The sequence below is a fragment of the Vicia villosa genome, linkage group LG6 (assembly GCF_029867415.1).
Source record: "Vicia villosa cultivar HV-30 ecotype Madison, WI linkage group LG6, Vvil1.0, whole genome shotgun sequence".
NCBI classification, from domain to species: domain Eukaryota; kingdom Viridiplantae; phylum Streptophyta; class Magnoliopsida; order Fabales; family Fabaceae; genus Vicia; species Vicia villosa.
Window position 1 is genome coordinate 149,016,608 of NC_081185.1, and position 72,089 is coordinate 149,088,696.

Sequence of the window (72,089 nt, forward strand, 5' to 3'; positions counted from 1 at the left end):
TCAGAACAGATTGAAATTCAATCTTCAAAATGCTTCCAATTATAAAATGCAGAAAACATGGGAAGATGCTTTCAAGGTAAGGAACTAACCCAGGTAACAAGGTTCTCTTGTCCGGATGGCTGTGACATATCCACGGGTTTCCTTCCGGTGAGCAGTTCTAGCAAGACAACTCCATAGCTATACACATCACTTTTAACAAGTAGGTGTCCGGTCATGGCATACTCAGGAGCTACGTACCTACATAAAAGTTTCACTTCACCTTTAATAATTCATTGGAAATAAAAACTATGAGAAGGAATATACCAAGACTAACCCAAATGTGCCCATGACACGAGTAGACAAATAATTAGCTCCGCCTTCAGGCGCCTGCTTAGCAAGACCAAAATCTGCAACCTTAGCGTGAAAATTATTTTCGAGCAATATGTTGGATGCTTTGAAATCTCTGTGTATTACACATGGCTGTGAGTCTTCATGTAGGTACGAAAGTCCTCTTGCAGCATCGAGTGCAATCTTCATTCTGGTGTCCCAATCTAAAGGACAATTTATTCCCATGGGACCTGGAATAAAGCAATGTGAAATCTAATTAAGGTGTCACATTTTGAAAGTAATAAAAAAATAACAGAAGTAAAAGTTCAAATTTAAAAGAAGAGCCCCCTATTTCAGAAAATTACATTACCATGAAGCCAAGCCTCCAAACTTCCATTAGGGACAAGCTCATAGCAAAGTAGATTTTGTGACGACTCACGATTACTATAGTATCCCACTAATTTTACAAGGTTACGATGATGCAACCGACTAAGCATTTCAACCTCAGCCAAAAACTCTTTGTCACCCTGTTGCCCTCCATTTGTAAGCCTCTTAATTGCAACAGAAGTACCATCACTTAAGGTACCTTTGAAAACCTTACCAAACCCTCCTTCTCCAAGTACACTTGCAGGTTCAAAATTGTTTGTGGCTTCTTTAAGTTCTTCAAAAGCAATAAATCGTGTACTGGTTGGGTGGGGAATAGAGCCCCCAGCTGAAACAGCATTCTCTGTCCTTGGCTTTTCTGCAGGAAAGAGAGAAACATGAGCAATATATACTAAAATACAGTATAAGAGTTGTTTCCATGTGACTAAGAGGCCATGGGTTCAAGTTGTGGAATTGGCCTCTTGCAAATACAAGGCAAGGCAGCCCGGAAAGGCTTCCCAAAATAGATCAGCAACAAGCCAGACTAAATAAATTCAAGTTTATATTCCAGATTCAGCAGTATAAAATTGTATGAACATTTTAGGGTGAAATGAAGAGGTGCCTTGGCATAACAGTTGAAGTTGGTGTCAGGTCGCGGTTCAACTTGCGGAACCAGCCTCTTGCGTTAAATAAAAAACTTGACTATTTTGCTCTAGATGTGAATTCAATAAACCAAGAAAGTTTTTGACATTTGACAACTTTCGATAGGTCAGGTACACAATATTTAGTGAGCAACTTCAATTTCGCATAGCAGTATAAAATTATTTAAATAACAATTAAGTTTCTCAGCAAAAGCTAAAGAAAATTCTTCCTCAGATCCAGATTTGTGTCCTGTACTCTTTAAGAGTTATGACAGCCGACAACCTCCAGTGAGGTCAGGTGCAGACAATAACATTAAACAAGTCAACAATTTTAACTTTGTATTATTGATTCAATAGTATAAAATTGCATGCTAAATAAGTTTCATGATCCCAATTTACAATTAGTGATATTTACCAGTTTCAGTGGGGGGTGTTTTTTCCTTTGACAGCAACGTGCACAAACAGAATATTAATATAGATACAATTGCAATGAAGAGCATGCCAATAGCAATTCCAAGAATAAGAAATAGATTTGAATGCCCTCCCTTATTTGAAGAACTCAATGATGTAGTCGTAGGTGAATGATACAAAGGTGCTTTCTCTGGCGAAGCAGTTAAAGTAGGTGCTGCATTAACACAAAAATATATGTTGATTAATTATAAAAACATAAAGAACATTTGAGTTCAATAACAGTAGGACAGTTAATGACTAATTAAACAAACACCAGGGCCTCAAAGTGTGTAAGAGTAAAAAATTAAAGAATATGTGTAAACCCACAAACTCATACAGAAACAAGGATAAACAACATTATGACAAATATTATATCTTCACTGTCACAATTCAAATTTACACTTCACATTACAGAAACCTCCATAAGCATCAGCATTGTCTGCTGTGTGCTGGTTTGAAAACAAAATTATGAAGAAAAAAATGTTTTTTAAAAACAGTCATTAGATGCCATGAGTACAATATAAACATAACTCTCTCTTCTCAACCGCAGGAATTGTTATATATTAAAAGGAGGGACAAATAAAGGCAAAGTCGTAATAATGTAATTTATACATACAAAAAGTTTAAAAACTAGTTGCAAATAAATAAACACTTCTCTGTAACATGTAAAATAGTCATCTTTATGTTACTTATGCAATTCAAGTACACCAAAGCACCGTGATTAGCAGTAACATATTTTAGATTAAAAAACACCTGACCTACCTTGAGCCGGAGGTGGAGGTTCAAACCAGATTATGTTGAGAAGTTTGTACCCACCTACTAATCCAGGGTCTAGGCGCACCTTATGCATTGACAGTGAAGAGTTTATTTTAGAAGCTTCATTGGCAGAGAAACTGATACCTTTATGTGGAGTAATATCCATTGAGATATTTAATGTTGAAAAGTTGATCACATAAAAGTTTATCAGGTCAATCTGGGTATTATTTTGTAACCCTAGCTGGGTAGCTAATTCTTCAAGAAATTTATCCCAATCAGGATTCTGAGAGACATTCAAAAGAAGAATGTCTAGCTTTATGGGATATACACAGTGGCAACCCTTACCGCCTCGTTTCAACACCATGTCTTGTTTACAACAATCTGAAAGAATGAAAATAAGCAACTATGTCATTACAAGCTTCAGGTTCCAAAGCTCACAAAAACAACAAAAGACAATGTAATGTTTATTTTCAACCTTAAGCGGTTACTGAGAATAGGATTTGCCAGTTTTCTAGGCTGGGCTTTAAAAAAAGTGACAACTACGAAATTAATTTTTTTAAAAAGAAAGAGATGACTTACTGGAAACATGAGGGGTCAACGGTGGCTGAGCCAAAACAGAAGGCACTGCAGCTTCTGTAGAATGAATAGGAGCAATATCTTTAAATCCAGAAATTGGAGGTTTCCATTCACTCCTCTTCTTAAATTGGATGGAAAAATGTGAACTTTTAGGGGCGTGACTAGGGTTTATGAAAGGGCCATAAGAAGGAGGGTTGGCCGGGGACAGTGCTCCAGTTGTTGCTGCACCATGAGAAAGCACATACTTAGACCCGTGGGAGTTCCAGTGTTTCAAAGATGACCTGGCTGCGGATAGCAATGGAGGTTCCAGTGTTTCGCCACATGCACCAAACTTGATCATAAATACCATGTAAGATAATATATGCATCCATAACAGCAATGAGCCCTGGACCTTTTTTAATATATCTGTATTGTTGGGGGGAAACCAAAAGCATGCTATTAAGGATACTATACAAAACTCTGAATAGACAAAAAACTGAAAAAGTATTGCGTTTGTATAACATAAGCCTAAGCAGATCTATAAGAAGTATGATTGCTTCTGAAGTTAAATCAGTGCCAATGCGCAAGGCTGTACAAATTACAATAAGAATTTCTAAGATCAAAGTTAATCTTGTCGATTGTGCTGAGAAGGAAGAAAAAAAACTAGTAAGATATTGATTCCTATAAATAGTATACTTAAGATGGATCATATCTATTAGGTTAAATGAATCCTCTTTCCATCTTCTAAGTTTCATTAATTGATTTACTTACTATTATTCAAACATTGGCCTTTGCCATATTTGGCAACCGGCAAGGTTAATTATAGTACTTCAACATATCAAATATTCCTCCGTCATTTTCTTTCACTACAATTTTGGAAAACAGATCTAACATTTTCAGAAATTTCAAAAATCTCAAAACACATTTCCCTTGTTTCTAGAAATACATGCATCCTACTTGTCTTCCATCTTTTATCCATCACAAATTGTCTACCACACGCCTCTCATCTCATTCATTGTTAATAGTTTCGAATGAGCACAAATTTTTAAAATATGAAAACTACCAATGTTTTTAGAAAGTAAAAACCCTAATATACTTTTCCTTCTCATTTCCAGCACTATTTTCCTCCATTAACCCTAAATTCAAAATAGAAACTCCGTATAATACACACAGTGTCTCTATGTAGTTGAGCAGCATTTCCAAAGAACACACAGAATCTCCAAATCAAACTCACAACTCAAAACTAAGCTTCAATAACCAATTTCATATTATACATCTCACACAGTAAGCATAAACTAAGCAAAAGAAGAAGTATCCGAAAACCTAGAATTACCGATTAACATGACTGACGCCGTTGATTGCTCCGAACGGTTCAGATCTACACAGAATCCAGAACAAATCAACGGCACTATGAACAAAAATCAGCAGAAGCTGAAAACGAACAACGATCCAAACACGGAACTATCATTGACGAAAGAATTTCAAACTGAGTCAACAACAATAAGCTCCGAGTCAAACTTTCCATAACCGAGTCAAATCGGAGAATCGCGATTGTGATTGTGAATATCTCGCTGTAGAAAAAGTGTTGGCAGTTAGTTGCGTTCTTCCAACTGCCATGGAAATGGAATAGAACTAGAAGCGGAATTTGGTTTACTGTGAAATGAGGGTAGTGGTGGGAATGAGGGTATTTTAGTAATTTCAGTTGCGTGGGAAGGAAGGGTTTTAAATGCGGAGTTAACGGAAAAGAACAAACAAACGGTAACAGTGTGGGGTTTTTATGAAGCGTGTTGAATTGGATTTGCAGGTGGTTGATAGATTGAATTGAAGGGGTCAAGGGGGTGAGAGTATAGTGTCGGTAATGGTTTTATCCTTTTTTAGTCATGAATCGACAAGATTTGAAAGAGGATGTAATATCCTTTACTCTAAAAAGCAATTTATTGGCATTCATTATGGTCTATGAGGAAGATGCTAAAGGCCAAATTCACAATCGTTGTTGATTAAGGCAAAAGGTGCAAAGTGTCAAACGACTACTATTATTCATCATTTAATAATGAAAGTGTGGATCAGGATCATGAAAAGGAGTAGTTAATTGGAACCACTTGATATCAGAACTGATCTCGAACTGGACTAAACCGGTGGTGATAAAAAAATAAAAACTATATGAATATGTGTTGTTACCATTTCTCTTTATATTCTTAGTTATAAATTTATAATAGATATTAAAGATTTTCTTTACAGCGTTAATTTTTGATAGGGTGGAGTGTAGATTAGTATTCTAATATTCAAGTCAAATAGAGATGTGTGACTTTATAAGTGTAAAGAAAATTGCATATGTTATGGTGCAAAATTGGATTTATATATGATCACTAGTTAAAATTGTCTCACATCGACGCGGCGTGAATTGCATGAGATTGTTGGATTTGATCCAAAAGTTTAAAATAAGTTGTCTCCCAAGTCCTTTTTGTAAGAGTCTACATGTTCATCAGTTTGATACTGGAGAATTTTGGATTAGGTCTTCTTGTATTGGGTCAGTTTTATTGGGCCTTTTGGTCGGGTCAGAACGGTCTCCCAAGTCCTTACTGCCGAGTATTGAGCCAAAATTGTGACAGAAGCATTAATATCGACATCAATATTGTTCTACTTTGTTGCCACGAAGTATTCGAGCAGCAAGCAAAAGTAAGTATTTTTGTTTTATCGTCTCCACAGGAATTAGTGTGAGGGATCAAATGTTGTTCAATAGTCTTTATGTTTCTTAGCTTGGTTTGAATGGTTTAAAAGCATAAAGTGTGGAAAGTAAAACATATGAACAAGAGAATAAGGCATTCTTTAAATAGGAAATAACTCGTCTGGATTGGATTTCATCTACCCATCAAATACTTAAACCTAGTGATCAATTGTACGCAACCTAAGACTAGTCAATATCATCAAGTATCACCCACAACAGTTGTTATGTTTAACGCAAAGTTGAAAGAACAACCGTATTGTCTCATCGATGATGTCTCACTCAACTAAACAACACATAAGCATTAATAATTGATACACATTGTGAATATTAACTCTAAAACTATTTCTAGGGTTTAGAACTTAATAGATGTTCATCTTAGATCTAGATTTGAAGAGTATATGTCTATAGCAACTAAAATCCAAACATAGAGCAAGAAAACAAGGATGACGTCGATATAGATTTGTCAAATAGATACTCCCTCCGTCCCAAATTATAAGAGAAATTCACTTTTTAGATTCATTGAATAATTAATGTATCTGGACTGCATATAGACCAGATACATTAATTATTCAATGAATCAAAAAAGAGAATTTCTCTTATAATTTGGGACAGAGGGAGTATTATACAGCGTCATGATCAACAAATATACATAAAATCAAAGTAAACTTGCAAAAAAACTCTGACAATAAAGAATACAAAGAGAAGAAGGAAGATGAACCATCCACTCTCACGGTATCAAGATGATTGATGCAAATTCAACTTCGAATCATCAAGATGCAACCTCTAATGTTGTTTTCGAAACCTCTCTACTTCAAAGAATGGTGATCAGAACTCTAAAAAACGGTGGATACATAAAAGAATTTATGTGAATTCTATTTATACACAATTTGTACAGACAAATTCGCCAGGCGCCCAAAAGCTTCACCTAACAAATTGTCACTTTAAGCCCATAACAGTCTGCACAAAACACACATGCTAGCACAAAATATAAAAATTCACCCAACGAATAGAAGTTTCGCCTGACGAATTACATGATACCAACTCGCCCAGTAAAATTCCCTGAATCATAAAACATAAGCTCTTGGAATTTCACTAGGGTTGGCTTGCTTCTAGCTCGCCCAGTGACCTCAGAGCGAAAATTTCGCTTTTTGCTCGCCCCATCTTTGCCTGACGAATTTTCCAGGAGAAAAGCTCTTTTGTTCTTTGCTTCTTTGTTCCAAAACTTACACAATTGAAGCCATGTTTTTGCCTTTGATTCCAATGCTTCAACCATGTATGGATACCTACAAAAATGAGATAAAAGCAATCAATTGATACAGTATTTACACGAAAATACGACTATACACAATATGTACATATTTACATACAAGTTGAGGTTTATTTATGATATTCCAATTAAATAAGTCAATAAGTGCCACAAAATATATACACAAATTTAACTACAATTTGGCAAGTATTAGAGACATGTCGAGTGAGGCAAGTGGCCTCAAGGACACGCACATTAAATATTTGTTTTGTAGCTAAAATCATTTGTTGTGTGATTTCTCCATGTGGCCATATGCTATTAGGATAAGGGAATGATGTTGATGTTATAAAACTCAAGTGCATTCAAGTATGTTAGATAATCGAGCTTAATCTTGATTTGTTGATCACGCCTTCTGGTATTCAACTACATTCTTGACTTAGACCTGCACCCTCTGGCTTCTATGTGAACTTGTTGGACCGACTAGTCATTTGAGAGAAATGGGTGTCAATGTGCAAGCATTTAGGTACCATTCTTTGTTATGTGAGAAGGTAAAGGTGTCCAATCTGGGGATAAATGAGAGATATAAATCAGTAACATCAATATGGAAGGGATTGTTTGACACACATATTGTTTTAACCAGTGTAAACAGGGGTTTAAATTCCTATCATAATTTGGTAGGGAATTAGAGAAAGCTCTGTGTGAAAGCTTACGTTGTTCTGTTATCAGTCAAGTTTTTTGTCTCTCCAACTAGAGTACATAGGATAAATGTTCTTGACATTCTTCGTTATCATTGGGGAACCCAAATTCAAAGCATTTTATTTCCCCATTGTCATTATTGGAGTTACATGTTTATTCTAGCGTTTATTGGGTTGGTGACTTCATTATACGTAAAGTCTACCACAAGTTTTTGTATCTTTAACAAAGACTATTTTTATGATAAAAGTACGATACACTATTGTATCATGTTCTTCTATCATGCCACGACATCCACCATTATCGAACCACATCCACTACTACCGAACTATTTTAGTTGTGTTTGTTACTTTCAGTTGTGTGTGTCGTTAATTCTAGGCAAAATATCCTTTTTGGTCCCTTACGTTAACCTCGGGGTTCATTTTGGCCCCTTAACTTAAAAAAGTGTCATATTGGTCTCTTAACTCTTTAAAAGGTGTCATTTTAGTCCTTTTTGTCACATTAGCGACGGAAAAACTAAAAAATCGATCGCTAAATCAGTCGCTAATATGACAAAAAGGACTAAAATGACACATTTTGAAGAGTTAAGGGATCAATATGACACTTTTTGAAGTTACGGGACCAAAATGAACCCCGAGGTTAACATAAGGGACCAAAAAGGGTATTTTGCCTTAATTCTATGATTTTGTGATTGACATTAATTTTTATAAAACATGGTTCTTAACTAATCTTGACCAGGATGTTGAAACATTTGGACCAACTTTTATAACAGGATCAAATGTTATGTATTTTGACAGATGTTTTGCCAGATGTTGTGACATCCTACACCAGAATATCCTGTCAGTTCAGACTGATTTTTACTCTTGAAAGATTTGATTGAAAATATGAGAATCAGGTATATTCAAATAATTATTACATGCGTAGGCAATAAAGGAAATGTATAGGACAAATGCATATTTGTTTTGGTTTTTAGAAAAAGAATTTTTGAGATTTCTTTTAAAAAACTAAGATTGATTTGATTTGTTTCTATTTTATGTGAAGATCTTGCAGCTATTTCAGAAAGGAGAAGATTGAAATTATTTTAAAGTCCAAGCCCATACTACAAGAGTTTATAAATAAGAACTTGGGAAACCTTGTTTTGCAAGCATTCACAAATAGAAATTATGCGTGCAAAATAAGGATTGTTATTTTGGGAGTCTTTCGAGTTCTTCGTGTGTTATTTCTTTTGTATCACTCATGTATCTTCTGATACATTTAGGTGGACGTGTGTTCCCACTCTTGAAGCTTTTAAGAAAAAAAGTTAAGTATTGTTCTTGATCAAAACTTTTAAGCAAGATCAAGTATTGTTCATAGTTAAGGTTCTTAACTAAATATTTTTTTGGAAAGTGTAATCTTTCTATTGGGTTCCCTTGGTCACGGGGTGTGTGATTGTTTTATCACTGCGGTGATTGAAGGTGTCGATTTCTCAAATCTAGATCTTGATTTCTAGGTAGAAATTGCATTAGATAAGATTTATGATAGAAGTTGTAATTTGGGACTATTTAGACTTCAAACTAGTGTTGCTAGTAGTAAATTTTCTTCATGACTTAGTAGCCCCCATATTAGGTGTTGTTGCACTAAACTGGGTTAATAATTATCTGTATTATTTATCATTCTGTATTTAGTTTTCAGTTTTGATAAGTGTGCTGGTCAATAGATGTCATAACATCTGTCTTGACATTGTGTGTTGTTAGGACACTTGTCTTGACATCTGTTGTGTAAGTGCTAGAATTTCACGTGTCCTTATTTTTAGACCAACTCCCATGTATTATGATAACATGAGTGTCGTTCAAATTGCTCATAATTAAGTATTTTGTGAACGTGCAAATAATATATAGAGATTGATGATCACTTCACTCATTGCCCTCTTCAGCACAGGACAATAATTTAACTGTGCATCTCCTTCTCCTCCTCGCAAATAACTTATTAATTTATGAATATATATTCCATTAAACATTATTGTTTTTTATTAACAAATTTTTAATACTTCTTGTCAATTCGTCATGAATTTGAAAAAAATATTTATTATTAATATAATTATTATAATATTTTTATATGTGTAATTTGATTTTTTTTTTTAGTATCTACTATTTACACTCAATAACAATCTTTACTCTTATATTTTCATTATTCTAAATTCTAATATAGACCCTACTCTTTTCTCATTTATGTATTCTTTCTTTTCTTCTATCTACAAAAAGTCAAAAATCCTCTCAGATCTTCAAAATAAATAAATGATTCTATTAATAAGTAAATAAAAAATAAACAATGGACCAAATAATAAAATTCATTCCACCATTAAACTTTTAAATGATATTTGTATTCTCTAAATCATAATTAAAGTACAAACCATATAATCTTATATTTGTTTAATCATTTAAAAAAGTGGACATTTTTCTCGGGGTTACCTTATCCGTCATGTGTGATGCTAGTTCACCACCGTGAAAAATTAAAAATTCCTCTTAATTTCAAAAATGCATATTTGACACTTTACAAGTGAGTCGCTCTCATTTTCCTAAAAATAACTCTAAAATATATCTCTAGAATATTATGGGGATGCATGAAGATAGTGATAAGTGACACAGGTGTTTTTATGAAAGTGCATCTCCGAAATAATCTGGACATGGAGTTTTAATTTTTTTTTTAAATTGATGGCGTCTCATTTGTAACGTCTTTTTCTAGTGGTTCTGAAAATACATTTCCAGAATAAAGGAAGAGTAAAATCGAGTTTTTTAGTGTGTTCATCCTCATCCCATAAGGTGGATAAAGTAACACCCTTTTCATCTTACATTCTTCAAAATTATATTAATATTAAGGCATAATTAGTCACTAAGACTTTTAACTTAATTATTGTTCACTCTAGTCTTTTATCTAAAAAAACATTAAATGTTAGTCCCTTAAAAACATTTTTGTTAGTCAAAATGATCATTTTTGTTAAATTTTGTGAAAAACATTAACTTCAACATATGTGACATGCTAGCAAGGTAATTGGTTAAAATTCAAGTCAACATATGTATTAAAAAACTGATATCTTGTTTAAATTGTTGAAGTTTTATTTTTGAAGGCTAAAAACTTTTGAAAATCGTTAATAATGTGTAAAAAAACAACGATTATTCCGCTTTTAGTGGAGTTGATATTGAAGTTAGTCTAGACAAGAATATTATAAGTCATTAAAGACATCACTTTAACATCTTCATCTTGTTTTGTAAAATATAGCACTCTACAAATCTAAAGTTTCGTTAAAGCTGAAACAAATATCATGCACATTGTGTAGTCCTAAATCATAGCAGAGTCATTAGAATTTAGGACCGCGTGCATCGCTATCTAGTATTGAGACGCATAAGTTATTAGACTGAAAATTAATCTAGTTGAAATCATCACTGAAGGAAAAAATAAATCTAAAAATAAATCTAATGTTCTGATTGAGAATGTTGAACCGAAATGAATATAAACAAAGAAAGAAGAAGATAATTTGAAGAAAAAAAACTAATCAAAACTTTAATAGCAACTAGTCAGAGACCCGTGTTGTCGCCCGGGTGCATTATTTATGGTGTAGTCTTTTATGAACGATACGAAAAATGTGAAGTAAAGAAGTTTGACCAAAATGCACATCTAAAATGAAAATTAACCATTAAAAATAAATTTATTAATAAGATATTAATAATATGAAAATTAGGTTCTTAGTTAAACTAATAATCCATTAAAAAAAATTTAAAATAGGTCAATCCATTATATAATACAACATTATAGCAATAGATGACCCACAATCATTTTATTCAATGATAATATTCATGTAAACATTCCACGTTTAAAATGGCAATGTCCAACAACAAAATTGGTTACACATTAACATGAGTTTGGAGATAAGATTTCTATATTGACCAATGAAGGTATATAAATTTAACTATATTAGAATATTCATACAAAAAGAAATTTAATTGTACATTAAATATGATGCTAAATAATCACACATTAAATGTACTTAAAATTTGCTGAAAATGATAATAGCATAAATCCAAGATTTATGCCCCTTTTAATAATGAGTTGACAAAGACCCGTTTATTTTATCTTTAAAATGATTTTTTTTTATAAATTTTCAAAACTAATTATATAAAAAAAATTAAAATCCTCGTTAATATTTTTTAATACTAATAATATTTCATAAAAGAAACATTCAAACCGAACTTCACAAATATTGGTTTCTAAATATCTATAGCAGCAGCTACCAATCTCAAACTTGTTGGGTTGATGCACCCATAAGGTTTAAAACCAAAACACATATCGCCATTTAAAATACTTCAGAATAGAATCAACCTATAGTGTAACAATCAAAAACTAAAAAACCCAAATCTCTTTAGCACTTGGAAGCACTGTTTGTTGACTACAAACTCAATAAAATTGAAGTTATAATTATATTTATTTAAAATGTTTGTTATCTTACACAGTAAAAAATAATATCTCCAACATGAATATCTAAATATATTGAATGAAATTAAATACACTACATTTGAAGGCAACATCAAATTACTCAGTGTAATTCTAGAAACACTTGATAGACAGTGAGCAAGTTACAATATGTTTCCGAAATGATTATCTTGAAGAGATAGATATTTGGCCAAACGAATTTTAACTTCTCTAAAGAGTCTGAGACCTCATACAAATGTTTGAAGTCGCTGATATTTGAGAATGTGACACAATCACCAAAAACAGATAGATGACCTTAAATAAGCCTTAGTTCATACTTTCCTGTCATTTGAACAAAAAGAAGATATCAGTAAACAGAGGCATTTTCTTTCAACACACCTTCAGTCTTTATCAATATATTACTCCATCTGAAAGCATATGATTTTCCAGAACTTGCAGCTGGGGGATATAACTTTGTTTAGTAAAGGATATGGTTACATTGGAATGAATCACATTGGCTAGTGTAATTGATTTTAATTATTTGTTTTGACATATCAGTGTATTGGTATAATTAATCCTAATTATGCTTCAAATTTGATCCCATACCAGATTGGTTCAATTTCTATCATAATGACAGAAAGATTCAAAAGATAAGAATTATACCTAATTTATGGGTGATCGAAGTTTCCGTTATGCTTGGTGCCTGAAATTATGATAGAAACATGCATGAGTACATGAAGGATCCAAATCCATATTGTATCCAATAACCTGTACTTGTTATTATGGTAGAAACATAATAAATATTGATAGAAACATGCATGATAACATCTACAAAGATCAATTCAAAATAAATAATATATGCAATAATAGTAGAGTAGCTCAAAATCCATGAAGGATCCAAATTTCATTAGACATATGTGAATCCTTAAGATAAGAAGTTGGACTTAAAAGCAACTGAAAAGACAAACCCATAGCTATGTATATATTTCAAACTATTCTGCAAGGAACATGTACCCGTTATTTTATTCATTTGATGATGAGCTAGTTGGGTCGATTCCAAATGAGCCAGCAATTAAGTGAACATCTACACATCCAATAACATTCCATCCTGAAACCAAGTCATGAGCCAGCATATATAAAATGAATTTGAGTCTCAATATCAATTCTAGAATCAAAATGTCAAAAGTTCAACTTCTAGTAAGAATCAATCCTGGAAGCGAAATCAATTTTATTTAAGAGAAACCATACATGGAAAAATCAATTGTGCATCATCCAAAAATGATAATAACCAAATATACACTAAAGACTTTGAAAGAAATATCAACTTACCCAACAATGCTATCCTCATAAAGATCAGCAGCTTCCAAATTGTAATTAGTCATTTTTCTGGTAAGAACCCAATTGACAAGTGCCTTTTGTCTGCTTTCGGTGTTTAATTCAGCCATGTAGAGGAAAAACTGAGCTACGCAAATAGTACCTGTTAATATCCAAAACACCACAAATTACGATTACGCAAATATCATAAAAAAAAATTTAGGACGGCTGTAATCATGAAAAGCCATAAAGCAATATCATAAAAAACCATAAAGAAAACAATAGAACCATATACAAAATCATAAAGCATCGGACAGTTTTTCATAGGACAAGATAAAAATCAAAACTTTAAGCTCCAAAATCATAAACAATGGGTGGAACGAACAATAGAAAGTCAAGAAATCAAAGGAGATACCTTTTATTTTGCAAATATGTTCATTTATATTTGAATGGTCGGGGATGGAGACGAGAAAGGGATTTTCGATAAAGTTTCTTCGATCTAAATGAGATTTGGTGTTCTAAAGAGAGCGTGAGGAGATTTGGTGTTCGATAAAGTTTCTTCTGGCCAGTGTGGATGCTCAATCATGTACCTCCAGTGCCTGAAGATGGGAAATCTTGTCATTATTTCATGTGAATTTCAAATAAATATGAAGTTATAGAAAACAATGAACTATACATAAATTTGGATTCAGTTATTAGTGTATCAAATAAAATAGTAATGCTAGAGCTTTGTTATCAAATCAAATACTTCAAAGACTGAACTTTTAAATAAGATAATACTAAATCAGAACCAATCAAAGTTTTACCTTTTTTAAATTATCAACAAAACCTAGGGCCTCAGCAGTAGGTGAGGTAGAACAAATTGAAAGAATTTCTGAATCAGAATAACGCTGAAGTGACAAAGCGATATGATATCCACAATCACAAGGATGCAGTGAAACACAATCACAAACTTAAACAAACCTGCAAAACAAAACAAAAAATACCAACAACAAATATGCAGTGAAATAACACAAGTTTGACAAAATCACTATTTATAAAACCAGATGTTCTATGTTATATTGGAAGATATTGAGAAATTTCAACAGTGAGATTTGAGCAATTTTTCAACAAATATTGAGTATCTGTTTTTCTCTGCCCACTCAAAATCATTTTCCAACTCCTCGAATCCGAATCCATTCTTCTTTATGCGAGATTCACAATTCTGCACAGATTTATAACCCACATATAATTGTGAAACGATAACAAAAACGAAAACAAAAAGCAATATGTGAGGAAGAAATATGTCTATGACGAACAAAACCAAATTTACAAATCCATTTGCAAAAAACCGAAAATGAAAATGAGAGGAAGAAATAATCTTACTTCGGCGCTTCCAAAAATGATCATAGCCAAGGTTGTTAAACTCGCGAGTCTACTCAGACTCGTAAAGGGTCCATAGACTCGACTCGCAAACTCGTACGAGTCTATGGAAAAATTAAAAATAACTTTCAAAAACCTGTAAGTGACACATATATGGCACATACATATATTTTTAAACCTGTAAATGCCTCATATATGACACAAATATATATAATTGAACACCAATACATCAAAATTTAAATCTCATACTCCATAACAAATTTCTTAACCAAAAAAATTGATAATGAAACAAATAAAATAACAAAGTATATAGTTAAAGGCTTAAAATACTAACTTCTTCTTAATTGGATGGTGGCTACTACATAAAGCAAAAAAATCATAAAACAAATATGTTAATGGCTTCAAACATCCAAAACTCCAATTAAATCATCACCACCAATATCATCATCATCATCATCATCATCATCATCATCATCATCTTCATCGGTATCTTGAGATGCCTTAAAGCTTCAAAGCAATTGCAATATCTACAACCGCACCCACCCTCACGGCCGCAATTTAAAACAATGCCTCAACTCAAACTATTCTAGCCTTATGTCAAAACAAATTATGAATTAAGGTGTTTTATGTCTGTATCATCAAGGTCGTTCACTCACCCGAGCTTTTCTTACAACACTTGTACGTACGTTCCTTATAATTATCATTAAAATTAATTAATTAGTAAAACTTGTAGAAAGTTTTCATGTGAGTAGAGCATTATTTCAAAACAGACTAAAATATTTTCTACAATAAATCATAAATCTTCTAAATCATTTTGTCATGTGGAAATTGATACATGGGGATCGAGATTAGTGGACCTGATTGAAAATTTGCGCATCACTTTTACACAAAAGAACATACAAGGAAGCATCCAAGTGAAACATACAAGAAAATACTTACACAACGAAGGATTGCATTACAAAAATGAACGAGAACAAATCAAAAGACAGAACAAACGCAGCCACACCGTCAATGAAGGGAGGAAGAAACTGTGCTAAAACAAGTGACTAGGAGAGAGACTTTCTAATTCTCATTCAAGCAAAAAAATTTTTTTTTTAAAAAATAAAATAAATTATTTTGCAGAATTAGGCCTTTTTTTAGGATTAAAAAAACAAATTTTTTAAAAACTTATAGACTCGTAAACTCACCATCGACTCACGAGTCTATACGAGTTTGAGCGAGTCTACCCGAGTTTACTCGAGTCTATAAAAAAAGATTCTATGTGCGAGTTTACTCGTTTTTCCTCCCTGGACTCGTAAACTCGTATGATTTTAAGAGTCTACCCGCGAGTTTGACAACCTTGATCATAGCACCATAGATCTAAGAATACAAAGGAGTGAGAAAATGAAGGAGTACAAAACGAAGAAGAAAAATGGGAAACGATGCCCGTTCTTACCGAATCGGCCGGAGATGGAGAAACGGTGGTCGCCGCCAAATTGATCAACCAAATGACATAGACCGTGAGATTGGAGTGGTCGGCGACGTTGCTAGGGTTTATGGCTGCGGCTAGGGTTTGTAGAAAAAGATAAGAGAGAAGACCATAGAAAGAGAGAAGGTTGAGAGATGAATAGATCGAATATGTGATTGGTTTTTCATTCGGAATTGGTTCTGATCCGGAGAATGGGCGGCGGCTAGGGTTGGGAGAGGGAAAGGAGACGAGAAGGGCTGTAAGAGAGAAATAAATTTGAACTGTGAAATTGAAATGAGAGAGAAAAAAAAAAGAAAGTAGTACAACACTTGGTGCAACAATTCAGAAAAGTAAAATGTAAATGGTAATGACCAATGTGAAGAGAACAATTGGCATGGATGAATTTCTATTTTGTTAATTACCTGAATAACCTTTTGGCTTTGGAATTGTTTTATTGTGGAAGGGTAGAAAGGTCAGTTTGGGCAATTCTTTAGTAATGGGTAAATAGTTGATAGTTGATAGTTGATTGATACCTATAGTAAATATCTTCTTTGTTAAGTGCTTTTTAATATTTAAACTTGATTTTAATGACTCTGCTTATGTATACTTTTTTGTTGTTGTTGACAAATCCTTTAAAAAAAGGTATCGGGTTTTTTACCTAGCTAAACGGGCTTTTATATCTTGGTTCGGGTACCCGCTTACCCAACTAAAAATACCCGTCGTCACCACCTTAGTTTCAATCATTAACCCGAAATCCACCATACGAGACGGTGGTCGCAACACTCCTCGCAAACGTTCCATACGAAAAACACAACCACCGAATTCCACTACCCATACCTCAAGCATTCAAAAACCCCATCTTTTTCAGAATCAACACTAACCCTAATTTCAATCACCTCCTCAGTTAGGGTTTTCTCCCTCACTCAAATTCTGTCACAAATGTCGAAGAGGAAGTTCGGATTCGAAGGTTTCGGCATAAACCGCCAATCCACCTACAGTTTCGAACGATCCCAACCTCCTCAACGACTCTACGTCCCTCCTTCATCTCGTAAAACCCACGACAACTACGAGGATAACGACCTCGACAACATCGACTACGACGACGATGCCACAGAAGAACCCAGCAACAATAATGGCGGCGGTGGTGGCGGTGAGGAGGAGGAGGAAGTTGATCCGTTGGACGCTTTTATGGAAGGGATACATGAAGAGATGAAGGCGGCGCCGGCACCGAAGCCGAAGGAGAAGGTGGAAGATAGATTTAAAGACGATGAGGAGGATCCTATGGAGAGTTTCTTGAGGGCGAAGAAGGATTTAGGGTTGACGTTGGCGTCTGATGCGCTGCATGCTGGGTATGATTCTGATGAGGAGGTTTATGCGGCTGCTAAGGCTGTGGATGCTGGTTTGATTGATTATGATTCGGATGATAATCCTGTTGTTGTTGATAAGAAGAAAATTGAACCTATAGCTCCTCTGGATCATACGGAGATTGATTATGAGCCGTTTACTAAGGATTTTTATGAGGAGACCCCTTCAATATCAGGTAATGTATAACATAACCATGGAATTCTGTTGTTATGTTTTACTTGCTGATTCAGAGTTGTGAATACTTAGCTGCTTTTTGTGTGCGTGTGTGATGATATTTCGTAAGCAAGATGGTTCTTTAAGGCCCTGTTTGGATAAACAACATAATTGATTAAGGGCTTGTAGCATAAAACTTATCATATAAGTGTTCATGTATAAGCTGTTAGTATAACAAAGTTTAAGATAAATCAAACTATTTTCACGAGATATCCGTTAGAGCTTATGGACCTGTCACAAGCTGTTTATATAAACTCTCCCAAACACTTTCAAAAGTACTTTTGCTACTAGTACTAGTAGATAAGTTTAAATAAGTCTATCTAAACATAACCCTAGTTTATGAGTTAATTGAGATTGAACATTTGACACTCTTGTGTTTTTTCGGCTTGATACAGGTATGAGTGAGCAAGATGTAAGTGAATACAGGAAAAGTTTGGCTATTCGGGTATCGGGTTTTGATGTTCCTAAGCCGGTTAAAACATTTGAGGACTGTGGGTTTGCTTCACAAATTATGTCTGCTATAAAGAAACAAGGTTATGAGAAGCCCACGTCTATACAATGCCAGGCATTACCAGTTGTGCTTTCTGGTAGAGATATTATTGGCATAGCGAAAACTGGTTCTGGTAAAACTGCTGCTTTTGTGCTTCCTATGATTGTGCATATCATGGATCAGCCTGAACTTCAGAAGGAGGAAGGTCCTATAGGGGTGATATGTGCACCTACTAGAGAATTAGCACATCAGATATATCTAGAGGCCAAGAAATTTGCCAAAGCATATGGTATACGCGTTTCTGCTGTCTATGGTGGAATGTCAAAACTTGAACAATTCAAAGAACTCAAGGCAGGCTGTGAGATTGTTGTTGCTACTCCTGGGAGATTGATAGACATGTTAAAAATGAAGGCATTGACAATGCTGAGAGCGACTTACCTGGTTCTTGATGAGGCTGATCGAATGTTTGATTTGGGATTTGAGCCACAAGTAAGGTCCATTGTTGGTCAGATTAGGCCCGACCGCCAAACTTTGCTCTTTTCTGCAACAATGCCTTTCAAAGTTGAAAAGTTAGCCAGGGAAATCCTTTCCGACCCTACCAGAGTGACAGTGGGGGAGGTGGGGATGGCAAATGAAGATATTACTCAAGTTGTTCAAGTAATTCCTTCCGATTCTGAAAAATTACCGTGGCTTTTGGAGAAGCTGCCTGAAATGATCGATCAAGGTGATACATTAGTTTTTGCTTCCAAGAAGGCCACTGTGGATGAAATTGAAGCACAGTTGGGTCAGAGAGGCTTTAAAGTTGCTGCCCTGCATGGTGATAAGGATCAAGCTTCTCGGATGGATATTTTACAAAAGTTTAAATCTGGCACTTACCACGTGCTTATTGCAACTGATGTTGCTGCTCGTGGTCTCGATATCAAGTCAATTAAAACAGTGGTCAACTTTGATATTGCTAAAGATATGGACATGCATGTCCATCGCATTGGAAGAACGGGCCGTGCTGGTGACAAGGACGGAGTTGCATACACTCTTATAACTCAAAAAGAAGCACGGTTTGCTGGTGAATTGGTTAATAGTTTAGTTGCTGCTGGTCAAAATGTATCCACAGAGCTGACAGAACTTGCCATGAAGGTAATGATGCCCTATACTGTATTCTAGTTTCATCACGGTTATTGATGTTTATGCAATTGATTTCATGCTTGCAGACCCTCACGTCGTATCCATGTAGTCATTGTTGGTTCATACAGTTGTAGATTTTGTACAATCCATTATGCTATTTACAGGCCAAAAATGATGCTAATTAGTACATGTTCTTGAAATGTTATATATTAATGCATTTGATGGCATGGTTGAGGTAGGTTTCTAAGAAGCTGGACGTCATAAACAAATTTGATGGAAATTTGTATATCTAAAGGTTTCTTAGGTTTGACTGTTAGAAATTATCTGATCTGATCATTATAAAGATATTAAAGTGATTGAATTGCTCTTTGTGAAAGATGAAATGGTTCTGAACAAAATAAAGCGTTTGTGAGTAGTTGAATATAAGCAAAGACCAGACAAGCATTAGGATAGTAAAATCTATTTGGTTGAACACTTCGGTAAAATTATGTTAAGAAAGACTTACTTTTTAGGCTCTAAAATGTTCTTGACTGCTTGGCTTTATGCATCAAGGAAGTTGTTTGGATGAGAATAAATTTGGCATTTTGTGAGTTGTGTCAAATTGTCCTCTCTCCCCTCTAATTTTGATTGAGTCGCTGACCTCATCATCTCGGCTTCTCTGTAGTGCTGCTACCTGGATTGTCTTCATGAAACCGCAGAAACCTTTCCCTATTAATTTTTACTTCTCTAATATGCTCCGAAGATCATATTAGCTCTCGTGAGCATAAGACTTATTATTTATGACTATAGGGATTGTGCACTAACAATAAAGAAGAGTTTATTGTGTTGGCGGTTTTCTCTTTTAATAATACATTTTATTTTCTTCACAAAGCATATGTCTTTTGTTGCTAAAACTATTCTTATGATGATGCTATAACTTTCAGATCTCTAGTTGATGTCTTGAAATTACTAATCGACTTTTGTTTTGTATTTCCATAGGATGGGAGATTCAGGTCAAAACGTGATGCGAGGAAAGGAGGTATGATATTTGACTTGCACACAACTTAAGCACTAATAAGCTGTATCACTCTACAGAAAAATCATGACATTGGCATGCTTGATTGGTGAATCTCTTTATTTACATTTCTTGTGTTGTGCAGGTGGGAGAAAAGGCAAAGGCAGGGGTGGCGGTGCAGGTGGCAAAGGCGTGCGTGGGGTGGACTTTGGGCTGGGCATTGGATATAGTTCAGAGTCAAACAATGCACCATCTAACTCAGTTCCAAATCGGTCCGCCGCTGTAAATTCTCTGCGAACAGGAATGATGTCCCAATTTAAGAGTAGCTTCGTTGCTGCATCATCAAACTCCCAAAATCAAGGACTCGGTAATAATCCAAACATGGCTGTTAATAAGAGACCAGCACTCGCCGGCTTTGTATCTGGTGGATCAATTGGGGGCGATATAAATACCCATCAGCAAACTTCTTCATACAATCCTGCTACATCCGCCGTAAATTCAACCAGTCAAAGTCCTGCAGTAAATCCTGGTCAGAACAGCACAAACAGGTTACTTTTCTAAGCCGAACTTGTTTCTTACATATCTGTATGGTTTAGCTACTTCGGTTGCTGATAAAGGTCTTGTTTGTTTTTCCGTCTTTTGCAGTAGCTCCAAACCTAGAGAAAGGCGGAGGCCATCTGGGTGGGATAGATAGTTTGTCGGCATCACTGTCACATGTATGAATGCTATTTATAGGTGAAGTGTTGATTTGATTTGTCCTGTATTATCAAATGATAGAGCAGAGTATTAAGAAATGAAAAACTGTGTGGGAATTGTATTGAATATTGAAAAAGGAGGGCGAACTCTTCCAAATATTCCTAAGCCAAGGCTCCTCAGAGTTGAGGTAAGAGAGCAGTCTTTCTTTTCTCTGCCTACCTCTAAGTGTTGTACCAGAATAATGATGACATGATTGAGCCAAACCACTACTACATCCACTGCTCCTTTTTGGAAAAATCCTAACAAAGTGGTCTTTATTGTAAGGGAGCAAGCTGTTAGAAGATCTTTGTATATTTGAATCTGCGATACGTTTTTGTATTGCTACTTAGTTGCTTTAAATACTCACTTTCTTAAACTTAACCACTAGCTATGTCAATTGCAATTTGTTTACTTCAAACTTTTGCTGCCTCAATTTGAAGAACATCTCATATTCGATCCTAGTTAGTTCTCTTCAAAAAAGATAAACTACAAGGTTTAGTTGTGTTAAATTGCTTCTCAATTCGCGGAAAAATAACGGAGGTACTTTGAGTAAATAAATTTCAAGAACGTAAAGAGACGAGAGTTTGAATGTACAGAACAAAGGGGACGTAAAACAAAAGATACAACATGAAATGGGATGTAAAACAAAAGATGAAGAGAATTTCTTCATACACCTTTATAGGGATGGAATAATGAACATCTAAAAACAAAAAAGAGTCTATTAGAGATGCATCATTTAAAATTAACTTTAATATGTTTTGGAAATTTATTTCCGAAACCACTCTGTTTATACGTTATTATCATTTGAATGCTTGATTCAAACATCCAATGGTATTTTTGGATATGCATATTGAATAAAATTGATGATGTGACGCTGTTGTGTTGGTTTTTTCTATTTTTTTCATTTATTTAAGGATTACATAGAAATGTCATGTGGACTTTTTTTATTTATTTACGTGGCTGGAAATTTTATTTACGAGGTTTTTATTTTTATTTTTTAAGTTTGGAAATTGTGAAATTTTAAAATTTTAAAATCAATAATGGTGTTGAATCCATGACCATTTTCATGGTAGTAGAAGTCCTTATCACTAGGAGGCTATTTGTTTTTCTTGTTTAATAGCTTGCATCAAAATTTGTATATTAGATAACTACTATCTATTTCCCAAATTAATTTTACATGACAATTATTCAACCATATTTCATATACTCATTTTAATTTTTAAAATTAATTTATTATTTAAACTGAAATATATTACTAAAAATATATTAAATAATATAATATTTTAATATATTGTTAATTCATGTTAATATATATTTTAAAACATAAAATATTATATTTTAATAATGAACGTAAATATAACATTTTAATATAGAACATAAATATAATATTTTAATATATTAAATTAATTAATTAAATAATATAATATTTTAATATACTATTATTAAATAAAATATTGAACGTAAATATATTATTTTAATGTATTATTTCAGTTTATTAAATAACATAACATTGTAAAATATTTAATATATATAATATTTGAATATAATGTTTTAATATTATATTATATAAATATTAAAATATAATAAACTAAAATTAAATAAAATATATTTAATAAACTGAAAGTAAATATTTAAATATTTAAATAAATTTATTATATACTGAAATTAAATAGAGTAAATATTAAAATATATTTCATAAAATATAATTTAATAAACTGAAACTAAATAAAATATATAAATATTAAAATAATGAATGTTTAATACTTTCATTTTTATTTATATTTTCAGTTTATTACTATTAACAATATTATAATTCTTTAAAACTTTTAATATAAGATAATTTAATTATTAATATAATATTTAATAAATAAATAGATATGTTAATTATTTATTTGTTAGTTAATTTGTGTACACATCATAGGTGTGATATAGTTTTTTAGAAGCAAGTGTAAACACATTGTATTAGTGTTATTGTGTCAAATTTCTTTGAGAAATTAAGTTGTGGTATGATCTCAAGAAGACTTAAACAATTGTCTTTGTGTTTGTAATCAGATTTGATTAATGGATTAAGATCTCGATTGAGAGAGGCGAAATCACCTTGACGGGTGGACTGAAGTAGCTTTAATTTCAAGTGAACCAGGATAACCACCATGTTTAAAGCATTATTTCTTAAAAACCACAATTTAAATCTCTCATTTCTTGTATTTTTCTCTCCTTCATAGATTCAGTGTTGAGGGCGTCTAAGGAGAGGTTGCAATGACCTTAGGGACATGGAAGACAAATTTTGAGTGACGATGCTAATATGCTTGAAGTGGTCAAAAAGTGGAGGGAGGGGTCAGGATCCATAGGTTGATGGGGAACAATGGTAGATGGGATATAAATAACTACCGAAAGATGTGTGGGAGTACTTTCTCGAAGGGGTTCCAGAGTTACATGGTTGAACTCGAAATATAGAACAAAATCGAAGAAGCTAACATCGGTTGAAATAAGGTATCATTGTAGAGCATATGAATAGCAACGATATCCTTTTTAGGATTGATGATAACCAAAACAGACACATTTTAGTGATCGAGCTGATAATTTATCAAGACTATGAGAGATATTGTGTACAAAACATGTAGACCCAAAAATTCGGGGAGGAGTTGGGTGAAGGGGAAACAGGAGAAATGGATCGAATGAGGTATTTTATTGTTAAAGACATATAAGGGCATGCGATTTATAAGGTAACATGTCGTTAAAATTAAAGTGGAACATTACCATGGATATGTAGGGTCCGAGTGGTTTCTACGAGATGCGGATTTTTGCGTTCGGCTGCCCCGTCTTGTTGAGGTGTATTAGGGCAGGATGTTTGGAGGAGAATACCATTGTTGTACATAAAAGTTTGAAATTGTTGGGATAAGTATTCACGAGCATTATCACTCCTTGAGGTACGAATAGAAACACCAAACTAAAATCTTATTTCTTTATAAAATTGTTCAAAAATAGAAAAAAAAATCCAGATAAATTTTTTCATTAAAAATAACCACGTGCAACGTGAAAAATCATCAATAAAGGTGGTAAAATACATAGACTCAAGAGTAGAGACAATACACAAGGGACCCCAAACATCAAAGTGAACTAAAGCAAAAGGGAACTAAGCTCGCTCAATGACTCAACTGGGAAATTGACTATGAGTGTGTTTTCCTAACTGACATGACTCACAATGTAAATTAGGTACTGATAAGTGCCTAATTGTAGTCATTTCTGTATATAATTTTGTGACACTTCTCGACATTTGTTTGTTAAAATCCTTGAATAAACCTCAACTTTTATGTGAATGTGTATATATTGTGTATATTTGTAATTTGTGTATTTATGTAAATATTATTTCGTTTGATAGTTTTTCACCTATTTTGTAGGTATTCATTCATGATTTGAGCATTGAGTAATAAAGGCCAAAGACTAAGCTTAAAGATTGCAATGTTTAACAATTTATCAAATAATAAGGATCAAAATAAGGATGATAAAAATCATCAATTTGGTTTCCATTTAGTCATTGTTAGTTAGAGCATTGAATACGTTTTCCAACGCTTCGAACCGAGCGCAAATCGGAGTTACGGTTCTCAAGTTATGGTGAAAATAAAATCTGATTTTTTTCAAGTTGCAGCAGAGTGCGCTTAGCGAGCTCTCTCTGCCACTAAGTGAGTTGCGATTTTCAAACTCATTAAAAAGGGTAAAAATTACCTTTTTAGGTCATGGGTTAAGTATTTTTGAGTCCCAACATCATCACCTTCATTATTTGATGAGAGAAGCTCAAAAACAACAATGGCTCATGCATCTTGATGATTATGAGGTGGAATTGCTTCAATCGGTGTTAACAACTCGAGAGATTTGGGTTTATCTTTTTTCTTTTCTATGTATTTTTCATTTGTTGGATTTGTTTGTATATTTACTCTGAACATGTGTATATTTATTGCTCAAAGCGCTGTATAAAACTTGTTTTACAAATCAAAGTTGTTGTCTTCCTTGATCTTTTTGCATTTATGTTTGGATTTGTGTTGCTATAAAGATATACCTCACGAATCTTGATTGAGGATGGATATATGTTAGCTTCTAAACTCTAGAGATGGATTTAGAATTAATAATCACTGTGGGTATCGAAGCTTAATGCTTCAGTGTTTGAGTTTCGCGCAGGAGATCGCCGACGTGAGAATACTGATGATCTCGCAACTTTGCGTTAGAGATAACCTGAGTTGTGATATGTCTCGTTGGTTCTTCAAAGATGACCACTGATGTGAGAGATATGTGATGAGTTTGACGAGTATTGTAGGTTGAGTGCAACTGATCGATATGTTTACGTTTGTGACAAGTGGTGTATATTCATGACTGATAAGTTTCTTCTCTTCAAAGAATGCATTTATTTTCTTTTCATATTTACTTTTTTACTTTTACTTTAACCCATTCAAACCAAACCTCATAAACGCGAGAAATTGTTGAACGATAATTCAATAGCACTAATCCATGTGGATACGATAAATCCCAAAGTAATACTTCCAAATCTTTTGTTGCTTGCCACTTCAAAAAAATGGCGTCGTTGCCGGGGATTGGTGTCTCTATTGGATCATATTGCGATAGTTTCTTCGTTTTTGAGTTTTGTAAATATTGTATATATTGACACTTGTATACTTGTGTATAGTTATACATAATTCAATTTTGTTGGGTGAACTGACTAAACAAGTTGAACTCGGATGAGCTCTTTAATCACAAATCTTCACTTTTCAACTTGTTTATTCATTTTCACCATTCTATTTTGTAAAAATCGTGTTTTTCTTATTTTTCAAGTATGTGCACATATGTATCGTTTATGTATTGTTGTAAATTATATTGTTTCATAACGTTTGTTCAAGTGTATGGTTATAACATTTTCTTTAGGTTGTGTGAGGCGAAAACATTGGCGTGTCGTGGACGATGTTACTACCCGAGCACAATAAAGGCGTCGAGCTAACGACATAAAACAAGCGCTTGTTGGGAGGCACCCCAACTTTTGTAAATTTTGTTTAGTTATGTAAATGAGATGTGTAGGTGTTAAGTGGAGTTGCATCAGAACTGCTGTCTGCTGGACTGGTTTTTCAGGTTCTGGTGTAGCGCGCCTTGTTGTGCAGAGGCAATGAATTCTTTTTATTTTTTCACTTGGATCTCCTTTTTCCCACTTCCACCAAGACTTTATAGTATAGTAATTAAAAGTAATATTTTTAATTCTCTTTGTTGTTGTTTGGACTAAAATTTTGGCTTGATCACTTGAAGTCGAATTTAGTGATTCTCCGAGTTTGATAGTAAATATGAGACTATTCTATATACAAATATTTTTAACACTATATATATATATATATATATATATATATATATATGTGTGTGTGTGTGTGTGTGTGTGTGTGTGTGTGTGTGTGTGTGTGTGTGTGTGTGTGTATATACACACACACATATATGGATAAAGAACTAAAACCACGAATAAATGCAAAAACTCGTTAAATAAAAGCATAAATACTATTGTGAGACTTAAAAATTTGTTTCATAATTATTTATTGCATATATTTAAACGTTGTAGGCATACACTACTAGGTCATGTTCTAGCCTCGTCTGTGACAAAATATCATATCACACTCACACACTAATTGAATTCATTAAATATATAATTGTCCAACATGTTTCTAAACTATGTTAAACACCCTTACTTCTTAGTTTCTATTTATTGTTCTAACAAAATGACAACAACCAATAATTGTTATTCTTTGCTCATGTTTTATTCATAATTTATTTATTTATAAATATACTTAAGTTAATACATCTCAATGTGATCGATATTTTTACTTTTAACACTTGATACCACTTTTACTATGTATACTTGCACATACAAAGCAATTGACAAACTTCTGGCATTGTTTTCGGGAATTGTGTCACTAGCAATTTGATTTTCATTAAAAATTATAAAAAGTAAATTTGAGATTTTGACGTTTTCTCTCTTCCAGTGTCATGGTAGTTATGTAGCTTCTACTCATGCACGCTGTTAACTCTAATTTATATAGAAGACCTTGAGGCAAAAAAAATCCAGAACCTTGAGGAGATATCAAGTTACAAATCAACTCCTACGAATCCACATTCCTTCTCTTTTGTTTGGAGACCTTGAATGAAACAAGGAAAATAAGAAGCAATTGTTGAAATTGATATCATTAGCATTGCTAATGTCATGGCAAGAAACATTAGATATTATGTTATATTTGACCCTAATGCCATAAACACTAGAATAATAAGTCCAAAGATCATTGTGACCCAATTTGAATTTAAACCAATGATGTTTCAAATGCTTTAAGCCATAAGTCAATACTCATGTCCTACCACTGGTGACCCATATACTTACATTTTAGGCAATTTATGGAGGTTGCTAGCAATTTCAAGATCTCTTGAGTCACCGATGATGCTTTTAGGTTGAAATTGTTTCTGTGAGAATTGGATCGAACTCTAGTGGGCCGAATAGTAGCTTCCCGTTTCTACAGAGAATGTGTTGAAGACCTACATACTGTAGTCGAAGTGTGTTCTAGTATATGGGTGTCGAAATGCCAGGGTTGTTAGTCTTTTGAATTGGGCCTGTTTGTTATGTCCAATTGTTTAAGTTAGCTTGTACTCTAAGTTGGCTTGTAATGGGTAATTATGAAAAAACCCATTAATTTAATATGTTAGGTTTATTATAAATAGCATACTAGTCTCTCATCATTGGATACAACAAATCCTAATTTAGGGTGTGGGAGTTATTTGTTATTCTTGTAACACTTCTAATCTTGATTTAAAAAGAAAGTAATGAATAACAATTATAACTAATTCCTTGTTGGTCTTCTTGCCTTCCCATTGTGTTCCCTATTATAATTTGTTATTGACATCGTTTTCACAACAGTTTCCTTACCCCCTAAGGGATAGAGCTAAAAGTTGGCTCAATTCTTTGAATCTAAATTCCATAGCCACATTGAATGAGTTGACTGAAAAAGTTTTTAGCCAAATATTTTTCTCCTGTCAAGAATGATAAATTAAGAAATAAGATTGCTTCATTTAGACAATGGGAAAATGAACATTAGCTTGATGATTGATAGAGGGTTAAAGAGTCGTTGATACAATGTCCACACCGTGAAATTCCAACAAGTATTCAGTTGGAAACATTTTATAATGACATAGTTCCATTATCAAGAAACATGCTATATGCATCATTTGGTGGTGCATTATTGTCCAAATCCTTCAAAGAAGGTTACAAATTAATTGAAAGTATTACTACCAACTCCTACCAATGACCACCCACAAGAGTTGCAACTACCATAGTTCAAAATAAGCCAACTAGTGCCCATGAAATCATTGAGACCATAACTCTTGCTGCTCAGGTAGCCCAAATTTCCAACATGATAAAGACTATGCTAACACGTTTGAACGCGATAGTTGTCGAGTCTCTCAGTGTTGTAACAAATGTTGCTGAAGTGGCTTGTGCTATTACGAAGTTGCACAATTATTTAAATAGTGTTTTGTCAAGCATGTCTCCTGGTTATAAGTATATTTTCCATTCGGTTCCTCTTAGAGTTAGTTGTGAAAAAAAGTATCAGGTTGTGAATAACAATAGGTAAAAAGGTACTCGATGTATAAAACTCAAGTGAACATGAAAAGGTCTCACCATTGTGTATACACACTTGCTTTAAAGGCAAAGTTTATTGCATGAATTGGTCACTCTGCTTCCAAATTACTGAGTTGTTAAACCTTATCGTGATCAAAGTTACACACTGTCAATAAGTTGTTGAGACAATTGGTACATGATGAAAAATATCCCCATGTCTATCTATTGTATGATGAAAGACATAATCATTATCATTGGTTCCTCATAAACAACATCCATCTTAGCTCCAAAAATAATAGGAAAAAACAAATCTTTAGTATGCCCATTGACTGTGTAGGTTTACTCGGTTATTATTGGTTTGACCTCCTTATAGATGATGGTGATGAGGGATTTATATGAATAAGGATTTTTCCAAATTAAATGTTCATACACCAAGCGTAGTCATGACCCGGTGATTGGAATTTTCAGTCGACATTGGTATTGGCCACAAAGTCCCACCAAATGTGTCAAATATATTGAGAAGTTTAACTATTAAGTTAAGAAATGCATAAAAATAGAAGTAAAGATAAAAGTGATAAAACACGTAAGTAACTTGAATGATAGGATGAATGTTGAAATTTACCGAGCACGATATTTACAGAGGAACTTATCCTCTTGGTCATAATAACATGACATATATAAAACATTGTCTCGTTAAGCTATTTACACATATAGTGCCTGATTCTTCCTTATGTGAAAGACGCGATACCCCACGTTTGACTAGTACTTTATGTTCCTCGACATGTTTTGTTTCTTTTGTCTACAACTGCATAATTCCCATAACTTATGGTTCTACCATCCCACTTTCTCCCTAAATGTCCTACAAATAAGAAATATGATCATAAAGTCTTATTATCCACTTCTATCGTGCTTTTGACTAAGTCTAGAGTTTGAACAAAAAATATAGATTCAAGTAGACTTAAAAACGATTAAACAAATTCTTATTCAATTGTGTTTATGTTCGTCTAACTCTACCTCAATTAAAGACTAAGGACTAACTCAAAATTGTGTCTATCGATATTTTATTTGTTTTTAGGTGTAAATAAATTCACATATTTCATAAATGTAGTGAATTAATAAAATGAAATAAAAATAAATGCAGCAATGTTTATACAAAAATACAACAAATGTTAAAAGAGATTAGGCTTTGAAATCCATCCATGATCCATCCATCCATCCGGCCCTCACTTCACACCCGTATCATTCTGTTAACCACGCAAATAGTTGTTACTGCGGGTAGTTGCAGTCGTTTTAGTTAATGCTGTAAACTTATTCTAATACTAATTACAAACTCATAAACCCTGCCCTTCTCAACTCAACCACTGAGACTGAGTCACTGAAGCGACTCAACTAAATCAAAAAAGAAATTAATATTGTATGACCTCCAAGATCTATTCATCCACTCTGGGCTGATCGTAATCACCGCCCAACCTCAGATCCGAAATGTCGATCGGCGACGCTTTTCTACTCTTACTATTCGTCGCTACTTATTCCATTTCACTTGCTTCCGCCGATTCCATCTATGGCTGCGGCGGATTCGTCCAGGTAAATTCATTAACGCCGAATTCAGCTTTCCGACCAGTGTTACTTTTTCGCGACTGCGAGATTGAGTTTTAGGGATTCGGATTGAAAAATTTATATGAACGGATCTGTGTTTTGGAGTTATCTATTTTTTTTTTTGAACTCACGTCTATTTCAGCTTAATTCGGTTGTTTAATTTATTGTTACCGATTCGTTACTACAGGCGAGCTCATCATTGGTGAAATCTAGGAAACAAACCGATGCAAAATTGGATTATTCACATGTCACGGTAAGAGAGTGTTCTGTATTTGATTTTGAATTTCAACTCTTTAATTTTGCGTAGTAACTATAATAATGTTAAATTGATCTGATATGAAGTCTTAAGGTCTGTTTGGAGCGCCTTATTTGAGTTTATGTTTGACATGTTCATAAACTATTTAAAGCTTATTTCTATAAGCTCTTATGAACAAACGGAGTCTTAAGCTTATTTCTATAAGCTCATGAAAATGTTTGAAATGTTCATAACCTATTTTAAGTTTATTTCTATAAGCTCCTTTGAATTTGAACTCTATTTATTGTGACGCAGTAACTATAATGATGTTAAATTAATCTAATACAGAGTCTTAGGGTCAGTTTGGAGCGACTTATTTGAGCTTATATGCTGGTTTAAGCAGTTGTGGTACTGTTTGGGAGAGCTCATGAAAATGTTTGACATGTTTATAGACTATTTTATTTTTAAGCTTATTTCTATAAGCTCTTCTGAACAAACGGAGTCTTAAATCTTAAGCTTATTTCTACAAGCTTATGGAAATGTTTGACATGTTCACAACTATTTTAAACTTATTTCTATAAGCTCTTTTGAATTTGAACTTATTTTATTTTGAAGCAGTAACTATAATGATGTTAAATTAATCTGATATGGAGTCTTAAGGTCTGTTTGGAGTGACTTATTTGAACTTATCTAGTGGCATAAGCAGTCGTGATACTGTTTAGGAGAGCTCATGAAAATGTTTGACATGTTCATAAACTGTTTTTAAGCTTATCTCTATAAGCTCTTCTGAACAGCTTCAAAAATAGATTATATAAAATAGTTTGGCTATATCTTTGTTATTGAAATAACTTAAGCTGCAAATTAGCAGTTTATTCAAACATGGCCTTATTTAATATTTTTTTGTATCTTCTTGTTCTTACTGGATGGAGGATGCAGTGCAAGTGTATTCCTGTTGTTTATCGATACAGTCTTCATTCTCAGCTTGTGCTGAATAACATTTAATTGACTTTTCTATTGTAGGTTGAGCTTCAAACAGTGGATGGACTGGTAAAGGATAGAACACAATGTGCTCCAAATGGATACTATTTTATTCCAGTATATGACAAGGTAAAACTTGCATAGATGAGTGTACATAGAAGCTTATTCCAGTCAACTTTTACGCATTGAAAAACAGTGATTCTTAATGCAATTATTTTCATTGCAGGGTTCCTTTGTTATTAAAGTCAATGGACCTGATGGGTGGTCATGGGATCCTGAAAAGGTTTGTTATTCTCTCATTGATGAAATTTTATTGCGGGGATTCATGTTTCTCCTTTTATGTCACATCTCTATGCAATTATTTATAATCTTATGCATCGTTTTTTTTTTTGAATCTGGACATAGTCGGGAAATTATTTAGAGTATTGTTACGAGTTTGATATTTTCATTGTCCCCCCATATCCCTATAGGTTCCCGTGGCAGTTGACAATCAAGGTTGCAATGGGAATGAAGATATAAATTTTCGTTTCACAGGGTTGGTCATTAATTTGCTATATTATATTTTCTACTTTATGTCCTACTGCATGTCATGCTTTCACTTAGTCTGGATTTATAAAACTAATTACATAAGTTTATATTTTGCAGGTTCTCTATATCTGGTAGAGTCGTGGGAGCTGCAGGTGGAGAAAGCTGTTCGGTTAAAAATGGAGGTCCTTCAAATGTAAAAGTTGAACTATTGTCTCCTTCTGGAGATCTTGTTTCATCAGTCTTGACTTCACCATCAGGGAGCTACTTGTTTACGAACGTAATTCCAGGTAAGGAAGTTTATGTTTATTTTTGGAAACTCTTTTTACTTTGTGTAAGGAAACTCTTTTACTTGCACCATTCTGGAAATTATTACCAAATATAACATAAGTAGTTGTCCAAGATTCATGCATTTAATATAAAATATCATTGACAAAATATACGATGAAACTGTTCAAGTAATACAAAGATTTACAGATTGAGAAAACAAAACTGATTCCACGTTTCAACATTTCAAATTATGACGTCACTGGAGGTGAAAATATTAATTGGCTGAGAGGTAATTGTCTATAAAAGATTAAGAGACAAGTTATGATGTCACTGGAGGTGAAAATATTAATCGGCTGAGAACTAGCCGTGTATAAAAGATTAATGGACATAAATGCAAGATTTGTCTTATTAATTATTATTATTATTATAACATGTAGTTTAGGATTTTTTTTTAGATCCAATAAATTGGTATGAAAATTTAGTTAGATAAAGGGCGACTGAAGAAAAATTTTCTTTGTTAATAAATGATATCTATTTTTTGATTACTATAGTTGTGTGCCTCAAGTCAAGGGTCAATTTCGAGCATATATTATTTTATAATCTTGGCCCTACACATGCTCACCAAACATATCCAAGAAATGGTATCAGAATGCATATTTTCTTGCAAATAATATATTTTAACTAGAAGTCGAGAGAAGAGGTAAATGACAAGTTAGAGATAAGGTGACAAGCCTTGAAAATACACAGTTCCTCCTAAAATGTAAGAAAATACACAGTTCCTCCTCCTAAGATGTAAAACAAGGTATATAAAACACAAGTTTAGCAAAGGACAAGCAAGTTATTATGTAGAGGTGAAAATTGGAGAGCATACTATACTACAATGTCATGTTTTTAGCATCTCGGGTCTATCATACATGACATAGAGACAGAGGAAGATGTTCACCATAGAATTCATATAGGAAGGATGAAATGGAGGAATGCTTTGGGTGCAATATGCAATAGGAGAATACCTCTCAAGCTTGAAGGAAAGTTTCTTACTCTCGTGTAAGACCCACAATTTTGTATGGTAGTGAATGTTGAGTTGGAAAAAGCCAATAAGTAAATTTAGTGTCGTAGAGATGAAAATGTTACAATGGATGAGTGGTTACACAAAACAGTAATACTTAAAGGTGTAATCATTAGGGAGTAGGGAGAAAATTGGGGTAGCCCCAGCCCCGATGCTAGAGAAGAATAGACTGTTTGAAGCACTATAAATGAAGAGTAGATTTAGGTAATTTGGGCATATGCGTGGGGAGGACCTATGGAAGCACTAGAAATGGGAGTAGACTAGATGAAGGATGGTCCAGTAGTTAGAGGTGGAGGGAGATCAAGAGAAACTATCATTCAAATTACTAAAAGAGGTTTAGATGTAATAGGTCTATTATCATTGGATACATGATAGGATTTTAAGATTTCGACTAATCCATGTAACCGATGCCACCTAATGGGAAAAGGCTTGTTGTTGTCACCGACTTTGTTGCAATGAGTGATAGCCAATTGAGTTACATTGTTCATTACTTGGTAAATTCTTGTCTAGAGTTATGGCTTCTGTTGTGTAGTCAATATAATTTAGTTTTAAAATTCTTTCACTGATGCCATTATTTTACTATTTGTGCTATTCTTCTTTCAAACTACTGAACAATACTGCCAATGTGCAGGAAAATATGAGCTACGAGCTTCAAATCCTGATATCAAAGTCGAAGTTAAAGGTTCCGTGCAGGTTTGAACTATTTTGTTTACCTCTTCTTCCTGTGTTTTGCCGTGTGTTGATACCCTTGTCTTTCCTACATCACTATTTAGTCCCAAATTCATTTAATGAGCTTGCATTTTGCGCTTCCATTTTGTTGACATGTTCTTTTTGCAGGTGGAATTGGGCTTTGGAAATGGGGTGATTGATGATATTTTCTTTGTCCCTGGCTATAGTATCAGCGGGTCTGTTGTTGCACAGGTAATCTTTGTTGAAGGACTATAATATCAGATTATTTGTTGAATATTTCGTTATAATTAAATGAAGAGACCCACTTGTATCTTTGACATGTAGAACAAAAAGCAGATTATTGTTTGCTTTGATTGCTTCATGGTTTATGTTTAACTTGATAGACAATTTAACTGAATCATTTCTCTTGTAGTTATGCCTTTCATTTTTGTTTTTTTTTCCCTTTTATAGGGAAACCCAATATTAGGAGTCCATATCTTCTTATATTCAAAGGATGTATCTGAGATAAAATGTTTGCAAGGTTCTGCTCATGGTCCACGACAAGAAGCAGCTCTATGTCATGCTGTAACAGATGCAGACGGAAAGTTCTCATTCAATTCAATACCTTGTGGTAATTTCATTTTTAGAAGATTATTCTCTCTTCCCCCCTTCTTAAAGCATAAAATGTGCCGTATCAGATGTTGAATTTCTGGAGCTTATGCATTGAAAAACAGAGAATAATCTCTCCTATAGTTTTTTTGTCATCTAGCTTGTAGTTGGCAACATTGGATAAGCAGCAATATGTATTTTTACACGTAAACTTAGTCTTCCAGATTCTAGGAACTTTATTTTTCACATGCATACTGCAATTATGCTCTATTTATACAAGAGGAGTTGGACATTCAAGAGTTGAATCATTCAAGCTCTACAATTAAGGAAGACTTTTCTTATTCTATTAAATTAAGGCTGGCCTTAATTATTCTATAGTGCTGATTTTTCATATCCTATGATATAACTCTAATATGATCATACTTCACTTTAGTTGTTTGTGTGTACGCTGACTTTACAATTGGTATTCATTTTCCCTTATTTCTCTTTTCTGTGAATTGTGAACTATCTTTCTGGTGTGCATGAAAATTGCTTATTTTAATTGCATGCCACTGGAACCAATATGTTTAAATTTTGAGCTCATCCTTTTTGTAAATTTACAGGAAGTTATGAACTAGTTCCCTACTACAAGGGTGAAAATACAGTATTTGATGTTTCACCATCTAGTGTCCCAGTTAATGTTAAGCATCAGCACGTAACAGTGCCTCAAAAATTTCAGGTACAATTTATGCATAAACATGTGGTAGATACTAATAATCTTAATTGTTTTATTTTCCTTGGAATTCAATAAAAATGGGTTGATTCTATCAATGTGGTGTAAATCAAAATTCCTCGTTATACTATCACTATTGAAAGCAGTCCATGAGAGTTTTCATTAATGAAATGTAAATGTTTAGTTGTATTGTCGCATATTTTAATAGTCCGTTTTGGATAAATTGATAAAATAAAATTCTTTGCATTACTTTTCTCATAACTACTTATTAGTGAACATATTTCACTTCCTGCACTGGCTGTTTGGTGCAGTACAATTATGCTTTATCTTAATCACATTAAATTGCTTTTGCAAAAAAGAAACCACATTAATTTGCTCAATGATAACTTCATTCTCCAATATAATTAGCAATTTGTTGGGTTATTGCTATAATTAGTAACTGTAAGGGTTTGTTAAATGAGTGTTAATGCACAACAAAAGCAGAACATCATTGAACAAGTATTTGAGTTATAAGTTACAACACAGTTCTTTGTTCTGTATATTGTTTGCCAGTCAATACAATGACAGTATAGAGAGTTTGGGGGAGGAGAGAGATATGAAAGAGAGGGAAAGAGAATCATACTTCTTGAGTAGGAAATGAAAATGAGTATTGCTGTCTGTCGTTTGTAACACTGTTGTGCTTGGGGTGTGTTGTCCCATGGTCTTATTATAAGTAACAACATTTTTTTTAGTTTAGTCCTGTACTCTACTAGATTTTTCCTGTGACATGTCCAATTTAATATTGCTGTCATTTTAGTAGTGTTGTCCTTGGGACAAGTTATCCTGTGGTCTTATAACTAACAGCATTTTAGAGTTTAGTCCTGCACTTCATTTCTAGAATTGTTCTGTGAAATGACCAATTTAATATAAAATTTGGAACGATTTTTTGGCCTTGTCAGTTTCTGATTTAAGAAAAGTTGTTCAATTTCAGTTGTGTATTATGGTCACCATTTATTGAAAATTAGAAGTGCAGCTTTCCTCTAACTGAAAAGTGTATTCTTAAAAATGGTTTATCGTTGGACTTGATTTATAATTTATGACAAGACCTGGGTGTTGTTCAAAGCTTGCAGTTGACCCCACTTAATGAGAGAAGTCTTTAGCTGTTGCTTTTCCTCTGAAAAACATATGAAAAAGAAAAGAGAAAAACCAAAGTATTTAAGAATTGCAAATTAAGATTGGAATTCTAATTCATCTAGGTATCAATTAAGATTTAATTGTTGAAACATGTTCGATGTATTAATAGTTATTGTATTTTTACTGTAATCTGTCTATTAATGTTGAAACACACATGCTGTTTAACAGTTATCATATTAATAGAGCTATCAATTCTAACTGTTACAGGTCACTGGATTTTCTGTTGGAGGCCGTGTAGTTGATGGAAATGACATGGGAGTGGAGGGTGTTAAGGTCATAGTTGATGGTCATGAAAGGTCTATTACTGACAATCAAGGATATTACAAGCTTGATCAGGTACTGATGAGGAAATATGCTTCATTTAGCACATTTATAGACAATGCATTCTTTTTGGAAATTAGTCCCAGAATCCTCAGTTAACTTTCAGTGTAGGGGTTTCATTTATTTTTGTCTCCCCACTTTCCTCGTTTCAGTAAATTAGTTACTTCTGTCGTTTGTGTTATAAAACTCTGACCGGATTGGTCAATTTGATTGATGAACCAGCCGGTTAATTAATTGGTCTGTGCATTTTACTAAATCAGACTTGCATCCTAACTAATATGAACCTGTCTAACTCGTCTGGTTACTGCGGTTTTGTAGTGAACCTGCCACTTGATTGTGAATGTTAACTTTGATCCTCAAGACATTAGATTCTAACTTAAGTTTGAATTTACTGTGAACACAAGCTGTTTGAAACTATTGAATATAATTCACGCCCAAAAACTGTCTTATAACACTCAATGTTAAATTTGGGTCACATGCTGTGTTGTGGGGCAATATGACTCAAGATTTATTTTGCTATAAATTTATATTAGTTAAATATTTTAATTTCAATAGAAATGGCAAAAAAATGTTGAATTCCTGTGTAGTGTTTTCATTTTCAGTTTAAACTTCGAAGGTTTAGACACTATTGTTATAAATTCATTTTTTTCTGCAGTTCCTTACCTTGTTGAGTAAGTTTCTAATATTATTTTATTTTATGCATTTAGAATTAGTGTTTGAATATATTAAAACATCTTAGTTTATCTTTGATATTATATTAAGGTATAATAGTTTATCTACGAGGATCAATTATCATGGATTATTTCATAGATTATTTCATAGGATTAGTTTCAGTATTACTTAGCAATTATCATGATTTATTATTTATCATTTTCTTATTTATTTAGGATCAAGGAGTCTTGTATCCCTATAAATGGGATTTAACGTTAATCTTTTTGTATCAAGTCAATATCAAGTTATTATCGATAATATTCAAAGTTCTCATTGTTTTTTTTTTATAAGCAGAAAGTTCTCATTGTTAATCTGCTGCTTATATATAAAATTCATGACTTCAACAAGTAACAGTGTATACTTTATAAAGACTTCAATCCTTTTTAAAGTACTAAATTAATTTAATCATATCATATACTAACAAAATGACCACCAGTTGTGTATATAACAGTTCAAAAGTGAATCACTCAATTTGTGGCCCAACAACCCAATACCTGACTTGGTTATTGTTTGGACCAAATTTTGTAATATTACTATCTATTTAAGCATGTAAGATTATTTCTATGATGTTCCTGGATACAATTTATGGCCTAGGCCTGTGTGAAAAATGTTTCACTCGATTGTGTTGAATTTATTAGGTTACATCAACACACTATACCATAGAAGCCCGAAAGGAGCATTACAAATTCAAGAAGTTGGAGAACTATATGGTAAAATATATCATATTATTATGTGTTAACTTTTGCTTTTTGTAAAAAAACTTTTGCTTTGTTTCTTATGTTGATAAAAACATTTAGATGGTTATGAAGAGCTTTTTTTAGAGTTTATACTCTTATAATTTAATTTCAAGCTTTGCTCCTTGCTTAGGTATTGCCAAATATGGCTTCAATAGAAGATATTGTTGCTGTTTCATATGATATTTGTGGTTTGGTTAGGATGGTTAGTAGCAGTCAGAAAGCAACGGTATGCCTGTTTCCTTGTTGTATTTATCTTAGTAATAGTTGCTTATCAAAATAAAAGTTGACCATTTGTTAACTGGATTAGGTGGCTTTGACTCACGGACCTGATAATGTGAAACCACAAAAGAAACAAACGGATGGAAATGGAAATTTCTGCTTTGAGGTACTTAGCACAGGGCAGTAAATCCATGATTTTTTTTTTTTTGTTTCGTAGTGATTATTGGAGGATAGTCAGCTCGGGCTTAAAGAGAAGAGGTGATGGATTAGGATGTTAAATAACATATTCTAATAAACTGGCTGGGAATTTTGCTTTAATTGTAGTTGGCACGTTTAGGGAATAGCAGAACTTTACTTACTATAATGTATTTTTCTATCATATGCTTTAACAGTAAGGTTATTAACATTAGAACGATACAATATATGATAATATTTTTATGCCTATTGAAAATATATTTCTTTACGGATTCAAATTGGAAACCAAGAAAGCTGTAACCGTACAAGCAAAAACTCAATATTTATGGTTGTAGCTGATCTTAATAAATTTTGAAATCTTATAATATAGAAGTTTATTTGTACAATTTGAGGTTAAAAAGCAATCTGTTGCGAATTGATTCAGGTTAGGTAGTGCTGATTTTATATCAAATATTTTGGTTGAAATGCAAGAAAATTTATTTTTCTTTCAACCTCTGCAATTGAAATAAAAATAACTTAATGTCTACTTTCTTCAGTGATGTTTCTAAATCATCTTCTAAGTTTGATTGTTCCTTATTAATATTGTATAACTTATTGGTTTACTGTCTAGGTTATTCCTGGTGAATATCGCTTGTCAGCTATTGCTGCTACTCCGGATAATGCTGCCGGACTCATGTTTGTTCCATCTTATATCGATGTTGCGATCAAAAGTCCATTATTGAATGTTGAATTTTCACAGGTAAATTTTACATCCATGGTAAATTTTACATCCATTGTAACTATAAATGGTTATTTTGTCTCTGTCCCTTTAGTCTGCTGGGCTACATGCATGCCAAACTCTGATGATAACTTATTTATGGTTGCTTGACTTGTTGACCACTTGACTAATACTATTTGGTGACCTTATATAACTTGATCTGTGTTTCGATAAAAAGAATTTCCGGATGGAATGTAGTTAAGAGCATTGATAATACTTTGTACTGAACACGATTTTCAAAAACTTAGTCATTTCCATTGATAATAACTTGGTTATGAACATCGGGTAAGTTTCTTTAACAACGAAGAATTAGTAATGACATCTCATAGAGTTGAAAATTGCAAATTTCCAACGTATTCTTTGGGGATTTAATTTGATTTATCAAAGCATCTCTATCATTATCAAAGTAGGAAATAATGAGACATGTAAAGTGCTCTTGAAATGATTGTAGAAGTTGCTGGCATTGTGGGTGGCGGTAGATCCATAATTAACTAAAGAAAGACCAAGTTGATCTCTTGACTCCAATATTATTGATTGGAAAAGTGTAATTAACTTTCAAATGTCCTGCCCTTTTTATGTGTTTGTGCTCATCAAAGATGGATTGAACAAGACAGCAGTAAAATGATTCAACAAAATTTGGCGCTTCTGTTTCGATGATATGAACTTCAAATGATTAAAAAATAATGCTCTCTGCAGCTAGATCTTCTATGGTGTCAGTCAGGCCAGCTGTGGTGGTTGAATGTGAAGTTATTGGTGGTTGCAGATTTGTTAACAATAAGATAGTCGATTGATTTCCAAATTGGATTCCACCAATAATTATCTGAGCAGAGTTTAAAAAATGGGCATTGAACTGCTACAATATAATGCTGTGTTTCAATTTCTTTAAACATAAAAAGTTTCTACCTGAATACAACCTGTTTCAATTTCTTTAAACATAAAAAGTTTTTTTGAAAAATTTCTTTACTGCTTGATTATAGGCTCTGGTCAATGTCCGTGGTGCCGTAGTCTGCAAGGAAGAATGCGATCCATCTGTATCTGTGACTCTTGTGAGGCAGGGTGCTAAACATAATGAAGCGAGAAAGACAATTAGCTTGACCTCCGAGAGTAGTGAATTTCTGTTTTCTGATGTTATTCCTGGAAAATACAGGCTTGAGGTTTGCCTTCTTTTGCATATTCCCATTTTGTTTGTGGTTTAGCTGAGTGGAATTTCTTTAGTTTTATGTTTTAATGCTTGAATACTTTCCTCTCAAATATTTACTGCTTTTTGTTCAGTATTAGTCGTTTGCTCGGATGTTCTAATTCATTTTAATTTTTAACTGTTCTATAATATTTCTTTTAGGTGAAACATAGTTCCCCTGAATCAGTGGCCAAGGAAGATAATTGGTGCTGGGAGAAGAGCTTCATAGATGTAAATATTGGAGCTGAGGACTTGGAAGGAATTGTTTTTGTTCAAAAAGGTTACTGGGTCAATGTGATCTCCACTCATGAAGTTAATGGTTACATAACTCAACCTGATGGGTCAACTGTGAATTTAAAGATTCAGGTATTTGTTATTAGTCTGTTTAACTATGTTAGGAAATTGCAACTTCGTAACAATTATTTTTTGTTTGTGTTTCCTGCAGAAAGGTTCCCAGCATATATGTGTTGAATTTCCCGGAATACATGAATTTAGTTTTATTGACTCATGCATCTTCTTTGGGAGCTCACCTGTGAAAATTGACACATCGAGTCTATTGGTATTAAGGATTAAAGATACTGTGATTATATTTTCAGTTAGTTCATTTATATTTGCTTCTTTCTAGGATTTTCTTCATTTTTTATTTTCGATATATTTTTGTAGCCCATTCATCTAAAAGGAGAAAAACATCTTATTAAAGGACAAATAAATGTGCATTCCGGCTTACATGATGCACTGCCTGAGAAAATAGTGGTTGATATTTCTCGCGATGGAGCCGACGTTGCTGATAATGCCATGGCCATACTCAAGTCCCACGGGAAAGATCAAATATCTATCTTTGAGTATTCTCTTTGGGCCAATCCAGGAGAAAAGCTTACCTTTGTTCCTCGGGACTCAAGGTACTAATTTCTATATCAAATAATTGCAGTTGAATTTGTGTTTTGATTGTCATTACATGATTGTCAATTTGATTAGTCGGTCGCAAGACTGAATACCAAGATTTTAAAAAAAAAAACACGATGGCCAATTTATCCCAGGAAGTTGACTCTGTACAGCCTGTAATAATTAAGTACAGTATGTATATTGCATTTAAGTGATCTTATGCTAACTGTCTTAACTCTTATACTTGTACCATTTTGAATTTATATTTACAAGGCTTTTGTGGAGAGAGCTAGGATCAAGAAAGGAAAAATCACTTATTAGTAGTCACTACCTGTTTACATGATTGTCAATTTATCCCACAAGGATAGACTGTGCACAGCCTGTAATAATTAACTACAGTATGTATAGGGCATTTATACCATCTCACTCTAATTGTTCTAATTCCATGCCAACTCTTTTAAGTGCCTCATTTGTACCATTTCGAATTTTGAATTTCTGTTCAATCCAGTCACCGAACTCAATAATGTATTTATGTTTGCAATTTTCCTTCAAGGCTGAATGTTTAAATAACATTTTTTTGTCCCTATGTTGCCTATAGTAATGAAATATAAGTGTATTGTTCATATACTGCACAGAGTTTGTGATTCTGGGACTGGGAGGTTTCTGTAAGGAACTATCTTATAGTAATTAAGCACTGCACTCTACCCAGTTTTATACCGTTTATTTTTTTATATTACAGGAATGATGGAGATAAAAAGCTTTTATTTTATCCTATAGAACAGCATGTAAGTATCAAAGGACTAGTTTGTTTAGTAATGTTTTTCATGGACAAACACTGAAGATTCATTTGCTAAAACCATTTCCTTAGGTATCAGTGACAGATGATAATTGTCAAGCATATATTCCTACATTTTCTTGCCGACTGGGTGTATATATTGAAGGAACAGTCTCGCCTCCTCTTTCTGGTGTTCATATCAGGATTTTCGCTGCCGGAGACAGCAATGTCACTGGACTTAAAAGTGGGGAACTAATACTTGAAACAACTACTGGTACTGATGGCTCCTATGTGGCAGGTCCGCTGTATGATGATGTTGGTTATACTGTTCAGGCTTCAAAGGTAGTCAGGAAAAACTATTTGCAATTTCTCAACTTTATTTATGCTTTATATACCTCTAATTCTCATCAAAATTTATGGTCAATAGTTTTCAGTTGCACTGTCTAAAGCTGTTTAGCATGACTGTGTTATACTTCTTCTAGTGACAGTTATGGGAAGTTATTATGGCACTTGTATTGGTTAATTTTAGGAATAGATAAAGTATAAGAGAGGCTGAATATGGGATGGTTATTGAGTGGTTTTGGGTGGGAGAGACCAAACTCTCCGAATTCTTGGAGGGATACACCAAGACTCTCGAATTTCTTTTATTAGAATTGCTTTATATCTATTCTTTGTCTCTCAAAACTTTCTCAGATGTACTAGTGTGTTAATTCCATATTAATAATATAAACTGCTGTTGTAGACAAATAGGTAAACTTTCTCAGATGTACTAGTGTGTTAATTCTACATAGGATTGTTCTATTATTTCTGTTTTATTTTCTTTTACTCATTCACCATAGGTAACAGTTTCTATCAGAGTGCTGCGTGCACATGTGCTGAAGACCAAAGCATGAAAGTTTTTTCATTATATATGTTGAAAGTATCACATCAACCAGAAATATGGACTAGGTAGCGTGTATAAGACTTGGGTAGTTCTCACCTTACGAGTCAATTTTTTAGGGTTGAGTTAGACCCTATACCTAATTTTAAGATTGTATAATTGCCTTTCTTAGATATGTTATTGGGTCAAGATCACTGTTATTACACCCGCATTTGTCCATTCTCTATATGTCAAATTCCAGGCGTGGCGGTGTGCGTTGATTGTTGAGAATTTCACATTGACTAAAAATATGACCTAGGTAGTGTGTATAAGGCTTGAGCATTCATCCCATTTCAAGGCAATTTTGTGGACTTGGCCTGTAAATCTAAATTCTATGTTGCTCAATTTTCTTTTGTTAATACTCTCCCGAACTTCACAGTGTTTTGAGCCTCCTACACTGTGTTGTCTTCTTTTACTATAACTAATGTTCTCTATCTCTCATTTTGTGAATGGTAAACTTAAGTGTTGAATGCGAAATGCCTTCTTTTTATTTAAGTTTTTTAATTTTTTACTTTTTTATAACTCATTTTTATTCACATTTGCAGTCTGGCTATCATTTAAAACAAGTTGGGCCTCATTCCTTTAGTTGTCAGAAGCTTGGTCAGATTTCAGTACATATACATCATAAAGACAATGATAAAGAGCTCATTCCTTCAGTTCTGTTATCTTTGAGTGGTGATAATGGTTATAGAAACAACTCCGTATCTGGGGCTGGAGGGGCATTCCTGTTTGATAGTTTGTTTCCTGGAATGTTCTATTTGCGTCCTGTTTTAAAGGTAAGATACTGGACATAAACTGTGGTGATGTTGCATTTTACTGCTTGTGTTTTCCTTGATATGTATGAGTTGTCTATCAATCAGCTCTGGTTATTTTGCTTCTGTACTTGCACTCCACAATATACTTGAAACATTTTATGCTTTACAAATTCATCTCTACCCCCAACAAAGGGAGTAAGAGGTTACTTGCTTAAGGAAACAAAATGTGATGAAGAAAAGGACACCTTTTAGCCTTTTGCTATCACGTGTAATTGTTTTGCCTGCTTAACCAGAATCATATTTCTTTTCAGCTGAGGTAGGCTATCTTGTTATGCGTCTAATTATAAAATATTTTTCTGCTTGTATGACATACAACATTGAAGCATAAGAGACTGCAAAGTTTGTAAAGGTGGTTAAAGTGTGTTGGTTATTGTTGGCTGACTTGTTTATCATATATGGTCTTCTTTCCTAGGAATATGCTTTCTCACCTCCAGCACAGGCAATAGAACTTGAATCAGGGGAGTTTAGAGAAGTTGTTTTCCAGGCCACACGAGTAGCTTACAGGTATCACTTTCTTATTCACCCAAATTGTCCTTCCTATCATTTAAATTTAAACTATCTTTGTCTTTGATAGGTTCCAGCATACTGTATTTCATGTATTTTTAGCTTTGTAGCAATTTTTTTCAAGTATATTATGGTATATTATCTTGGCCGATTTAGAATCATTGAAACCAACTATATAACATTATCTGAAAGTGTGTTATGGTATATTATCTTGGCCGAATTTAGAATCATTGAAACCAACTATATAACATTATCTGAAGTTGCCGAATTTGTTTTTCCTTGTATCAAAAAAGATATCTATGAACGTAAGTTCAAACGCTTTCATGATTATATCGTTTCTTGCTCTGCGTGTCTGGTTTCATTTGCTCTTCCTATGAGTTTTGCATAATTACTAGTCCTACTGATTTTAACCAAGACTAATTGAGACCTTGCGGTGACTAATTTTGGGACATAAACGTAGACATCTTGTTTGAAAACAATGTCTTAACATTTCAAACATGTACGTATTAAATATAGTTTTCAATAAAAAACACACCCTAGAAATAGATTGTTGTCCTATATATAAGAATCACACATACTTTGATTAATTATCATTTTCATTTTTATCTCTCTCTCCGACAATTATTTTATTAGAGCTACCCAGAATTTCATCCAACACCTAAATTACAACTTCAAGAATATACTAACGTTACAAAAGGATATGAGGTGTGAACCAATCCCATAGAACAAAGAAATAATTAATAAAACTGATAGGATGAGCATTTGGGTGTTCAATCTTACTCATCTGTAGATGGAGAGAGAACCCTAATTATTAATCCTAATTAATGAGACAGGGGCTATGGGAAGTGGGTCTTCCGAACAATAAGGCAGGCATTCAAGCCGTAATGATGAAACTCAACTCCACTGTATCCCTGCATATTTGAATTTGTAGTTGACCTAATGGTTAACTGAATTACTTATATTGAAGAATGCAATATGCATGGATACAGTGGAGTGCAATCTTTACTATTTTGCGTAGTGTTTCCTCTGACATGAAGATGCATCCTATAACTATTGCTAGGCTATGTAAATAAGACTGCAAATTTTCCTTATTTAAGAGTCTAAGAAACAATGCTGATGAAACAATGGCGGAGGATATAAAACTCATACCTGGTGGAATCACTTACAATCTTTACCTAATCACCTAGCAACTGACATGTTTGCATTCTATTTTTTACCAAGAAATTATGTTGTACTTCTGTACAACCTATGGCCTTTCCCTTGCCCGTACTTTCTAACTTCATTCTTGAAAATGCTGAAGTAAATTTACTCTTGCAGTGCTATTGGTGTAGTCTCTTTGTTATCTGGCCAACCCAAAGGAGGAGTTTCAGTTGAAGCCCGGTCAGTGTCAAAAGGCTATTTTGAGGAAACTGTAACTGATTCCTCTGGGAATTATCGTCTTAGAGGACTGCTGCCTGATACTGTCTATGAAGTCAAAGTAGCTAAAAGGGATGTTACAGGAAGTTCTAATATAGAGCGTGCATCTCCAGATTCGATTTCTGTCAAGGTTAGTACTAAATTCCCATTTACTATCCCATTCAGCATTCCTGTCAGTATGCTGATTCTGGTATTAACTTATTGGTTGGCATTCGCAGGTTGGAACTGAGGATATCAATGGTTTGGATTTTATAGTTTTTGAGGAGCCAGAAATGACAATTGTAAGTTGTCATGTTGAAGGAAATGGTACGGATGAACTTCGTAAACATCTGATGGTAGAAATCAGGTCTGCTAGTGAGATAAGCAAGATAGAGTCAGTCTTCCCCCTGCCAATTTCTAACTTCTTCCAAGTTAAGGGCTTATCAAAGGGCAGACACCTTCTTCAGCTTCGATCTGGTCTCCCATCAAGTTCACTTAGATTTGAATCTGATATAATTGAGGTCGACTTGGACAAAAATATTCAAATCCACGTGGGACCATTGAAATTCAGGATTGAAGATCAGCTGAAGCAGGTTTTTTTCTTGTCTTTCTTTGCCCTTTCTATTTTTGCCTAGTTGCATTTGGTTTCCAAGATTAAGTCTTAATTAATTTCGGTTCAGCTTCTGTTCACTATTTTTGCACAAGATACTTTAAGTCTTAATTTTTCGACCATGCAGGAGTTGACTCCGGCACCAGTATTCCCCCTCATAGTTGCATTTCTAGTTGTTGCACTATTTATCAGCATCCCTAGGTAAGTTTGATATTCCATTTATGTTTACCTTAACTTCAACTAGTTTTGGGTCTATGGCAATGTATCTTTATTGATCCTCTCCTCTTAACCCCTTGTGAAGATTGAATGATTTGTATCAAGCCACAATAGACATACCCGCGCCAGGAACCACAACGACTTCAAGAAAAGACGCGAGGAAGCCAATGTTGCGTAAGAAGACTTTTTAAGTAGCGTTGCCACCACCGGAAGAATATGGTAGTATAACTGCTGCTTCTCTTAGTTGGGATAGTTAGACATCATTCACGTTCTCTCATAGGTTCAAATGTTTTTCTTTATTAATTTGGAAGGGTAGTGTAATTAATAATTCTTACTCGATTCTTAGCAACATTGTTTTTTTACTTTAGCTTTTTTGGTCGAGGAATAGCTAGCAAATAGAAGCAATATCTATTTATTGCCTGTAATTTTTGTTATTTATTTCGGTATTAAGCTTGAACATTTTGTCCCTCTTTGGAAGTGCCTAATTTGATTAAAGAAAAGTGCTATTAGCTTGATAAATGAAGACCTCACAAGCTTGTTCTGGATATGTTCTGTATCTGATGCTAAAATAGAGGAAATTACCTAGACCTCTCTCAAAGTTTCACTGCACAACACCAACACTCCTTCTAACATGTACTTGGCTTTTGAAGTTCTTACAATGGTGCCCTTGCTTTTTGCATTTTCCCCATCAATTATTTGAATCAGATTTTAGTTTCTAGCGTATGCATTTGATATCTTCAAACTATATATTACATCTCTCATATTTTTGTTGGGTGGGTGTATCTACCACATTTGCAAAAAGAAATTGTGGACAAGTTCGTTCAATTTGATATTAATTTGGGTTAATAGTTATTTACCCCCTGCAATATAGGTGTGTTTTGATTTATCCCCTTTTAAAAAAAAGTTTTAAAAAACTACATTGAAATAAAATCCCAAGTCTTTTGGCCCGAGATGAAAAAATTATCCCCTGTAAAAGTTTTATTTTTTTACCATGGTTTTTACATGCTTTGGGACCTCCAAAATTATAGGGGTATTTAAAATTTTTTTATTTGGGTAAATCAAGACACATTGCAGAGGTAAATAACTATTAATCATATTAATTTTGAACAACGTGATTTTCTGCTCTGATTAGGAATTAATATAGCTGTGCTTGCAAATTTTAAGCATCCCATAGTTACGCCATCACGTGCTTGTTGTACTGGCAGCAACTTGCCTTAATACTCATTCCAATTTCATTACCAATTTCCTTACAGATACCAATTTCCTTACAGATACCAATTTCATACTGCATATCTACCAGAGGCAAAAAGGAGAAATGAAATGAAAGTGGACATGCATTAACTCAAAATGGGAAGATTGTTATGGTTGTGGAATGTGGCTAAATTGATATTTTTTATCTTTATTAAATTTTTTGCCATTAATAACGATGTTTCTGTTTAATTTGATCCCTTTGGTTTTTTTATAAAGGATTTTTAGACATAGAGATGCTTTTAATGAGATATAATAATTCCAGAGCTCTACCCAATTACCACAAGATTATCTATGTCATATTAATGAATTCAGCACAAATATGTAGGACACACCATGAAGAACCTACTTAAGTTCATTTACACTGAAACAATATTTTTTTTTATATGTAATAAGTTTCAGAATAATTTCTTTTGTCATTCATGTCCATTTGAAAAAAAATAAAAAAAAATCTTTTTTGTAGTTTTTTTTTTTTTTAAATTTTAAATGTAACAAGTTTTATAACAATTTCAAACTTCTTTTTTCTAGTTTATTTTTTCTTTTTTTAAATGTAATAGGTTTCATAACAATTTTTTTTGTCATTCATGTCCATTTGGAAAATATTTTTTTTTCTTCTTTTTCTAGTTTTTTGTCTTATAATCTAGTGTCTTTTGATATTGTGAATAGTGATATGTGGACATAAGATGTTCTTAGTTCAAGAGGATACTATTATTATATGTTATTATTGACGATTTCTCGGATATTTTAAGGACCTTTCTAATATAAAATAAATCTCAAGTTTATTATTTTTTCTTCGATTTTTGAGCTCACATTAAATCACAATTTGAACATGAAGCTAAAAAGCTAAATGTTTTTAGTGTGATAATGAAAAAAATTATGATAACATTCTTTTTCATAAATTTGCGAACTTAAAGGAATGTCCTTCAGATTTTCATATCACACTTTCCCTCAAAATGGAAAAGCAAAAAGAAAAATTTGTAGTATCAATAACATCAACCACACACTTCTTGCCCTCGATTCACCTATTAAAATACCCTACCAAAAAGATCTTTCCTATTTCCATCTTCGAGTCTTTGAGTGTCTTTGCTATCCTCTAATTCTATCCACCTTTAGAAATAAATTACAAGTTATGTTAACACCAAGTATATTCTTGAATTATCCACACAATATTATGAGATATAAGTGTTACGAGTTGTCAAGTTGTAAAATATTTATTTCCGACATATTATTTTTGAAGATAATGACTCCACACCTTTTCTTCATTCCTATTTCTATGTCACCTTTCCACCAAACAATCCAATTCCTAACAACCTTCAACCTAACACCTCTCAAACCCAAACCTAAACCAACATATTCTCACCAACAAACCCACTGCCCCTCACAACCAACCCTCAACACCAAACTCTTCATTCATACCTATATATTCTTCTCCCTTAAATCAATCCCAAAACAAAATCTCGATAACTACCTCATCCCTTGCACCGCCGCCTTCACCAACAATACCACCATACTCTTCTCAAATGACTACCTGAGCACAACATGACAGTTAGGATTGAAAAACAGGCATGTCCGTCCCGTTTAGATCCATTCCGCAAAAGTCCATAAAAAATGGGGTGGGGCGGAGCAAACATAATTGAGGGGGAGAGTCTAAAACTTTGACCCTTCCCACAAAAGCTAAGGACGGGGCGGAGTGAGGCGATCATATTAGAGGGTGCAAGCCTAATTTTTTTTGTTAATCTCACAAAAGTATGGCAAAACGGGCATTCTTGGCCGGCCAATTCTGTTTTGCCACTATAATTGTATTGTTAAACCTCACAAGCTCTTTAATATCCACTTACTTATAAATCATATTGATGCATAAAATGACCTTGATTGGAAAATGACCATGAATGAAAAATATGATGCTCTTAGTGAAAATAAGACGTGAGACTTTGTTCATCGTCCGTATAATGCTAATGTTATCAGAAGTTTTTGGACTTTCAGGCATAAAAAGAATTCAAATAGATCTTTTGAGCGGTACAAAGTTTTGACTTGTAGGTAATGGTTCAAATCAACAAACAAGTGTCAATCTTGGTGAAACCTTTAGCCATGTAGGCAAACCAGCTACTATTCACACAATGCTTAGTGTTGCCTTGTCAAAATCAAGATGCTTTCAACAATTAGATGTCAAACAATGCTTCTTTTGACAAAAATCTTTATGAAACTGTGTACATGTATCACCCATATGGATCCCATCATCCTCAACTCACACCATGTGAGTTTATCTAGGAAGTCTCTCTATGGACTTAAACAAGCACCACACACATGATATTAGTGATTCACTAATTATATTATAACGTTGGAATTCACTCACTACATTTATTATCACTCATTATTTGTTTATCATCATGGCAACGACATGACATATATTCTTATGTATATGGATGATATTATTCTTAATACCTTAATCCATGAGGCTATTATGTCCATTTTAATTCTGAATTTGCAATGAAGGATTTAGGTCCACAGATTTACTTTCTAGATTTATAAGTTATAATCATTTAGGAGGTGTTTTTCTATCTTAAAATAAAATATAGAAGAAATTATTGAACATGCATGTATGTCCTCTCGCTATCCATCATCTATATTTGTGGATACCAAAGCAAAACTTAGCGTGTCTTCAGTTGACTCATACCTTGATCCAATAGAATATGTAATCTTGCGAGTGCATTACAATAGTTGATATATACAAGACCATAAATATATATCATATGAGGTTCAACAAGTGTGCTTCTTTATGCATGATCCAAAAATACAACACATGTATTCTTTAAAATAGTTCTTTTGATATATTCATGGTATTGTTATGTTCAACCTCCATATATACCCCTCGTCAATTGACAATCTCATCTCTTAACTAGATGCTCACTAGGATGAATGTCCAGATACAACAAACTCTACCTCCTATTTTTGTGTGTATCTTGGTGATGATATGATCTCTTAGTCCAAAAAATGTCAACATACCTTATCTCGATTAAGCATAGAGGCTAAGTACTGAGGAGTAACTAAAGTCGTGTTTGAATTGTACTGGATACAAAATATATTATTAAATCTACATTGTCATGTTACAAAATCTAATTTTTTATAATGATAATGTCATAACATTGTAACTCTCTGACAATCTAATTCAACATCAGCGCACCAATCACATTTAAATGGATATACATCATGTGAGATGACTAAATCGATAGAAGGAGCATCTTAGGTTATGCATTCACGTACAATAATGTTGTTATTTTACGGTGTACAAAGAAATGACCTATTACAATAATATCATCCTGTGAGGAAAAGTATATTGGTGAAATATTTGCTTTATGTCAAACAATTTGGTTAGATTCATTTATGAAGGAGAAACAATGTGAAGTGTAGAAACCCCAAAGATTATGATTGGAAACATGTCAAGAATCCAATCTTACTTGTAAGAAAGCAATGATATAGACTAAGTTCCATTTCATTAAGGAACAAATTATGAAGGGAATGTTTGAAGTCATCTATTGTCCGACATAATTACAACTTACGGATGACTTCACAAAGTCTTTAAAATTAATAAATTTGTGTTTTAAGCGAACAATTAGGATTGACGTATGTTTAGGTTTATGGATTGATATAAATGTGTTAGTTGTTAATCCATAACCACAAAGAGGAGTGCTAGTAACAATCTCTTTTCAACACTTACTTTTTTATTAGTTGAAACATGTGTGAGTCTCTCACTTTGGAAATGGATCCCATATAAAGTGGTAGGACCCACACCTGTTTCAACCAATAAGAAAATGAGTGTTGGAGAGAGTGTTGAAAAAATAGTGTTGCTAGCATTTCTCTACCACAATTAGTTCAAATAATTAGTGATTAATGAATTAACAACCAACTAAATTATTAGTTAATTGAGTTGGTTACTTAATCAACAAACTATATAAAGCTGTTGGGTAATTTAATTTTCATTATTTTATAACCCTTTTACTTTCAATCCAACTTCATCTTCTCTACTGTGTAAGTTAAGTATTCATTTGTTTACATTAGGAATGTAAACTTGCCTCCGTTAGCGGGGATCTCTGTGGGGATTTCGCGTTTGGGGCCCCAAAAACGAGGATTTTTTCTCCCGTAGGGACGAGGAACAAAGTCTCTCCGAAGGCACTTCAGAGACGGGGGTGGCGTAACTATCCTCCGCTCCGCCTAAAATAGCATAATATCCTTAATTTATATATACTTTTATTTGTCATTTCATATAATTAATCTTATACATAAATTTAAAATATATATGCATTGTTAGTAAAAGAGTGAGATCTAAATGATTATTTCAATTTTTTTAGTTTAAGATTTTGGTAGTCATGACACTCAATAAGTCAATATTATAAATTAATTTTAAATCAGACGTATTTGTTTTTTTCCTACTACTTTTATTTGATTTTTTAGTACAATTTTTAACATTTTTATTTCTTGATCATGGTCTTATGTCTTGTTATTTGTATCTTAGGTCAAAAGAAAAAAAAAGTATTTTTGAAGATTAAATAATAAATACACTTTTAATTTAACATATATAAAAGTGGTATTTTTTTGTCCTTGAATTAAAATGTATTTCACAGTGAATATATTTATGACCGAGTATATATATATATATATATATATATATATATATATATATATATATATATATATATATATATATATATATATATATATATATATATATATATATATATATATATATATATATATATATATATATATATATATATATATATATATATATATATATATAGGACGACTCAAGTGAAAACAATTGGTTGTTATGAGAAATGAGAACAATGAATCACGACCATTAAATTTTGATTTGTTGATTTTAATGGACTGTATTGGTTTATCTTTCTATGATTCTTAATATTTATTTTAAATCAACATAGAAAGAGAAATCAATCGAGTTCATTAAAATCAACAAATCAAACTTTGATGGTCGTGATTCATTGTTCTCATTTATCATAATAATCAAGTGTTCTCACTTGAGTCGTCCCCTATATATATATATATATATATATATATATATATATATATATATATATAGGGGACGACTCAAGTGAGAACAATTGGTTATTATGAGAAATGAGAACAATGAATCACGACCATTAAATTTGATTTTAATGGACTGGATTGGTTTCTCTTTCTAAGATCTAGTCCATTAAATATTAAGGATCTTAGAAAGAGAAACCAATCCAGTCCATTAAAATCAAATTTAATGGTCGTGATTCATTGTTCTCATTTCTCATAATAACCAAGTGTTCTCACTTGAGTCGTCCCCATATATATATATATATATATATATATATATATATATATATATATATATATATATATATATATATATATATTATTAGGTCATATCATATGAGGATGCCTTTTTTATATGAGAATGTGAGAGTCAATCTGAACCATTAGATTTTAAAATAAATGGTGCAAATTATGTGTGATTTTTTTTTAATAATGGAGGAGAGAGAAAAAAAGATTCTCACATAATCTGCACCATTTATTTTAAAATCTAATGGTTCAGATTCATTCTCACATTCTCATATAAAAATGCATTTCCTTATGATATATATATATATATATATATATATATATATATATATATATATATATATATATATATATATATATATATATATATATATATATATATATATATATAGTAGGGATCACATTTCATCCCACGAGTTACACTCGCTGATTAATAACTTTACGTTGAATAAATATTTTTTTATAATTAACCGTTAGATTGAAATATACTATCATATAGACCGTACTTATAAAATTTGAGGTTAATATATAATAATTTTCTATACCATTAAGATATTCAAAAATTTATGTCAAACGAATTTTCATATAACGTTAATTTTGATATAAATTTTTCTAGAAAATCATTTTAATAAAAAATAACTTTATATATTAAAATAAAATAACTATTTTGATCCACTTAAACAAAACCGTTTTTATATAGAAGAAAGAAAAACATAATTTATAAGGTTGTCCTTTTAACATATAAAATTTTTAAAAATATTTTTCAATCATTTATTATTTTTTTTAAATGTTTTTTTTCTTAAGACTATTATTATTAGAGTTTAAAGATAATGAATTGTCAGTGTAAAACAGTTTTATACATACAACTAATTAAAATGTTTTAATTTACCATGTAATTTCCGTTTTTTAAATTAAAAATGAGATTTATTCTAATGCATGTTTCTCATTGGTTTTACACTATCAGTGCATTTCCCTTTTTCCCTTATTATTATATCTTTTATCAAATATTTTTTGAAAATCACATTAAGCCATATGATAGATGTACAAGGAAATAGATGGATAAATGAAAAAAAAAACATATAAGTTGTTTAGTGAACCGCGACATTCAACTTGTTTACTTTTAAAAATAAAATTTTAACTACTAGACTAGTTGACAGAAAAAAACATTTTTTTAAAATTAAAAATAAAATAAATTTAATCTTGCTCCAACTAGATCCAATACACTCATATTATTGAGTTGATTTTTGTTTGATAAATGATTACCTAAAAAGGAAAAAATAAAATAAAAACAGCTTGTTTAGATTGTGAAGCACGTGTGCGGTGTGGGCAACATACATTTCAGAAGCGCACTATAAATAACTCAGTGAACGAAGGACAACATATTGCTTCATATGATCATGAATGTAATTATAGCTTAATGTTTTGAATTTTTATTTTGCAAAAATTACCTCATTTATCGGGGTCTTCATTTTTAACTAAAAGTATAAGGAACACTTGAGTAGTTTGTTGAATCAAATTATAATGGAGGATCAGATATGCACTTTGCTAAGAATTAGTAACAGTGCATATTGACACACGTCCTGTTTAAGGTTCAAAATGCTAGTCGGCATATGCACTAAATCGAGTTCAAAATTTAAGTGGAATTAAAGACGGCAAACGTGGCCATAAACTACTCCTATGCATGTAGAAATTTGATAAACTTTAGTGCCAAGTTTTCAAATCATTAACATCCTGTTCAAAATTTTCCCTATAAATAGCATCGTTTCTCAAGATAATCAATCCATCTACGATCCTTTTTCCAAACTATTTCTGTCTTTTGATACATATAATCTCTAATATTTTCACTGAGAACACAAATATGTCTAAACATTCACGTAATGTTGAAATGCATGTTGTTTTATTAATGATAATAATGATTGGGATAGGAGAAGGAAGAAAAGTTCAAAACTGTGGCGGTAGAGGAAAAGGCCAAGGTGCAGGAGGAGGTGGTGTTGGTGTAGGAGGAAATTTAGGAGGAGGTGTTGGCGCTGGAGGAGGTACTGGAGGAAGTTTGGGAGGAGGTGTTAGTGGTGGAGGTGGTGCTGGTGGAGGAGCTGGTGCTGGTGCAGGAGGAAGTGCAAAAGGAGGTGTTGGCGGAGGCGTCGGTGCCGGAGGAAGTTCTGGTGTGGGAGGAGGTGCAACAGGGGGTGTTGGTGCCGGAGGAGGTGCAACAGGAGGTGTTGGTGGAAGTGTTGGTGCTGGAGGAGGTGCAACAGGAGGTATTGGTGGAGGTGCTGGTGCAGGAGGAAGTGCTGGTGTGGGAGGAGGTGTAACAGGAGGTGTTGGTGCCGGAGGAGGTGCAACAGGAGGTGTTGGTGGAGGTGCTGGTGCGGGAGGAAGTGCTGGTGTGGGAGGAGGTGCAACAGGAGGTGTTGGTGCCGGAGGAGGTGCAATAGGAGGTGTTGGTGGAACTGTTGGTGGAGGTGCTGATGCGGGAGGAGGTGCAATAGGAGGGGTTAGTGGAAGTGCAGGAGGAAGAGTCGGTGCTGGAGGAGGAGCTGTAGGAGGTGTTGGAGGAGGTGCTGGTGCAGGAGGAAGAGTCGGTGCTGGAGGAGGTATTGGAGGAAGTGCTGGTACGGGAGGAGGTGCTGCAGGAGGTGTTGGTGGAGGTGCAACAGGAGGTGTTGGTGGAAGTGTAGGAGGAGGATTCAATCCTGGAGGAGGTGTTGGTGCGATAGGAGGTGTTGGTGCGGGAGGTGTTGGTGTTGGTGGAGGTGCAGGAGGAGTTGTTGGTGGAGGTGCTGGTGCAGGAGGAAGAGTCGGTGCTGGAGGAGGTGTTGGTGCGGGAGGAGGTGCAGCAGGAGGTGTTGGTGGAAGTGCTGGAGGAGGCATCGGAGGAGGTGCTGGTGCTGGAGGAGGTGTCGGTGGAAATGCAGGAGGAGGAGTCGGTGTTGGAGGAGGAGTCGGTGCTGGTGCAGGAGGAGGTGTTGGTGGAAATGCAGGAGGTGGAGTCGGTGCTGGAGGAGGTGTTGGAGGGGGTGTTGGTGCGGGAGGAGGTGCAGCAGGAGGTGTTGGTGGAAGTGCAGGAGGAGGTTTCAGTGGAAATGTAGGAGGAGGAATCGGTGCTGGAGGAGGTGTTGGAGGAAATGCTGGTGCAATAGGAGGTGCAACAGGAAGTGGCGGCGGAGGAGGAGGTGTTGGTGCGAGAGGAGGTGCAACAGGAGGTGCTGGTGTTGGAGGAGGTGCATCAGGAGGTATTGGCATTGGAGGAGGTGCAATAGGAGGTGTTGGTGGAAGTGCAGGAGGAGGAGTCGGTGCTGTAGGAGGTATTGGAGGAGGTGCTAGTGCGGGAGGAGCTGCAACAGGAGGTATTGGTGGAAGTACTAATGCAGGAGGAGCTGCAGCAGGAGGTGTTGGTGGAAATGTTGGAGGAGGAGTCGGTGTTGGAGGAGGTTCTAATGCGAGAGGAACTACAACAAGAGGTGTCAATGAAAATTTAAGAGGAACAAAAAGAAGTGACCGCCAAATCTAAAATTAGTATAAGTGGAAGCATTGAGCTTTAATCGACACTAGAGAAAATAGTAATAGAATTAATGAATAATAAAATCGTGGTCTTATAATTAATAAAATAAAAGTGAGTACAATAATGTTGTAGTACAAATATTAGAGCTAGGGTGATGATATATCTTTAATATTATAGTTGAACTCTACATATTGTTATAAAATAATTTTATTACAGCGGTGTGCCATATGATATTGTGATGGAAACATTGTGATAAAATCAATTACACTTGATATAAAAATATCAATAACTACAGAATATCAAATTAATGCTTTATAAAGTGGCTATGCTCTTTTATACGGTTTTTCTTTGTTTCTTTATTACGGGTGAAGTAGTTTATAAAATTTAAGATTATTTATTGTATATAATTTCATTATTGAATCATGAACTAGACTGTATCAATAATTTATACTATAAATAATTACAAATATTATTTTATCATCAAATAATTTTTTCTTAGATATGTGTGTGTTTAAAATATTGTTTTTCAATTGAAATAATAATAATAATAGGGTTAAATACGTTTTTAGTCCCTATAAATATGCGACCCTGTATTATTAGTCCCTATAAAATTTTTCTTCAATAAATGGTCCTTCTAAAATTTTTATGCATGCAATTTCAGTTCCTGCTATTTTCTAAAATTTTAAAAACTATTTAATTATCCTTTAATTTTTAAATTTTTGAATAATTTTTTTTATATATATTTAGAATACTGTAAAATATTTATTTATCAAGTTTTAGAATTTTTTAATACGAAAAAAATCAAATATGAATTTTTCAAATTTCAAAAAACAATGATAAGAGTAATGAAAATTTAACTTAGAAATTAAATTTTGAGTTTCTTTTTTTTCCAAGAATTTTTTAAAACATTATGAACATGTATGGAAAATAATCATTCTAAAATACACATTGGTTTGACAGTAGGGATTGAAACTAGGTGCATAATAATTTTAGAGAAATGCTAGCAACACTCTCTTTTCAACACTCTCTTCAACACTCGCTTTCTTATTGGTTGAAACATGTGTGGGTCCTACCACTATATGTGGGATCCATTTCCAAAGTGAGGGACCCACACATATTTCAACCAATAAGAAAGTGAGTGTTGCAGAGAGTGTTGCTAGCACTCCTCATAATTTTATAAGGACTATTTATTGAAGAAAATTTTTATAGAGACTAAAAATGCATGATCGCATATTTATAAGGACTAAAAACATATTTAACCCATAATAATATAAAAATTGTTGACATTGATCATGTTGTTTTGAGTTTTGTACTATAAAAAATATTTAATAAAAAGTAAAATAAAATAAAATAAATGATTGTAAAGAGAGAGTAAAAATACAAAAGAGACATATACTAAAATTATTCACACAAATATATATTTTTGTCAATCCGTCTAAGTTTGATATTTTTATTTTGATGAATGAAACTCAAGAATGTAGAGTTTTTCTATAAATAATTTTTTTATTAATATATATATATATATATATATATATATATATATATATATATATATATATATATATATATATATATATATATATATATATATATATATATATATATATATATATATATATTTTGGTTATGTATATTGTATTTAGATTTATTTTGATCCCGTAATTTAAAAAAAAAATTAATTGAGTCTTTCAACTTTTTAAAATATATCAAATTTGTCATTTTCATCTATTATGATAGTCAAAATCAACAATTGAGGTTAGGTGGCAATGTCATGAAATATTTGATGCGTACATGTAGTTATTTATTTCACCTTGTAGGCTACATGGTTAATTAGTGAAGGAAAAATCTAGAAATCAACTTTTAAATCCCTTCAATAAAGTGAAGAAAGACGAAGAAACACATTATGAGTAAAAACTTTAAAACGCTAGAATAATAATATCAATGGTTTATTATTTAAACGTGAGAATTATAATACCAGAGGTTTTTATAGATATGCATCTCTGAAACTATGTAAAACACATTTCGGATATGTACATGTGAAATTTACTCTAAGTCAGATATTTTTGAAAAAAGCTATATAATTACATTGTTAAAATCGGAGTAACGTACTAACTAAAATTGATACTTTAAATCCGATAAAATGGTTAGGAAATAAAAAGTACGTAAAACAAAAGTACGTAGAACACTAAATAAAAGTGATAAAATATAGACTACTGCTATGTCTAATGTTAACGCCTTGCGACCTCCTCAGCCATTTATAGCCCACCACACTAGACGCCTCACTGACAATCCTCTCTATGATGACAACCGCCCTCCTGAATGATCCCTCTATCTAATGCCTCATGCCCAATCAACTGTATCCGCTGGCATATCGACAGGAGATCAATGACATGGTCATCCTCGGCCTACTGATTCTCCAACAGCTCCTCATGCGCTAGCCTAGGTGAACGCCCAGAATCGTCGAGTGTCATGATAGGATGTGACACAGTAAAAGACTATGTCACGTATCCATCTACACAGTGCCAGCTCTGGGTGGCGCGCATACTCCGATACTCCTCTGACACCAAACGTACTAACTAAACTAGATACCTTAAATCCGATAAAATGATTAGGAAATAAAAAGTACGTAAAATAAAATAAAGTAACAAATTAAAGTACAATAGTTGTTCTTGAAGTGAAAAATGTACAAATATTACAACACCAAATAAAAGTGATAAAATATAGGCTACTGCTACTACTGAGTATGCATAATCCTAACTCCCTACGACCTTCTCAGCCTCCCATAGCCCACCACACTGGACGCCTCATTGAAAATCCTCTCCATGATGGCAACCGCCTCTGCACCGCCCTTCTGAATGACCCCTCTGTCCTGTGCCTCCTGCCTAATTAATTGTATCCGCTGGCATATCAGTAGGAGATCAATGGCATAGTCATCCCAGGTCAGCTGATTCTCTAACAGCTCCTCATGCACTGACCTAGGTGGACGCCCAGGATCATCGGGTGTCATGATAGGATGTGGCACTGTAAAAAATCATGTCACATATCCATCTACACAGTGCTAACTCTAGGTGGCCCGCATACTCCGATACTCCTCTGACACCAAATGATGCTCCAAATCCTAAAAGATAGCAGTGATATCTCGACGGGTAATGGTGTCGAGAGCAACCTTAAATGGAGACCTAGTGATCAGTGGTTTTTACTCATGCTTTTACCTTTATTTTTAGTTGCTTTTAAAGTACTTTATTTTATGTTTTATTTCTTTATTCGCCATTTTATGCTTTGGTTTGGTGTTTAAGTGTTTGTAGACTTAGATGAAGGAAATGAGAGAAATTAGTACTAAAATGCGAAAAACTGAAGAAAAGCACATCTGCTGGTCACACGCGTCCCCAGATGCGTTTCTAAAAGCCAAAATGCACTTCTCTGGCTGCACGCGTCCCAAGATGCATTTCTCATCCCACATGCGTGCCCACACGCGTCCAGCAAGCGAAAAGTGCACCTCCTGCCCACACACGTCCCAGGACGCGTTTCCTGAGTCCACACGCGTCTTTGAAAGAGAAAAATCAAAAGAAATCATGCCTCATGCTGGGACGCGTCCCCAGACGCGTGTCATCTGTTTGGACGCGTGTGCACGTGATTTTTGGGCCTGTTTTGCCGAAAAGCTCAGAATGACAGTAATAAAAGAAGCAGATTGTGTTTGGACAAGGGTTCGACAAATAGGGGAGCGAAAATACACTGTAGAAGGCTGGAGAACTCAGATTTTATGCAAGGCTTGAATAATTCTATGAGCTTTTGCCATTGAAGATTGAGTTTCCTTCATTTATCTGTAATGTCTACAATTTACACTATGGTTTTTGTTATTATTATGAGTAGCTAAACCCCCCATTGCTAGGGGGTGACCCTGATTATGATTGTGATGAATTTGATCAATTGATGCAATAACTATTTTACTTTCCATATTTGTTAATTTGTTCTTCATCTGTTAATAATGCTTTATCCGTCAGAAAAATGGATTCTGAATATGAATGAATAGTGTAGCTGGACGGCATATTATTTGTGGACACGATTAAGAGCATATAATATTTATATCATCTAGGACTAGGGATATCATATTGTAACCAGAAATTCTTGTTATTGGAATGCTTGATCATAACCGGAATTATCTATGAACATAGTAATTAGGTTGTGAGGTTAAAGATCTCTTCACTAAGGCCTTAGGATTAGATACTCTAAAGAATCAGTAATTAACTATGAAAAGTATGTTGTTGCATTGAAAGAGAAAATTCGTTACATGAAGAATCATTCACCAGACCCTAGCAACCTACTCATCTCTGTTCATCGTTCTATTATTCTGCGTGTTTACATTATTTGCAAAACCTACCAAAACCCCTATTACTTTTTGTTTAATTGAAATTGCTGTGAAACTCTGTATCGTCAAGCAGTCCTTGAGATTCGATACTTGGGATTTTCCCATTACTACTACATAGGCAAAAATAGTACACTTGCTATTTTCCTATCACCTAGGTATCATCTACACGCGTTCAAACTGTCTCATGCACCTTTCCGGAAGATACATGACCATGGTGTTTGTCCCACATGCCAACCATCCGGAATATAATGATATATGATCGAAGGGGACAACATTATGGTAATCACGACAGGGCGTCCAATTAATGTCATCGTGAACAGTACGATGTATACCCGATATGGTGCCACTTTATGATTCCCCCTTTGGAGGACATACCGTGCAGCCCTAGGCATGTCGTCAGTGTACAACGAATTAGGATCGTAGCCATGAATTCAGTGGAAGTAAGAGATGATCTAGCTCTGAAACGCAAATAGCAAAATATGTTAGTAAAAGTTAATAAATAACAGATTAAATTTCATATAATTGAAAAGAAAGGTACCGTAAGGAGTGTGCAAGATCCAATCAATTGTCTGGTCCTCTAGTTGCATGCTTCATTCATCTTCTGGTATAGATATACCAAAATGGAGGCCCCCATTTCCAATCATGAATTGTAGTCAAATCTATAAAGTACCAGAGGTATGTCACGTCCACGTAAGTTGCACTTTTATCCACAAAGAGGGACGTAGCAACCAAGAACATGAGCCAACAGCGCAAAGCACAACCGTGGTGGTACTCAAGAAAAACCACATCACCCTCATCCTCGGCCCCAGGTTCTGCCACCAAGTGGTGCTCATAAAGCTCTTTCAGAATGGAGAACTGCACATGCACCTCGTTTGTTATTCTACACTCAGAATTGTAACACCCCACTTTCCCATTTTATAAAAATACGGTAAAATAATAAAAATTTATCAGAGTTCACAAACACAAGTGGAATGTCACATCATTTCAAACCAAACAGAATATGAAGTCTCAATTACTTCATCTATTCATTTCTCATTAATCAATAAAAACAGCGGAAATATTCTTTTATTTAAAAATAATCACGACACATTTGCCAACTTATTCCAAAACTCCACATAAAATCGTGGTCCTCAAATATTTGAATAAAAAACAGATACATAACAAAATTAAATTAAAAATAACAAATAAAATAATCCCCAAAAACATCCCATGTTACGTATCAGAGCGACTCGAACTAACAACACGGAAGACTTCCATAAAGCTATCCTGGACTTCCACTGCTATTCTTGAGTACCTGCCCATTTCCCATGGTAGGGGAAATATCAACAGAAAGGGTGAGTACTCACATACCATTATAAAAGATATAGGAACAAATATAATAACATAATTCACAAGTTGAGGTTCATGTTCACATAACATCACACTGCATATACAAACTTCATTTATTCAAACATTCGTCACAATATAAATTAACGCATCATTCATAATATCATAAACAAGTCATCACAGATCCATTCATTTATGCAACTCCACAATGCACATATCACGACACACATGTCCCTTCCAATCACAACTCAACAAACATATAATAATAATAATAATAATGACAATGCAATGTGACTCAATGACTTGACACAATGCATGTGGTACCAAAACATCGTGGTTCATGACCACAGTTCCCGTCGGAACTCTCGACCCCTTTTTTCATGGTCCAGTGTGACCCCTATTTCATGATCACACCCACGACCCCTGTTTCATGGTCAAGTACGATCCCTATTTCATGACCGCACCAATTCATGGTTCATTCAATCGAATCCAATTCATAATAGAATCCGGATAATTCACATACGCTCCATCGAGCAACGAATTATCTCCACCACGACTCCACAATTGAGTCCGGACCTACTAGGCATCTACCATAAATTTTCACCTAGCAGTCTCAATGATATGTTATGCAAATGCACAAACTATACAATATGCATAATCACAAATAACAACATGTATATCACACGATCCTCCTGATCACTCGTAAGCCATACGCTTACCGTAATTCACAAAGAATTACCACTGTTGTGCTAAGACAACACACAACATATAATTATTCAATATAATTTTCTTACACCGCATATACCACTCAAATGCACATTATCACAACATAACACATCAACTACATCAGCATGCACACAATGACAACCCTTAACAGCCAACACAACAACAATTTAATAACACAACATCAAAATATACTTCACATAGCATGTATTGCATATTTAACCACACACATCATTAAAGCATCATCATCACATCATCATGAACAACATATCGACATCAATAAAACATCATCATAATACCATCATTTGACCTCACAACATCATTAACACAAAGTGGACTACTGATTTAATTCTCAAGAAATAATTTAACGTTTTCTCAAAATTGTCCACTGTAAAAATATCTCACATCACTAATTTTATTTTACCAAAATAAATATTATCTCGTTAGCTTTTCAACACTTCAAACGGCTCGTCAAACGGACACACGAAATACAAGTTATGATTTTTCAAAGTATTTCAATAAACCCGACATTGATATTTTATATTGACACCTTAAAAGCACATTAGACCCTATTTAAATTTAATTCTAGGACTTGAAACCATTTTTACAAGAAGTACACTGTACTAGGTTTCTCCAGGTTCGAACGGTGAGTCAAACGGACACCCAAAACTCAAGTTATGAATTTTTGAAGTTTTATAAAAATCCTTCATTTTTCCTGCGAACAGCTCTCGGGTTCCGACTCAAATCTCCTCAAAATCTCATCTAAACATCACTATAATACAAATTAAATACATAGCAACCCATATCTATCATGTATCAACAATTAGGAACATTAAAACATGATTTCTAGCACAAAAATTTTGAATCCAAATCCAAACCTAACATTTCAATTCTAGCAATTTCAAGAACAAAATCCCTTTTCAAAATTGTTCGTAACTTCATTCCGACTCTGACACGCGAACACGCGACAACAACATATTTACATCATACACTTCATAATCATACAATCTCACGACAACAATTGCAACCAATTATCATTCCAACAACAATCATCATAACAACATAGAATTCATAAATCAACAATCATCAAAATTATCACATAACGACAAATCCCCAAAACCCCAAATCATATCATTATACCTAAACCCGTATCAAGAATAATAGCATGGAAACCCCCCTTACCTTGAAATTGCTTAGAAAATCCTGCGGAGATTGATTCTTGAAATTGCCCTAGTTCTCCCTTGATCTTCCTCTCTAGCTTGTTCTTTTTCCTCTTCTCACTTCTACGATGTTTTTCACTCTTCTACGTAACTCTTCTTTTTCTCAACTTCTAATTCTCTTTTATTCCAATACTAACCCTTAGACCTCTAATACTTAATTCCAACCTTACCCTTCCCTAATTAAATAATTATTTAATAAATCACTAAATATTCATTCTATTATTCTATTAATAATAATAATATTAATAATAATAATATTAATAATATTAATAATATTAATAATAAGCATAATAATAATAATAATAATAATAATAATGATAGTAATTATAATAATAAAAATAAAACTAATATTACTTATATCACATAATTACTACCTACATTTCCAGTCTACCCGTCCCACTATGGACTCCACACCTACACGCTCAACCACACACCCTTAACAAGACCAAACAATTAAAATAACACATGACGATTAAATAATTAAAAATGGGGTGTTACAAGAATCGTCCATAAATGGGTCCATATCCAGATAATCCACCATCAACTCGATGGCCTCAACCCTATATATCCGGGAATGGTCCAACAACCTCCCTCTGATAGGCACACGGAGCAGACAAGCCACATCATAGAGGGTGATCGTTAACTCCCTAACATGAAAGTGGAAAGAAGATGTCTCCTTGTTCCACCTTTCGGCAAAAGCCCCCTGCATGCCGTGGCTTATGGTAACATATCCGGTACATCATAAACCGCCAAGTCTGTATCCAGCAACATCATCTTTAAACCACTCAGCCTACGGTTTATAGAGATCGAATATTTTCCGCGAATGGTTCACGAAATTTATGGGAACCAGTTCCTGTCACAACAAAAATAAAAATATTAGAATAAACTATTTAAATCCATCCCAAATAATTGTAAGTAAACAATTTAAATTAAAAAGTGCAATAAGAAAAAACCTCGCCATCCCAAATATAACGAGCGATATGATCATGATAGTATATCAAGACGGACGTGTTAGAAGGCCCTTCTGGGTAGCTGATGTCTCCTTCTACTGTGCATCATCTACATCCTCCTGACCAACCTCGTCATGCTCAGGGTGAACCTCCTCCTCATGTACCTCACCATGCTCAGGTACCTCATCCTCCCGAGTAACCTCACGAGAGGAAGATGTCCGAGACAGGGGACTCCTCGTTGCAGATGAGGATACTGTAGGCGCTTCCTCCATGCGGACTCGACCCTGTCCCTGAGTTATCCCTTGCTGTGCGGCTCTCTCGCGCAGAGTTGAGGCTGTATGGGCTGACCTCCCCTGTCTTTGTCAATCGATCGGTGCTTGATTGTCAACCATTTTCGTAAAAAGTGTGGCTGGTTAATAAGAGTTAAGGTAAAGGAATGATCTAACATCCATTTAATGAAACAAATTTGAAAATTAAAAAAAAAATCAACTCTGGGAAGATTTCGCAAGTGCATATCTGAAATTGGTTAGAGGGGATTTCAGACATGTACTTGCGAAATAACGTGCGAACAACCATTTTTGAGAAACGTCCACTTCTTGCCCTAACTCATCCAAATTCCAATTTTTATCATTCAAACACTAACATTGAACTATAATAACATCAGCCTACACATTATCCCAAATTCTAACAACCCTAATAACAACTTTGAGCTTGAGGTAATAATTAGAGGAAACTTACAAATTTTTGGAGCTTTGAGTTGAAGTTGAAATGAGCTTTGAGCTTTGGGAATGCTTGAATGGAACTTTTGGAGTGTGAATATTCAATGGAACTTTTGGTAAAAATGGGATTTTTATGATATCGGGAATATTTGGTGTTTGAAGAGCATGCAAAGAGCGAGGGGTGTCTGTTTGCGTTTTATGAAATAACTCAAATTATTTTAGATATGTATATTCGAAGGGCCACTTTCTTTTATAAAAAAAATGTCTTTCGCATATGCATATCCAAAATTATCCTTTTTTTTTGGAAAAAATAGGATGACTTCGGATATGCATATGCGAAGTGACCTTTTTTTTTTTTTATAGAAAAAGGGGGCCTTCGCATATGCATATATGAACTATGAGTGTATTTTAGGGTTTTCACCAGAGGTCCGTGAGAAGCAGCATGGTGCATAGAGAAATTCTTAAAACTCACATCCAATCCATATCCATATTTAGCGCTCTTTCCTCGAGAAAACCATTAAAATATTTATTGAAGGCAATAATTCATAAAGTATTAGATTCAAGATGAAATAAGATTCACTTGCCTGGATTCACAGATTCGATTCCTATGTAAGCGTTAGTCAAGGTCAAACAATTTAAATTAATACAACAATTAATTTTGTTAAAAATTAAAAATTTACAAGTTAAAATCTGAACTGTTCGATCAAAACCCAACGATAACAAATACACAAAATGCGTGAGTGTGTCTAAAGTTGAGTGCAATGAATAACTGACCATTCAAAATAGCATAAAAATATATTGTGTATATGAACCAACAATTTTGTATAAGTTTAAAACTAGACAATGTTTTGAAGGGAAATCGCGATTCAAACTTGACGAAAAACAAATTTTAGGAAAAGAATTCAGAACCCTTGGATGCATTAAAGGTTGTTGTTTTTGAAGTAACTCAAGTTCATCATGTGTTATTTTCTTTTGTGTCACTCATGTATCTTCTGATACATTGAGGTGGACGTGTGTTCCCACTCTTGAAGCTTTTAAGCAAGAGAGTTGAGTATTCTTCTTGATCAAAGCTTTTAAGTAAGATAAAGCATTGTTCTTAGTTAAGGTGCTTGACTAAGTATTTTTATTTAAAAGTGTACTTTTTCTATTTGGGTTCCCTTGGTCACAGGGTGTGTGACTGTTATTGGTGGGATATTGATTTCCCAGGTCTAGATGTCAACTTCTAGGCAGAAGTAGTACCGGGCAGTGATTAGGTAAGAAGTTGTAAACTGAGACTATTTAGGCTTTGAACTAATACTGCTAATAGTGAATTTCCTTCGTGGCTTGGTAGCCCCATATAAGTTGTTGTTGCACTGTGTCATACCCCAAAATTTGCCCATGCTATTTCTCTTATACAAATTCAAATCAATACACAAGCGCCTAGACACACTCTCCTAAACAAGGCTCAGAAACTAGGGTTTGGTTTGTTCAAAGGAAGATCAGTGGATCAATGGCTCCAAGGCATCACGTATGGCTCAACATATCTCACATTACATATATGACAAGTATCAAGCCTCATCTCAAAGGATTGGTCACTCAATTGTTCAGAAAGTCAATTGTCGACTAGGTTAACCTAAAAGTCAATTGTGGTCAAAGCAAAGTCAAAATTCCTGATTTTTTGTTAAGATCCTCATATTGAAGTATCATTCACCATTTGATCAAGAATTGATCATGGTTCATCAAGAACAGATCAAAAATCAACAAATCAAAAAGTTGCTAAATTAGGGTTTGTATAGGAAAAGTCAACTAAACTTTGACCAGCCATAACTTTCACATGGAACATCAGAAATTTCCCATCCAAATCTCAATTTGAAGGAAATTGAATTCTCTACAACTTTGTCTCTCACATACCAAGGCTAAAAATGCACCATTTGGGAGATATGAGCCAAAACATTACAGGTCCTTCTAAAGGATCGCAAAAAATCATTTTTTTCTCAAAGATCATAACTGGAACATGGTAAACTCAATTGATATAAAACCAAAAGGAACTATTAGAGGACTCTTTAATCTTTCTAAAAAGTCCTAAAACATCTTCATAGGATAAATATCAAGGGAGATACGCTTGGTACAAGTTGGTCGATTTTCAAGGAAAGTTTAAAACCTTAATTAGCAAAATTTCAACTTTTGATTGATGGGCCTATAAACTTGAGTGATCCACGAAATTTTGAGCCCAAGGGAGGTCTATTGGTTATTAAAATTATTATTTTGATAATTTGTATCATTTATATTTGATTTTTATCATTTAAATTCAAATAAAAGTCAAATAAATCATCAAATAATAATATTAATAAATCAAAATTTTCTCTTGATTAAATATGATTTAATATCATCTAATGGCCAAGATTAAGAGGAGAAATATGCATGAAATAGAATAAATCTAAAAATAGAAAGATTTGGTGCAAATCAAAATCAAATTTTTTTCCATGATCAAAGATTGATTTCTCTCCAAGTTATTTACCCTAATCACTTCCTCTATATATAGAGAGACTCCACAGCCTCAGAAGGGAGGAACCCTAGCCTCCAAACATCTCTCCCACACTTGCAAAAAATATCAAAAAAGGTGTAGTATCGTATCATAAATTGCAGCCTCCTTCAAGGCCAAAGGATTGTTCCATTCTACTCCCGAGACTACATAGGGTAAGATTGAATTATTATCAAAGCCTTATAATACTTGAAACGCGGCCATTTCATTCACCATGTTCATACATGCTTAAATTTCACAATTCATGTTTTTTTACGTGCTTCATTGTAAACTAACAGTTTGTATGAGTTCTGGGTATTATTTAGGGAAGCTTTGAGCCCTTGTTCATGAGCTTTGACGCAGGTATAAGCTTTGGCCATGGTTAGGGCATAACACTTATGTATGTCGGGTTTCACGTTACAAGCCTCCTTAGGCCAAACGAAGGCCACCATCGTGTTTAGAACGTCGTTTACAATCGAACCATGGTCCTTTTGTTAATTTTCATGTATTGTTGTAGTGAGTTTGATGTTGCAGAAAAAACGGAGGAATTTCCGCAGGAAATTCCATGGATGAATCCGCATCAATTTCCGCAGGAAACATGAGGATGACGATGAACAGTGCGTGGGCCTTTGACTCACACGCGTGGCCTGTTGTGTCTGGCCGGTCAGCATTCCAAGCTTTCTTTCATACCCCAAAATTTGCCCATACATTTTCTCCTATACAAATTCAAATCAGTACATAAAGCTCCTAGACACACTCTCCTAAACAGTGCCTCTGAATTAGGGTTTTGCTTCTCTCAAAGTAAAATCAGGTTCTAATACCTCAAATGGACTCCATGGCCTCTCATATGATTCAAATAATCCCCATGCCAAGTTTTAAGCTCTGACTCACAAGTTTGATCAGTCAACTGCTCAAATGGTCAACAGTTAACCGATTTAACCTAAAAGTCAAACTATGGTCAAATCACTGTCAAAGTTCCTGATTTTTTGTCAACATTCTCGCCTTGAAGTATCATTCATCATGTGATCAAGTATTGATCATAATTCAATAAGGAAAGATCAGAAATCAACAAAACTCAAGGTTTCTAAATTAGGGTTTAAGGAGAAAAAGTCAACTCAACTTTGACTGGACATAACTCTCTCATAATTTATCAATAATGGTCCAACCAAAGCCTTTTCTCAAGGAAATTTCATTCTCTACAACTTTTATGTTGGGACCAAATCCAAGAAAGGCAACATTTAGGAGATATGAGCCAAAACATTACAGGTCCTTCTAAAAGATCGCAAAAAGTCATTTTTTCTCAAAGTGCATAACTTGAACATGGTAGACTCAATTGAGATGAAACCAAAAGGAGCTTTTAGAGGACTCTTTAAGCTTTTCAAAAAGTCCTAGAACATGTTCATACCACAAAAATTGAGGGAGATATGAGACTCAGAAGCTGGTCGATTTTCAAGGAAATGGCAAAACCCCAATTGACCAATGGTGGTACTTTTGGACTAATGGGCCTAGGATTTTGATTTCAAACATTCATATGACCTAAAAAATGACCTCTTAATCCATTCCCATATTTTTGTCACTTTATTTACATTTATTTGAATTTTATTTAATTAAAACTCAAATAAATTAAGTAAAAATTGCAAAAATAAATAAAATAAATTACATGGCTTTTTGTTCAGATTGTATAAGGGCCCAAATATCACCATTAAGGGTCCATAATTTCATGGGAATATGTACATGAGGAGATTCTTCAAAAAATGGAAAGATTTGATATAGTTTTCAAAACAAGTTTCTTCTTTTGCTAATTACCTAAGATCCAAGCCCAAGTTTATGAACCCTAAATCACCCTATATATGGACAACAACATGACAAACCCTAGGGACGAAAAGATAGAAAAGGGAGAGAAGGAAAATAGGGTTTCACGAAAAAGAAAAGTTTCTCCAAACTAGGGCACAACAAAATTTTTATTTTTCAGCGAGTTTCAGCCAGAGATAAGGATTCAGACATCTCCCTTGAGGTCCCAGAAGCCAACTCCGACTATTGCTCGAGCCTGAGAGTACCCAGAAACGTCTCTTTCATCTTCGCCAAAGGTAAGTACACTCAAGCTTGGAATACGTTAATCCTGGTGTTGCTAACCTATATATTGTGCATAATTGTCTTCAGGGGCTTCACTAAGATTGTTTGGACGTATTACATGTCATCATCTTGACCAGAAACATCATCGGCCATGGCTAGGGCTCAAAGAAATAAAGCTTTCGAACCAATGATTTCAGGGCGTTTCAGATAAATCCATGGGCACCATCATGTTCGCAAGGGTGCCTTTAGTGGATCTGGGCCTTATTTGTTTTTTTGCTAACACGTATTTTTGAAGTTTGAAATTGCAGAAAAAACGAAGGTTTTTCCACAGGTAAAAGCGAAGCAAAACCCGCAGCTAATTCCACAGGTAAAGAGGTTGAAGACGATAACATGGGATGCGTTGAAACGTTGACCACGCGTGGCACATATTCAGTGGCCAGTCAGCGCGTTCAAGCTTCTTTCTCCCTCTCTCCTCGCGTGTGAAGCCGTGAGTGGCCAGTCAGCGGTCCAACACACCCTCTCTCTTCTCACGATTGGCTGCGCGTGGATACACAAGGACTCCACTTTGACTCTATCTTTTTTGAAATATTCCTTTAATACGTTTTTTTATATTTATTGTTTGTCTGCATGTTATTAACAGCAAACACATCTAGCACAGTTGGCATAGAGAGAATCTGAATGGCCTAAGGGAAGTTGGTTCGAACCCTGCATGAGACACTTTATTTTTATAAATTCCATGTTATCATTTGTATGTTGATTTGGTGTTGCACGCGCACGCAGGACTACAATACACCTTCAGTGTCCAGCCAGTAGATCACCAGCATTATGGATCCAACAAACCAGAAGTGAAGTTCCACCATGCACCTCCAACAAAGGACCACACAAGATCCAACGCCCTCCCAGATCAGGTGCTACGCACATATGCAGAACGCCATGAGCCTTCATCCATGGGCCGTCCGATCAGACACTCATCAGATCCAATGCTTCAGAATACGCTGCTCCATCATAGACCATCAGCAGACTTCCACACAGAATCCCAGCGCTGGTTTGTTTTTTTACTCTCTTATTTTCTTCTTGTTTTGTTTAAGTGTTATTTATTTAACCATAAATCTTTTTTTACCACCAACTTAAAATCAATATTTTAATTAAGATTTGTCAATAAATTAAATTTAACTATAGGATTTTAATTGGTTTTTAATCACTTAATTAGTAAGAAATAATTAGTTT

At 33.9% G+C, this 72,089-nt stretch overlaps 4 protein-coding genes and 1 non-coding gene across 6 annotated transcripts in view; 3 read left to right on the plus strand and 2 right to left on the minus strand.

Moving 5' to 3' along the window:
- LOC131610441 (receptor-like cytoplasmic kinase 185) overlaps nt 1–5,069 on the minus strand; it is a 5,679-nt gene extending 610 nt beyond the window's left edge. The window contains exons 1-7 of one of the 2 annotated variants that reach the window (XM_058882395.1): nt 4,405–5,069; nt 3,096–3,497; nt 2,577–2,897; nt 1,726–1,935; nt 677–1,048; nt 314–557; nt 90–237 (exon numbers count right to left, since the gene is read on the minus strand). In XM_058882395.1, the coding sequence (XP_058738378.1) occupies nt 90–237; nt 314–557; nt 677–1,048; nt 1,726–1,935; nt 2,577–2,897; nt 3,096–3,497; nt 4,405–4,414 (1,707 nt within the window). In that variant the 5' untranslated portion in view covers nt 4,415–5,069. Of the gene's footprint in view, nt 1–89; nt 238–313; nt 558–676; nt 1,049–1,725; nt 1,936–2,522; nt 2,898–3,095; nt 3,498–4,404 lie in introns of both variants that reach the window. The other variant, XM_058882394.1, reaches the window with a different exon arrangement.
- An 11,903-nt stretch (nt 5,070–16,972) lies between these two features.
- LOC131610442 (DEAD-box ATP-dependent RNA helicase 24) lies at nt 16,973–21,601 on the plus strand. The gene is made up of 5 exons (XM_058882396.1): nt 16,973–17,841; nt 18,275–19,503; nt 20,470–20,509; nt 20,631–21,033; nt 21,131–21,601. The coding sequence occupies exons 1-5, from the start codon at nt 17,241–17,243 to the stop codon at nt 21,177–21,179; spliced, it is 2,322 nt and encodes a 773-aa protein (XP_058738379.1). The 5' UTR covers nt 16,973–17,240; the 3' UTR covers nt 21,180–21,601.
- A 6,671-nt stretch (nt 21,602–28,272) lies between these two features.
- On the minus strand, nt 28,273–28,379 carry LOC131615397 (small nucleolar RNA R71). Its single transcript, XR_009287813.1, has one exon. It is a non-coding gene; the product is annotated as a small nucleolar RNA R71 (small nucleolar RNA).
- A 1,714-nt stretch (nt 28,380–30,093) lies between these two features.
- Nucleotides 30,094–47,380, plus strand: LOC131610443 (uncharacterized). The gene is made up of 27 exons (XM_058882397.1): nt 30,094–30,428; nt 30,628–30,693; nt 31,696–31,782; nt 31,880–31,936; nt 32,124–32,188; nt 32,299–32,468; nt 34,146–34,207; nt 34,352–34,435; nt 34,655–34,814; nt 35,395–35,510; nt 36,885–37,013; nt 38,348–38,419; nt 38,577–38,672; nt 38,754–38,831; nt 39,471–39,599; nt 40,595–40,771; nt 40,957–41,160; nt 41,240–41,353; nt 41,458–41,693; nt 42,416–42,461; nt 42,545–42,793; nt 43,916–44,146; nt 44,598–44,689; nt 46,007–46,235; nt 46,324–46,677; nt 46,822–46,895; nt 46,996–47,380. Exons 1-27 carry the CDS (start codon nt 30,327–30,329, stop codon nt 47,099–47,101), a joined length of 3,585 nt encoding a protein of 1,194 aa, XP_058738380.1. The 5' UTR covers nt 30,094–30,326; the 3' UTR covers nt 47,102–47,380.
- An 8,015-nt stretch (nt 47,381–55,395) lies between these two features.
- Nucleotides 55,396–57,277, plus strand: LOC131614972 (glycine-rich cell wall structural protein-like). Its single transcript, XM_058886498.1, has one exon. It carries the CDS (start codon nt 55,396–55,398, stop codon nt 56,992–56,994), a length of 1,599 nt encoding a protein of 532 aa, XP_058742481.1. The 3' UTR covers nt 56,995–57,277.
- The last annotated feature ends 14,812 nt before the right edge of the window (nt 57,278–72,089 follow it).

What these genes read in the sequence shown, in the direction of transcription:
- LOC131614972 (XM_058886498.1), top strand. Translation starts at nt 55,396, where the DNA reads ATGATTGGGATAGGAGAAGGAAGAAAAGTTCAAAACTGTGGCGGTAGA.
- LOC131610442 (XM_058882396.1), top strand. Translation starts at nt 17,241, where the DNA reads ATGTCGAAGAGGAAGTTCGGATTCGAAGGTTTCGGCATAAACCGCCAA. An exon ending in GGAGACCCCTTCAATATCAG is followed by an intron (nt 17,842 to 18,274) that starts GTAATGTATAAC and finishes GGCTTGATACAG; the next exon opens with GTATGAGTGAGCAAGATGTA. An exon ending in GGTCAGAACAGCACAAACAG is followed by an intron (nt 21,034 to 21,130) that starts GTTACTTTTCTA and finishes CGTCTTTTGCAG; the next exon opens with TAGCTCCAAACCTAGAGAAA.
- LOC131610443 (XM_058882397.1), top strand. Translation starts at nt 30,327, where the DNA reads ATGTCGATCGGCGACGCTTTTCTACTCTTACTATTCGTCGCTACTTAT. An exon ending in GTAGCAGTCAGAAAGCAACG is followed by an intron (nt 38,673 to 38,753) that starts GTATGCCTGTTT and finishes TAACTGGATTAG; the next exon opens with GTGGCTTTGACTCACGGACC. An exon ending in CTGGAAAATACAGGCTTGAG is followed by an intron (nt 40,772 to 40,956) that starts GTTTGCCTTCTT and finishes TATTTCTTTTAG; the next exon opens with GTGAAACATAGTTCCCCTGA.